Source organism: Pongo abelii, chromosome 3 (genome assembly GCF_028885655.2).
Source record: "Pongo abelii isolate AG06213 chromosome 3, NHGRI_mPonAbe1-v2.0_pri, whole genome shotgun sequence".
NCBI lineage: Eukaryota > Metazoa > Chordata > Mammalia > Primates > Hominidae > Pongo > Pongo abelii.
Window position 1 is genome coordinate 30646396 of NC_071988.2, and position 72089 is coordinate 30718484.

The window sequence follows — 72089 nt, forward strand, 5'->3', positions numbered from 1 at the left end:
ATATAAAGTCAGGTATATTTTACCGACTGATTCATTTAAATCCTACTTCTTTTACGGTCGGATTCCCTATATAAATTTCAACTCTCCAAGATATATTGTCTGTATAGATATAATCATAAAATTTTGTTTTGGTCTTAAATTTGCATTGTTTTAGCTCTTTTATTTAACTAATCTTTATATTCTCTTTATAACTGTATTTTTTTCTTTATTAGCTGTTTATTTTCACAAGTTATACAATATTTAAAGTACATAAGCCATTAGTAATCAACTTAACCCATAATGCATTCCATCTTTCTTTTCTCTCTAAGGTAATAACAGGTCTAAACTAAACTTTAATATCCTCATATGATACCAAGTTATAGTATTATATTACAAAAGATGTTTCAGGTTGTTGTAAGGGAATGTCTCCTTCAAAATTTTTAAATGGACTTATATAGGACAGACAGGACACAACTGCATTAACCAGTGAGTTGAGAAAAATATGTCACCCTGTATTCCACATAGTGTGCATTTTTCATTCACGTACTCATCTGCCAAAACTTATGACTGTGAATTATGTTAACAATTTTGGTTTAGGTCAGTGCACACAATTTAAACACCTACACAATAGCCTGTATTTTCATTCTCCTATTGAAAGTCTCTATTCAGCAGGGCAGATACATTTAAACAGCCAAAAAAGAGAAGTAAGTCTATGAGCAGTCTTCCTTAGTTATTTTCATTTGAGCTCACATACTGTCTGACCTATTTTACTGAGGTTGCAGAAACATTATGAGAAATCCTTTTAAATCTTGAAAGAGCAGTTGCAAAAAAATATGTAGTATGCACATACAGACACATAGAAATGGCTGAAGTGCCAAGTAGCATACATTTCTTTGCTAATTTCTAAAGTAGGGACATATACACATAAAAATTATTGGCAATCCTAAAAATATCAAGGACTCCTTAGCTATAAAAAGTAATATATGGTGTATGGAATGCACTGAGTCGATTCACTACTTTTCAGGGAAACATTCCCATTTTGACCCCTGAATAAATCAGCTAATGTCATAAAAGCTAAAATTGAATTCTCTTTCCTTAGCTTAAGTATAAATCTAATAATTAGCGTAGAAATTATCAGACTCAATATTCCCTAGGTTTGGGGAATTCTATAGGTTGATGTTAGGTGAACACATATATATTTACATGCTTTTGAAATAAATGTATCGATGATTTAAGAAAGTGTTCTGTTTTTTAAAGCAAGTACTAAAAATTTGATGCCTTTCACAGAAATACTTTAGATTCTGTATTAATATGAAGTTTTTAAAATTGAATTTATACTTTTATGTGTTATATTTTTACTTAGGAAGTATCGTAGTCTTGTATTTTTGCTTTCTCCAATAAATATGGAATGACCCACAATAAGCTTAGTAGGATTTTATATGCAAAGTATAATTGTTTTGCTATTTTCAGCTTCAACAGGTAAAAGAGATTGGGAGTCATTATTCTCATCTTTAAAACAAGCAATAAAAGTGTTAGATAAACAGATCATCAATGATTTTTCTTCTACCATTAGAGAACTGAGGTCACAAGGCAAACTGCCACCCTGAAATTTGGAGAGACAGACCTATCTGCTGAAAGAAAGCCTAATCTGCTAATCTGGTACAAAAGTCCCTGGAGAGCTAAAGTGATTGAAACACTTGAATTAGGTAAATTTTGCCTAATTGCTGTAAACTGAGTGTGGACTAGCCTGAAAGTGAGAGGATACTGGGATCTATAGTCCTATTTGTGTGGGTTTTATAATTCCAGGAATCATACCAGGTTCTCATGGTAAATACCCAAGAAAGATTCCCTCATGGCTCTAGCAGGGGAAAAGGGAAAATAAACCATTGTGAAATACACCCAAATGATTTACAGTAACACATTTATACTCCCCGAGGGAAAGGAATTTGCCTCAGTTTTATTTCAGCTAGGGGAAGAGAATTCCTACCACTCCAGTTGCCTCCAGCTTTCCTGTCTTACTTGAGTGGAAAATAACAATAATGACAACAACAAAATTAAGCATGGTCCACAGAGGTCATAGGTTAAAGGAAGTAGATTGGGAATACCTAAGCCAGGGAAGGGAATAGGGAACAGGAGGACAAAGCTAAAATACTGGAGAAACATTGAGGAGATAACAGCCCACGAACACTTCCCTTGTAAAGACCAAGATTTAATCAGATTGTAGAATGTCCCCAGTTTCCCATACTTTAGCACTACACCAACAGGGCTTCAGTATAGTTGATAGATGCAGGAGGCAGTTAAGGGAGTGTCCCTAGAGAATCTCTGACCTACCCCACAAGTGTTTACATCAGATGCTTTTGTGCAGATGAGGGAACTTCCCTAGGACCTTGTCTAGACATGCCTGCAATGGACTGGGGGCCTGCCTCTGCACTAGGAATTCATGCCTTACGCAGCGGGGAGAAGCCTGGCCATTTCAGCTCATGTGTGGTGGCCTGGTGTTCGTTCTGTGAAGTGGGAGCCTGTTGGCAGGACCTTCTCTTTTTTGATGAGAGCTTTGTTTTAATAAATTTTACTCTTCTTACCTTTCAACGTGTCCATGTGCTTAATTTTTTCTGGTCGAGAGACAAGAACCCAGATTTTAGCTAAGGTAAGGAGCAAAAAATCCTGCATCATACTAGTAGCTTACATCAAATATACCCCAACTCTGGGTTATATTTGAAAGTGCCACAACTTACATTGTGTCCCTATAACTTGTAACACTTTCAAGCTGTAAACTTGAGGAGAACTTAGGGAAACCGAAAGTCAACAGATTAGACACAAACAGGAAGAGTAAAGGAGTGTGCCTGTAATCCCAGAAGTTTGGGAGGCTGAGGTGGGCAGGTCACTTGAGGTCAGGAGTTTGGGACCAGCCTGGCCAACATGGTGAAACCCTGTCTCTACTAAAAATACAAATATTAGCTGGGCATGGTGATGCATGCCTGTAATTCCAGCCACTCAGGAGGCTGAGACAGGAGAATCGCTTGAACCTGGGAGGCAGAGGTTGCAGTGAGCTGAGATCGCACCACTGCCCTCCAGCCTGGGCAACAGAACAAGACTCCATCTCAACAAGAAAAGAAGAAAAAAGAAAAAGGAGTGTGATGCCTCTGTCACCTACAGCTACAGCAAACATTATACAAAGCTCAACTCCTAGCCACATTAACATAAAATTTCACAATGAAAACCTAAATACTTCACTCATATTAACTGACAGAACATGTCTGGCTTCCAATGAAATAATTACAAGGCATGTCAAAAGGCAAAAATGCAAATAAAATCTGAAAAGAAAAAGAAATCATCATAACCAAACCTAGATCTAACACAGATGTTGGAATTATCACACAAAGAATTTAAAATAATTATGATGATGATTAATATTTGAAGGGCTCTATTGTAAACAGTAGCTATCACACAAGAACAGATGGACAATTGAAGCAGGTGTAAGATAAGTCTAAGAAAGAATAAAAAGAAAATGCTAGAAATAAAAAAAACACTAACAAAATTGAGGAATATTTTTGATGGACTCATCAGTAGACATATCATAGATGAAGAAAAAAAATCAGTAAGCATAAAGATAAGTCAATTGAAATGGAATGAAAAAATAATTTAAAAAATCCTAGCAATATATAAAATAACTGTGAGACAATTAAAAATATGTAAAATATGCTTAATTTGGATACCAGGAGCAGAAGATAACACAGAATGAATACTTAAAATATTGAGAGCAGAGAATTTTCCAAAATTACCTACAGATTCCCCAAATCACACAGTCCAAAGGCTAAAAGAACACCAGCAGGATAAACGCAAAATACACAAACAACAACAACACATCTAGGAATATCATATTTAAAATGCAAACAAAGATAATCTTCAAAAAAGCCAGTGGAAAAATATACCTTCTCAATAGAGAAGCAAAGGCAAAAATTATAGCCAACTTCTTGTTAAACGCCTTCTTTTCCATGCAACCAGGAAAAGAATGGAGCAAAAAATTTAAAGTTTTGGAGAGAAACAGTAACACCAACCAAATGAAAAGAAAATCTGTGATTCAGAGAAAATATCTGCAAGGCATATATCTGTTAAGTGGTTAGTATCCAAAATATATAAGGAACTCAAACTACTCTATGCAAAGAAAATAGATAATCCTACTAGAAAATGGGCAAAGGACTTGAATAGATATTTCTCAAAACATAAGAATGGCCAACAGATATATCAGAAAGTGCTCAACATAACTAAACATTTGGGAAATGCAGATTAAAACTACAATGGTATATTACCTCACATCTGTCAGAATGGTTAACTAAAAGACAAAAGACAAGTGTTGGTGAGGATGGAGAGAAAAGAGAAACCTTGTACACTATGATGGAGAATGTAGATTAATACAATTATTATGAAAAACAGTATGGAAGTTTCTCAAAAAACTAAAAGTAGAAGTATCATATGACCCAGCCATCCCACCTCTGGATATTTACCCTAAAGACTTAAAATCAGTATATCAAAGAGATGTCTGTACTCCTACATTCATTGTATCCCTATTGACAGTAGCCAAGTTATGGATTTAACCTAAATGTCTATAAAGGGATAAATGGATAAAGAAAAGTGGTATATGTACACCATGGAATACTATTCAGCCATAAAGAAAAAATTCTCCCATTTTTGACATGAATAGAATTGGAGAATATTATGCGAATGAATTAAGCCAGGCACAAAAAGACAAATGCTGCATGTTCTCACTTACATGTGGACTCTAAAACAATCAAAAAACCAAGGGTAGAATGGTGATTACAGAGGCTGGGGAACTTGGGGAAAAGGTGAGATGATGCTCAAAAGGTCGAAAGCCTCAAATACACAGAAAGAATCAGTTTTTTAAAAAAATCTACTGCACAGCATGAGGAGTACAGCTAATTGTGTACTCCAGAATCACTAAGTAAATTTTAAATGTCCTCACCACAAAATTGATAAGTATTTGAGGAGATGGCTATGTTAATTAGTGTGATTTAATTATTATACATTGTATTCATAAATAATAACATCACTTCATAACCCATAAATACACACAACTATAATTTGTCAATGCACAATACAAAATAAATTTTAAAAAAGAAGGTCTTGAAGTGGAAAGAATCGTCAAAAAATGGCCAGAAACTTGGATTTACAGAAAGAATGAATATCAAAGAAGGAGAAAATGAAGGTAAAACAAAGTCTTTTGTTTTTCTCATTCTTAATTGACATGAAAGACAATACTTTAAAACAGTAATAGTAACAGTGTATTCAGTGATTAGAACACATCAATCACCAAAATGAATGACATTAGTGTCGTAAGGGATAGGAAGGAGGAATTGGGGAATCCTCTGTTATAAAGTGTGTGTTCTACAGGCACAGTAGTAAAGTGCTATATTAAGGTGGATTTGGTTCAGTTAAAAATATATATTGTAAACTCTAGGGCAATCACTAAAATATTTTAAAAGTGTAATTATGGCAAGAAAGGAGATACAATGGCATTATATAAAATTCTCAATCAAAACTGGAGAAGGCTGAAACCAAGTAGGAAATAAAGAAACAAACAACAAATGTAATGAATACAAAACAGTTACAAGCTGGTATATATTAATCCAATCATGTTAATAAGCATTTTATATGTGAAGGCCTAAATATACCAATTAAAAGACAGAGCTTGTCAGAATGGATTAAAAAAAAACAAAAACAAAAAAAAACCCAGCTGTCTGTTGTATACAAGATACACAGTTATACATAAAGACCCTCAATAAAAGTAAAGGGATAGTCCATAAGACTTAAGACAAAAGAAACCATACATGAGCTTTGCACTCTAGTTGCTAAGGTGTTTTTCCATGAGTATGTAGGTTTACAACTCTGTAACCAATACACACGTAAAAAGAATTAAACAGGCCGGGCGCGGTGGCTCACACCTGTCATCCCAGCACTTTGGGAGGCCGAGGTGGGCACATCACCTGAGGGCAGGAGTTCCAGACCAGCCTGGCCAACATGGCAAAACCCCATCTCTACTAAAAGTACCAAAAAATAAAAAAATTAGCCACTGTGGCTCCACGTAGGTCTGGGAAGAAGTAAGTAGACATTAATTTTAAGTCCTTCATGTCACTTCTATCTTATAGACAGGTAACTTGGCCAAAATTGGTAAAATTCAAGTAAAGCCTGTTGAAAAGTTTACTGATTTGAATTGATTAAAAATATATTTAAATAGATCATTTTGCCCTTCATATTAATTTCAGTATTTCTTGTGTGGAAACCAGGTGTGAAAAATGTCCACTTAATGGGCAAGATTAAGATTGATTTGAAGTTGATAAAAAAATTGGGAGTCAGTAGATTTCTAATGAATCTTTAAAATCCTAGTCTTGAAAATGCCTGATAGGTCATTTCAGATGCCTCTAGGTAAGAATGGGCAGCATGTACAATTTTAGAAAAATGTATTTATGACTAGACCACAAATAAAAAATTCTGCTTATGTTTGCTTTGTTTTACTCTGTTATTCTAGACAAAGGAGAGTATTGTTTAGCACATCATTGTATTTCTAACCCTTTACTTATGTTTGTTACTAATTTGTCTTTCATTCTTATTAACCGAAAAAATAAATAATTAAATAAGGTCTTGTGTTTAAGCGTAATAACCTGGCCATACGTGGAGTTCAAAATTATTTCCTCAGAAAAGCAGCAAACCCCTATACATATTTGGGGCCACAAACATGAAAAGAACAACTTATTTAGGTTTTAAAAATAATTATTTACTCTTGCAGTAATCTTAACATGTTTATGCAATTTCCTTTAGGAAGGTTGTAAGATTGTACCATCTTCTGCACACAAGGGATTTAAAGAGAGTCAGAAGCTGGTGGTGTTCATGTTCTATTAGGCTCATGGTTTTGTTTTTGTTTTTGTGGTTTTGTTCATACAGATGTGTCTTTGTTTTAGTTACCAACATTTAAAAATCATGATGCTTCATATAAAAATATGGATTTTCAGCTCCTTTGGAATAAAAAATACACTGGTCAGTGTAAGATTCTCCCCGGAGCCTGAAAGCTTAAGGAGATGAGTAACTCCTCCCTTCTCAGGCCCAGTCCCAAGGTGCAACTTGTGTCAGCAGAGTGCGCCAGCAAGATAGCAGGTTCTCACTCATAGGTGGGAATTGAACAATGAGAACACTTGGACACAGGAAGGGGAACATCACACCCCCGGGCCTGTTGTTGGGTGGGGGGAGGCGGGGAGGGATAGCATTAGGAGATACACCTAATGTAAATGACGAGTTAATGGGTGCAGCACACCAACATGGCACATGTATACATATGTAACAAACCTGCACGTTGTGCACATGTACCCTAAAACTTAAAGTATAATAATAATAATAAAAAAAGATAGCAGAAGCACGAAGAGAGCTGGCCGGAAGGCACCTACCGTGGCCGGAAGACACGTATCGCTGAAGATTGAGAAAGAGGCCATCCAGGTACAACGTAGAAGTTACGTCAGACTAGGACACTTCCTGTTTACAGGAGACTATAAAACCTTTGTCTTGTCCTTACTTGGGGCAGATGCCATTTTACGCTTTAGCCAGCCTGCACCCAGGCGCTCATTAAAACAGCATGTTGCTCCACACCACCTCCTGTTGTCTGTTGGCGCCCTCTCGGGGTTCAAACCGATACAAGAACCTTGCATTCAGCAGCACTGTTTCTGTGAAACAGGATGTTGAAGCTTCCTGATTCTAGTACTGTGTCCCGAATTGGTGGGTTCTTGTTCTCACTGACTTCAAGAACGAAGCCGCAGACCCTCGTGGTGAGTGTTACAGCTCTTAAGGTGGTGCGTCTGGAGTTTGTTCCTTCTGATGTTCGGATGTGTTTGGAGTTTCTTCCTTCTGGTGGGTTCGTGGTCTCACTGGCTCAGGAGTGAAGCTGCAGACCTTCGCGGTGAGTGTTACAGCTCTTAAGGCGGCACGTCTGGAGTTGTTTGTTCCTCCCGGGTGGGCTCGTGGTCTCGCTGGCTTCACTTAAGCCGCAGATCTTTGCTGCGAGTGTTACGGCTCATAAAAGCAGCGTGGACCCAAAAAGCGAAAGAACAAAGCTTCCACAGTGTGGAAAGGCACCCCAGCGGGTGCGATGCTGGCTGGGGAAGCCTGTTTTAATTCTCTTCTCTGGCCCCACCCACATCCTGCTGATTGGTAGAGCCAAGTGGCCTGTTTTGACAGGGCGCTGATTGGTGCATTTACAATCCCTGAGCTAGATTAGTTAGATACAGAGTTTTGACACACAGGTTCTCCAAGGCCCCACCAGAGCAGCTAGATACAGTGTGGATTGGTGCACTCACAAACCTTGAGCTAAACACAGGGTGCTGATTGGTATGTTTACAAACCTTGAGCTAGATACAGAGTGCCGATTGGTGTGTTTACAATCCCTGATCTAGACATAAAAGTTCTCCAAGGCCCCACCAGAGCAGCTAGATACAGAATGTCAACTGGTGTACTCAAAAACCCTGAGCTAGACACAGGGGGCTGACTGGTGTGTTTACAATCCCTGAGCTAGACATAAAGGTCCTCCAAGGCCCCACCAGAGCAGCTAGATACAGAGTATCGATTGGTCCACTCACAAACCTTGAGCTAAACACAAGGTGCTGATTGGTATGTTCACAAACCTTGAGCTAGATACAGAGTGCCGATTGGTGTGTTTACAATCCCTGAGCTAGACATAAAGGCTCTCCACGGCCCCACCAGACTCAGGAGCCCAGCTGGGTTCACCTAGTGGATCCCCCACCGGGGCTGCAGGTGGAGCTGCCTGCCAGTCCCGCGCTGTGCGCTCGCACTCCTCAGCCCTTGGGTGGTCGATGGGAATGGGCACCATGGAGCAGGGGGTGGCGCTCTTCGGGGAGGCTCGGGCGGCAAATGAGCCCACGGAGGCGGGGGAAGGCTCAGGGATGGCGGGCTGCAGTCCCGAGGCCTGCCCGGCGGGAAGGCAGCTAAGGCCCGGCGAGAAATCGAGCGCAGCACCGGTGGGCTGGCACTTCTGGGGGACCCAGTACACCCTCAACAGCCGCTGGCCCGGGCGCTAAGTTCCTCATTGCCCGGGGCCAGCAGGGCTGGCCGGCTGCTCCGAGTGCAGGGCCACCAAGCCCACGCCCACCCGGAACTCCAGCTGGCCCGCAAGCGCTGCACGCAACCCTGGTTCCCGCTCGGGTCTCTTCCTCCACACCTCCCTGCAAGCTGAGGGAGTGGGCTCCCGCCTTGGCCAGCCCAGAAAGGGGCTCCCACAGTGCAGCGGTGTGCTGAAGGGCGGCTCCCCAAGTGCCGCCAAAGTGGTAGCCCAGGCAGAGGAGGCGCCGAGAGCGAGCGAGGGCTGTGAGGACTGCCAGCACGCTGTCACCTCTCAGTACCATTTTGTAAGTCAATTTAGGCCATTAGGAAACCACCTCCAAAAAAGCATTCTTTGAAACTTATGAGCAATATTGATTTTCTGTACATGTTTAAGGAAAAAGAGTCCATAGTTTTCATGTTATGAATTAATGCTTTAGAGAGAAATCACACCACTCTAAATCTATTGTTCATGTTAAAAGTCAAGTTTATTGACGTAGACAGATTCATTTTATCTTTTCCTTACAATCTCTCATCCCCATAGCTCCTGATTCTAAAATCCAAAAATGTTTTTACAGCAAATCAATAAGTATTTAAAAGTCTCAACTCATAGGTTGTTAAACTGACCTTAATTTTTCTCCTGCCACACGGAAAAATTAATTTAACCTAATATTTAAAGAGTTTTCTTATATTAACTTTGTCTCTCTTCTGTTTGAACTATAGCTATATCATTACATCAATTTGTACCATAAACATCGCATGGTTTTAAGATTCTGTTGTAGAATTGCCATTTTCCTATTCTTTGTCAGGTGTGACATTTTTTAAAAGTTACTAACAGAAATTAGTGAAGTATCAAAAACAGACACAGATATGAGTGATTCTTTAGTTCAAAGGCCTAAAATATATAGTTTTTAAAATTTAGTTGTAAAAAAATAAAGCTATTAGACAAGATCACATAGATTAATTCATATTTAATTTTTCTTCCTTCTCTTTATTGCCTAACATTTCCCTGCAGTTCATTTACACAGTTTGAACTTTGAGTGTCAGTTCTTTAGTCTTTCTGTTTCCCACATAAAAAGACAGAAGTGTTTCCTTATGTCAGTAGGCTTGTCCTAATTTAACAAATTGTCAGTGAGAAGTTGTGAAAAAATAAAGTTTTATTGTTCACTAAAATTTTGGATTCGTATTGAATAATCCCATTTATTCATGTTTCAGTTGGCATTAAAATAGTTATTTCTAATTTGATTATAAATTCAGTATAGACACTTCTATAGTAGATAAACCGAAACTTAATGTAAAATCATTTGAAATCAACTCAAAATATGCTATTAAGTTATAGTAATTTAACATGTAAAAAATAATAAAATGATATTATTACTGATGTGTGTGTTCCAATTATCTCAAACTTTTTAAACTTTAACTTGGCTGTGGAAAAGAGTATTTGAAGGACATCACATATAAATGCCTATTTTAAAAATTAGACAAAACTGGAGCTGCTCAGACTCAAAGGCTCTTAAGATGATATCACCAAATGATCATCACCGATTTGCTTCCTTCTCCATCACAGTGAACCCTCCTTCAATGACCCAAAGTGGGCTATGTAACCAGTAGAACTTGAGGAATTCAATTTCAAAAGAAATTGAGCTAAATAAGAGTGTTTCTTTGGCCAAAAATAAATAAATAAATAAAATAAAAAGAATTATTATTTTATTAAGACATGTTTAATAAATGTTATTAATTTCAATGTTGATTATTGAATTAATTTTATGAATACCTTTTGAGGATTTTATACTCTGAGGACATTACTAGAACTTGAGGAAATGCTTCAATGAAAATAACAATAGCTCATGACCTTTTTTCATTATTTACGAATTTTTCATTTCTCATTATTTACAAATAATTTTCCTAACTATTATTTTGTTTAATTCCTACAATAACTGGGTTACAGAGGTATATCGCTGCCTATTGTAGAATGGGAAACATATTCAGAGTGGTTATGCCATGTGCCTGATTTCTCATTAAGAAAGAGTTAGAATAACAGTTTAGTTTTAATACTTATATTTATTTTTTATTTAAAAAGTTGTTCATTGATCACCTGTCATTTATCAAACAGTTTTTCTAAGTTCTGGGAGGTAGAAAAGTGAGTAAAGATAGTGACTCTGACCTCAATGAGCTCACAACTTTATAGGAGAGACTGATATTTTAACTGTAACATAAATGGGAATAGGATATGTGCTATACTAACATCATCTGCAAAACAATGAGGAGCTGGAAAACTGGCTCTCTGGCAGGGTGAGGGAAAGAGCTCAGATTTGTCCATTTCTATGTTGTAAATATTTCCACCATGGCTGATTTCCAGCTCCTACCAGTTTAAGAATTGGCTTGAAATTCCTGGATATTTAACAATCAGCTCTCACAAGTGGGTTTAAGCTGACCTCCAACTCACCTATGATAGTGTAACGGAAGCATAAAAGAGGCAGCAGTGAATTCTGCCTGGAGAGGGATTGGGAAAAGATTCAGAGCAGAGAGAATTTGAGCTAAGCCTTAATGATGAAAAAAGTTGGAGGACAGAGAACAGGGTAGAAGAATGAGTCACGCAGTGGGAACATTATGTGCAAATTTAAGAAGGCTGAGAATTCATGGTCTTCTGGGGCATGTGTGAGCAGATAGCTGAGGTGGGGCCTCTAGAAGCTGTGTAATTGGGACCAGACTGTTAAAAACTTTGAAGGCATTAAGAGTTTTGATTTGTTTGTATAGGATACAGGCATCTCTGGAGGGACCCCCCTCCAGAGATGCCTGTATCCTATACAAAGAAATCATTTGAAGAACAAAACAGCCCAGGCAAGGATAGATTCTACCAAATGCCCAGACCTTTGCAAAGATTGAGGCAAGATTACAAGGAGGGAAGAGAAATATTCATATTTGGAGTCAAAGTGAATTTTTAGTTGGTTTTATGATTATACCTATACTAAAAGTTTCAGATGTGATGATTTTATATATACTTTTCCATCTGGAAAAAGTACAACTCCATAACCCGTTATAACAAAACCAACTGCATTTTAGTAACAATTTAATTGATCTTTTTTTTCTCTTTGTTAATATGGTGAGAAAAATTAAAACAGATTGTCCCAAAGACTTAACAAATAAAATTTCAATATGGGAAAAATTTTTTTACTTGGCAAAGTCTAAATTTATATTAAAGAATTTATAATACAGGGTCAGGCTCTCAGAATTTTTACCCCTGGGCAAAACATTTCGTTTGCGGTGAAATGTCCTACTGAATATCACTAAAAATATTTCACCCGATATCATTTAAGTAAGATTTTATGAGGTTGATTTTTTTTAAGTGGAATTAAATTAGCTCCATAAGAAAAGGTATACTCAGGATTAAGTAAAGACCATTAGACCATCAAGGATTATCTTCCTTTCAATACTATGGTCCCTCCAGACAACGTCTGTTTTCCCAGTGGCTCAATATTCCCCTCCTCATCTTACTGGTTGGCTGGCCTAAGGATATGTAGTCTACTTCCAAAGGCTACTTCTTATATGTTTCGTGAATTTTCATTTTCTATCTTTTTATTTATGCTTTTATCTTGTACATTTGGCATTACTTTGGAGTTTAATTGCAATAATTGCAAAGATAACAGTGTCGAACATGTTTTAAGGTAAATGTAATTACAAAGCTACATATATATATTTCCTATGGAAGCAATTGTAACATCTCATTTATTAAGTCATGTTTTAGCTCATTTTTATTTCAATAAACACAAATGCATCAAAGCTTATTTAAATTCACAGAATGAAACATGAATGATTAGAAAGTTCTACAAATAAACCAGTTAGCTTCTCCAAAAAATGGTTCTTGGGCAGAGCTCATAGTCATTTTCCCTTAGTAAATTATTGATCAGATGGTCTTAATGTTTGCCAAAATGTGAAACAAATATTAAGACTTAATGATGGGATGATATATGCAACTATCTTCAACTAAGGGATTCAGTTCAAGATCTTCACATTATTGCATTTGGAAGTTAAACAAGGAGCATATTTACTTTTATTTTACCTGTTGTGGAATGTTACACTGAGAGATGTCTTCTGAATGGCTTACTTTTTTTTCTCCCTAAGCATTCAAATCTTCTAATTTTATCTGTTTATTATTGAAATGCCGAAATATTTGTTTCTAGATACCCTGTGTGAATATTCATCTACTAAGGGTCTCCTAGTAAGTGAGAAGTCAATGGTTTGGGATATACAGATCTTTTTGATCAGAGAACTAAGTATTTGCATGGGCTATTTTCTGAAAATGGAGTTAGGTTCAGTCTTTTATTCTCATCTTAATTCAAAATTAGGCAGTTATTTGACAAATTTTCTATTAAGCCAAACACTTTTTATTAAAGAAGTGTACTAAAGATCATCTTGGCAAAAAAGTTTTTATATCTGTTCAGATTAGAGTTCTAATCTTATAGCTAAATGTTTCTTAAGGTTTTTTTTTTTCCAAAAAGAGACCACTTTTTTATGAATGAGTGTAACTTTTTATTAAGATAGAATTATTTTCTTTAAAGAAGTATATGAAAATGGTTAAATCAAATCAAATCAAATGGCTCCAGAAGTCTTACAGTGAAAACAACAGTCCTGCCAGTTGTTCTTTCCAGAGGCAAGCACTTTTCATTCTCTTAGTTCCTTCTGGTAGTTACCTTCAAGGGTTTTTCCAAATTATTGTTACTTTTTTTATTTTTCAAGTGAATGCATACGTTAATACATGTAATTTTTAAAAGCCTCTTCGGCTTATAATGCATCATAATAGTCCCCTGCCCCATCCCTCCTAATTCTCCAGAGCAATGACTTTTAACTCTTTTAGCAATGTCTTCTATTTTTTTCCTTATATTACTACTTAGTCATTTCTTGATTGTTTTATATGTTGTATAGTGATTTCTTGATATGACAGTTGAGGATTTAGCTCTTATACCATCACTATCTTCACTTTTCCTCCCATATTGTCCCAAAGTAGTTACCAGATTTAGGAGCTAAGCAGTCACCACATCATTAGGACAATTTACATATTGCTCATTGTTCAGGAAAACAGCATATTATGCTTTCACTTCCTATCCTGTACTTCTTTCTGCCCTAAAATTAATGATTGCCTAATCAACCTTTCCCCCTTGTTTTTTTTTATTTCTGCTTTATCTTCAATGAACTTCTTTCCAATGTCCCAAATCTGGCAATAACCCATTATTATTTTTAAGAGAAGGATCTCACTATGGTGGCCAGGCTGATCTGGAACTCTTGGACTCAAGTCATCCTCTTGCTTAGCCTCCTGAGAAGCTGGGAACTACAGGCATGGGCCATTCCACCCAGCTAACCTATTAATATTTTTAGTGTTTCTTTTTAAAGCCAGCTCCATAGCTGGAATATTGCCTGTGTTGGATCCTATTTGCTGGATCCATGTCATTCTCTGGTTTGTGTACTCCTTTATTTTGCTGGAGTATTTTCTCCAGTAGCTTCCCAAGAAAGGGTACATGGAGGTAACCCCTGAGTCTTTGCTTGTCTAAACATGTATTATTTTACCTTCACCCTTGATTATTTGGCTGAATACAGATTTATATGAAAATAATCAATACATAAACTTCTGACTTTTTTCATTCCTTTATTTTCTGCATTCCCAGTAAACAGCTATGCAAGTTATTTTTTCACTTAAAAATTTGACAAGTCATCAAATCCAAAATGTTAAGCATACATTTACATAATTTTTATAACTTTTCCCAATAATTAAAATAAATATCAAAATTATGAAGCTGTTTTCAACTGTCCTTGTATATGAATGCATGTATAAGAGAGGAAATGAGAGAAAAATGATAGAGAGACACTGAGGTGACAAACAAATAAATTATCCTTTAAAATATGACCCATATTTAAAATATTTAATAAAGATGCACATCAAATCAGGCAATATAATATATTTGTTTCAAAAGGATTTATCTATATTTTGCCACTCTACACTAGATGTACCTAAGACACTTCATGAGAAACCTTAGCTATTGAATCAGGACATTAGAGTAGCATTTGTAATCTATTGCTATAGTATAATTGCCTGGTATGGAAAAAGATGAGAGATTTTTTTCTAGTTTTGAGTTTCTTCTTTTTTTAGTGTTTCTCTTTTTATTTCCCATTACTAATACCATTATTTGGAAAATTCTCATGTGTCAAGTACTAATAGCTGTTGAGGAACTAGGATGCATATGCACAAATTCTGTGAATATTTTTATGTGATTAAATTTTTGGTGCTGACAAATTGTCAGGGAGTTTTGTATTTTTTTTTTGTAAGCCCAAGAATGTGATTTGGTGCCGTGGATCTTGAAGAGTTTAGAATCAATAGGCTTGCATTCAGATTTAAGCTCAGCTATTTTCTAGTAATGAAAGCTTTATCAATTAAAAAATGTTTTATTCAGATATAATACATATATGTAACAATAATGCAGGTATATTACCTGTAATACATGAAATAAATAATACATTTATCCACACATCGTTCACATGCCATAAAAATCAACCTTTTGAAGAATGCAGCTTAGTGCAACCACTCCTATTATTTACTGTTAGAACATTTTCATCATCCATAAAGGAAAACTCAAACCCATTTGCAGTTAATCCCTATTTTTCATCGCAATTCCTAACCCTTGGAAATCACTAATCTACTTTCTGTCTCTATGGTTTTGCTTATTCTGAACACTGCCTGTAAATAAAATCATATAACGTGTGGTCCTTTGTGAATGGCTTCATTCACTTAACAAGATGTTTTCAGGGTTCATTCATGTTCTAGCATGTACTTATTTTCTTTTATGGAAGGATAATATTCCATTGTATGGACAGGGTACTTTTGTTCATTAATTCAGCAACTGATGAACATTGGTTGTTTTCCTCCACTTTTTGGCTACTATAAATAATGTTACTTCTACAAATATTTATGTACAAGGTTTGTGATGATAAATGTTTTTATTTTTCCTGAGTATACACTTAGTAGTGGGATTGTTGGATCATATAGTAACTGCCTATGTGTTTGAGAAAATGATAGTTTTCCAATATGTCTACATCATTTTACATTCCCACAGTTGTTTATGAACATTAAAAGTATTCTGTATTTGCCAGTACATGTTATTATCTGTCTTTTTTATTATATCCATTCTGGTAGGTGTGAAGTAGGATATCATTGTAGTTTTAATTTGCATTTCCCTAATGATGAATGATGTTAAACATCATTTATATTGGCCACTGTACAAAACAGCATATTGGCCTTTTCGGTATTTATTTGGAGAAATATTTATTCAAACCTTTTGAAAAATTTTATTTGGATTGTCTTTTTATTATGAAGATTTAAGTTTTTTATGTATTTTGGATACCAGTTTGGATACCTTTATCAAATACATGATTTTAAATATTTATATTATTTTGTTGTTTTTCATTTTCTAGATGCTGTCCTTTGAAGCAAAATTTTGTAATATATAAAATCCAAGTTTTATTTGTTTTCTTTTATGACTTGTGCTTTTAGTGTCATATCTAAGAAACCATTGGCTAATCCATGCTAAGAATAATGTACTACTATGTACTTTTTAAAGAGTTTTGTACTTTTAATTTTTACATTTAGGTCTTTAGTATTTTGAGTTAATTCTCATATATGGTGTGAGAGAACTGTCCACTTTTATTCTTTTGCATGTGGATATTCAGTTGTCTTAGCACCTTTTGTTGAAAAGACTATCTAGTTAATTGTCTAGATATTCCCATTGAAAATTAATTGACCATAAGATTTAAGGTTGTATTTTTCTGGGTTTTCAATTTTATTTCTTCAATTTATATGCCTGTTGTTTTGCAGATTTCACAATATGTTGATTGTCCTGGCTTTGCAGTAAATTTTTAAATAGGAAAGTCTGTCTTCCAAATTTGACTTCTTGTTCTAGATTATTTTGGCTATTCTGGGTTTCTTGAAATTCCATATGAATTTTAGAGTAATCTTGTCAATATCTGGGAAAAAAGGCAGTTGGAATTTTCATAGGGATTGTGTTGAATTTGTAGATAAGATTGCAGAGTATTACTGCCATGGTTTGAATGTTTGTCTCGCTCCAAATTTTATTTGTTGAAACCTAATCCCCAGTGCAACATTATTAGGACATGGGGCCTTATGGTAGGTGATTAGGTCATGAGGCTCAACCTTGACAAATGGAACTCGTGCCCTTATAGAAGGAGCCTGAAGGACCTTGTTCATCCCCTTTATCTTGTGAGAACACATAGCATTTGGAAGTTAAAAAGAGAAGTTGCCATCTGTGAATCAGGAAACAGGCCCTCACCAGACACAAAATCTGACATCTTGGAATTGGACTTCACAGCCTCCAAAACTGTAAGAAATAAATTTCTGTTGTTTACAAGCTATTCAGTTATGGTATTTTGTTATAACAGCCAAAACAAATTAAGACAACTGTTATTTAAACAATAGTATGTGTTCCAATTCCTAAGTATAAGATTTTTGAATATATTTAGATCTTCTTTAGTTTCTATCAATAATGTTTTATCATTTTCAATATACAAGTCTTGCACCTCTTTTGTTAAATTTCTTCCTAACTTTTTTCGTTTTTTTGGTACTATTGCAAAAGACATTGTTTTCTCAATTTAGTTTTCAGAATTTTTACTGTGACTATAGAGAAATAAAGTTAATTTTTGTATAGTGATCTTGTATCCTGTCACCTTGCTGAACTTATTTCCTAGTCCTAATAGTAATATTTGTGAGTCTAATAGTAGTTTTTTGTAGGTTATAATTTTTATATATAATAACTTGTCATCTGTGACCTGAGATAGTTATACTTCTTCCTTTCCAATCTCAAAACCTTTTACAGTTTGAGCATCCATAATCTGTGATGCTACTGTGCTGCTTAGTTATCTTGAACACTCTATTGTGTCACTATTTTAATGGTATGCCACTTTTTTTACTGTTAAGTACTTAAATGTGAATAGGTATAAGAAAATAATTGCTTATGGTAGCATATGAACTCAAAGTCAGGAATGATAGTGACACGAAACAACCACAGACTGTCTGTGTGAGTGGCAGAGACAGTGACACCACTGTTTTCTGTTGGTTCAATGTATGTGAACTTTGTTTTGTGCACAAAATTATTTAAAATATTTTATAAAATTACCTCCAGCCTCTGTGTATAAAGTATATATAAAACACAAATGAAGTTCATGTTTAGACTTGGGTTCCATCCCCAAGAGATCTCATTACATATATGCACATATTCCAAAACTCAAAAAATCCCAAATCCAAAGAATTTCTGGTACCATACATTTTGGATAAGGGATACTCAATCTTTATTTTAAATTTTGTTTTCCAAATTTCCCTGCCTGGAAACTTTATGACATTCATATAGAATTTGCAAGAGCAGACATTTTTGCCTTGTTCCTGATCGTAGAAAGTATTCAGTCTTTAACCGTTAACCATGATATTGGCTGTGGATTTGTTTTTAAGTGCTGTATAAAGTCGAAAAAGTTCCTATTTTGTCTTAATTTATTGGGAGATTTTGTGATGAAAGTGTATTGGATTTTGCAAAATACTTTTCCTACGCCTATGGATGAAAGTGTATTGGATTTTGCAAAATACTTTTCCTATGCCTATGGATATAATCTAATGGTTTTTTGCCCTTTATAATATAATATGGTATATTACACTGATTGTGTGTGTGTGTGTGTTAAACCTACCTTGCATTCCCAGAAAATGTCCCATATGGTTGAGGTGTATAATCCTTTTAATATGTTGCTAGCTTCAGTTTGTAGGTATTTTGTTGGTGATTTTGGTAATTTTATTCAAAGAGATATTGGTCTGAAGATATCTTACAATATCTTTGTCTGGTTTTGGTGTCAGGGTATATAGGCCTCTTAGAATGAGGTTGGAAGTTTGTAGAACTTGCCAGGGAAAGCATCTGCACCAGGGCTTTTCTTCGTGAAAGGTTTTATATTAACAATTCAGTCTCTTAACTTGTAAAGGCCTATTCAGATTTTCTATACTTTTTCTTGGTGTTTTAATAATTTGTGTCTTTATAAAAATTGGTCCATTCCATTTACATTATCTAATTTGTTGACATATAATTGTTTATATTATTCTCTGATATGGTTTGGATCTGTGTCCCCCCCAACTCTCATGTTGAATTGTAATCCCCAATGTTGGAGGTGGGGCCTGGTAGGAGGTGGCTGGATTATGGAGGCAGATTTCTCATGAATGGTTTAGCACCATCTCCTCTTGATAGTGTCCTAGCAATAGTAAGTTTTCCTGAGTTTTCATGAGTGCTGGTCATCTGAAAGTTTGTGGCACTTCCCCTACCACCTCTGCTCCTGCTCCTGCCATGTGAGATGCCTTGCTTCCCTTTTGCCTTCCACCATGGAAGCTTCCTGAGGCCTTCCTAGAAACAAAAGCTGCTATGGTTCCTATACAGCCTGCAGAACTGTGAGCCAATAGAACCTCTTTTGTATATAAATTACTCAGTCTCAGGTATTTCTTTATAGCAGTGAGATAACAAATGAATACATCCCCTATAGTCCTTTTTTTTTTTTTTTTTTTTTTTTTTTTTTGCAGTGGCAAAATTTTAGCTCACTGAAACCTCTGCCTCCAAGATTTAAGTGATTCTTGTGCCTCAGCCTCCTGAGTAGCTGGGACTAGAGGCATGGGCCAGCACACCTGTCCATTTTTATATTTTTATTATAATAGAGACAGGATTTCACCATGTTGGCCAGGCTGGTCTCAAACTCCTGACCTCAAGTTATCCATCCACCTTAGCCTACCAAAGTGCTGGGATTATAGGCGTGAGCCACCGCACCTGGCCCCCTGTAGTCCTTTATATTTTGTGAAATTGATAGTGAGACATCTCGTTTAGTTGTGGTTTTTGTACTTCGATTCAGCTCTCTTTTTTTCTTGGTAAGTCTAGGTAAAAGACTTAATACGCCTTTTTGTCAATTTTGCTGAGGTTTTTAAAAACAACTTTTGTAATTTTATCAAATTTTCTTTGATTGTATCCTCAATTTCATTTATTTCCTTTCTAGTCTTTTTATTTCCTTTTTTTTTTTTTGCTTGATTTGAGTATAGATTGCTCTTTTTTCCTTTTTTCTTAAGGTGAAATTTAGGTCACTAATCTTACATATTTATTATTTTGTAATATGCAGTAGTTCCCCCTTATCTGTAGTTTTACTTTCTGTGGGTTTAGTTACTGTTGGTCAACTATGGTTCAAAATAGGTTGATATATAGTACCACAAAATATTGAGGGAGAGAAAGAGAAGGAGAGAGACCATTTTCACATAATTTTTATTAAAGTATATTGTTATAATTATTCTATTTTTATTAGTAGTTATTTTCATTAATCTCTCACTGTGATGAATTTATAAATTCAACTTTGTCATAGGTACATATTTGTAGAAAAAAATAGTATAGAGAGAGTTTGGTTCTATCCCTGGCTTCAGGCATCAATTGGGGGTCTTGGAATATATCCCCTGTGGATAAGAGGGAGCTACTTTAATGTTATTATTCCTGTTTCACAAATGTAGAAGTAGAAGCACACCAAGATCAAGTAATTTGCCTAAGGTCACACAGCAAACTCTAGAGTTGGTGCTTGCTCCCACTGCAAAAGTATGTAAATGATAACAATGGAAGAAATTGGGCAAGGCCACCAAAACAGAGGCCATCATTTTTGCCTGGCTGTGCTGCTGCATTTCCTTCTTGCTGTGCTGGGTTGTCAGGGAAATTAATTTTCTATCCTACGTTAATGTATAAGATCAGGCCAAACTCCATGCTTTAACTGCAACTACAGGCTCTTGTCTCTTTTCCTTGTGTCTTAGGTGAGGTTTTAAATCAAATATATGAAGTGTAGGAACTGGTTGACTGTACATTCTGATCAATTTTAAAGCATTTCTGTTTGTTAATGTTATCTTCATTTGGGAACCATTTAAGGCACATGTAACCTTACAGTATTAGAATGTATTCATGGGTTTTAATACCACTAAGAGTTAATTTGAAAAATAAAAACAGAAAGTTCTTCTTCCCTATTTTTCTTATTCTAGTTCTATACAATGCTCCACTTATTTCTCTAGATGTACTACTTACTGCCTATTTTAGGCAAACATCTACATATGCCTTCTATTGGCTGAGAAAAGGAAAAGTGTGAAAATGCCTCAGGCACATACTAGAATTAATTTGATAAGACAGGGGTGGCCAATTATCATAGCATAATGGCATTTTTTGTTGTTGTTGTTGTTTGTCCAGTGGGGAAAATCAAGGTAACAAGTTGCAAGATGACTGATCCTCAGGAAGTCATTGCCTTTCAAAGTAAATGATGGAAATCAGAACCATTTGATGTCTTTGTTGTTTAGTTATTGAATAGAACTAAATCTGTAAACTGCTTTGTTAACACTTTGTTAGTTTACATATGTACCCTTTAAAATAGGATATTTTCTTAGCTACATTTAAAGAGGATAAATGAGACACAATTAAGCCACAACACCCCTTTTTCTTAGAGGACTAGAACACGTTTCAGTATATTCATACATACCCACATCCACTTATATAACCTTTTATTCTTTCTGAGCCTGCATCCCAATTTGAGCCAAGAGATGAAAGTTTGATTGGTATTTTGTAAATATTATAATTTTACAATATAATTTAGACTTAGTAGCCATTAATAAATTTTTAAAAAACATGTCGAGTCAGGTATGTACTGCGGTGCTATGAGAAAAAAATCTGTTAAGGTCAGATTCTTACAGACTTTTACAAGAGAAAAATAAAGCAAATTTTAATCGGATAAAATTCCAAATTAATGAAAATTTCCACAGTGACTAATGTGCTAAGAAAGACACAAATGTGGTGATATTAGAATTTACAATATATAAAACTTACAAAATTACAGCTAGATAGGAGGAATAAGTTCTGGTGTTTGATACCATTATAGAATGATGATACTTGACTGTAATATATTATACAGTTTCAAATAGCTAAAAGGAGTATGAACAATCCCAACACAAAGAAATGATAAATGTTTGAGATGATGGATAAGCTAATTAATCTGATCTGATTACTATACATTATATGTATCAAAGCATCACTATGTACCCCACAAATATGTACAATTATGATTTGTCAATCCAAAATAAAATAAAATATTTATTCTAGTCATAAGATACTCGTGCTATCTGGAGAAGAGAGGGTGAGAGAGTAAGGGAGAAGAGTATGAATAGATCTCATTTGTGAAAAGAAACTAGCCTGCTTCGAATATGGGTTAAGGTAGGGGTGGGGTGTTAAAAGTTCACCATAAAAGTAAAAATATAAGCAAAGGTATGATCCTGTCATAGTGAAGCCACCTACTTGAGAAGTTTAAAAATAAGCAGAGGCTTTAATGAGAGTGAAGAAAAGCTGCATAGTTATCTGTGAGTAGAGAAATCTAGGTGGAAGAAAGAACAAGTGCCCTCATGAAAGCACCCTGGGCAAAGATGTGTGCTTGGCATATTCCAGGGACAGCAGGATGCCAGTGTGGGTGAAAGAGCATAGTAATAAGAGCAGCGACAAAGATCCTGTCCTTCACCAAACTCTAGCCAGCCTCCTCTGACCCCTCTTCTCAACAAAGCCTAGTAAAGATCTACTAAAGACCTTTACTTGGCTTGTAAAGACCTGAACAAACATTAACATTTATAATAGCTCAAGGCTATTATAATAGCTCAGGTTTATAATAGTTCAAGGCTGTGTCCCTAGGATCACTCCTGTTCACCAGCCCCACATCACCCCCATTAAAATGCCTGCCTGAGAAAAGTCAGGGCTACCTAAAGAATTTACTATTTGTTCGAGCTAACATCTGAAGTGAGAGCTCCTGTCTCCTGCCTCTGTGAGATGGGAGGATACAATCTTAACTTCAATGCATACCAGTTAGCAAATCCAGATGGATTTCACTCAACCAACCCCTCGTCCCTGCTTTTTGTAACTGTTCACTTCCCTGACTCAGTTCTTGTCCCTGCATACATCTTGATTAACCCTTTAAATGCTCAGTCACCTCTGCACAAATTGGAATGGAGCTCAGCTCTTCCCTCTACTGTCAGTAGCTAATGAATAAAGTCGATTTTCACTGCTTGCTTTAATTAATGTCCAGCCATGTTATACTTGACAGGAGTAGGACACAAAGTCAGAGGTATTAGACAGGAGTCTGGCCACATTAAAGCTCGTAATCTATGATACTCTGGATTTAACTTAGAGTGAATTGAGAATCCAGAATCCATTAGAGGCTTTGGGGCGAGAAGAGGAATACAACATATTTTCAAAGAAACTATCTAACCTCTGTGTGGAAGAACACCTGCAGATGGGCACGGGGAGAAGCAGAGACACCAATTAGGAGGCTTTTTCAGTAGTCTCAGCAAGAAATGATGATGTGTTGGTCTCAGTTAGTAGTGGGGTATATGTGAAATGATAAATTTTGGATATATTTGAAGTTAGCATTACCCGGATTTGCCAATTCATGGTAGAAGCTGAATTTTAATATATATGGATTATTTACATACATAAATTAAAATGATTTTACACTTTGCTCAAATATCTGTGTCAAATTTATAAATAATGATTTTTTTTTTCCAGAACAATTATGTCATGGAAGAAAAGACATCATTACCTAATTAGCAAATTCAGATATATGGTATACATTTCCCACTTGATTTTCTCCAGATAATTCAAAAGTGATAACTCTAATGAAGATAGACAAATTCAGTGTATTAATTAGTGGATGGTAATGAAAGGACATTATTGTTGAGGATGCTATCCATAGAAGATTTCCTATTATGTTCCCCCAGAAATACTTGCTTTTTCTCTCAGACTTTAAGAAAAATAAGAAGATTATTTTAAGATAAAGTTTTGTGTTTCCAGAAAATATCTTTATATGAAAAACAAGTTCAGTAAGTCAGTTCTATCAATTGGAAATAAAATTTCTCATTTGGTAGCCACAGCTGTTAAAAGTAGAACAAATAACCAGAGTCTGAGACCTCTTAAAGAGACAATTGTTTTCTTTATTTGTAGTAAGTGTGATAAACTTCATCCTAAATTTTATTAAGGAGAACACATTTATGACCCTTTTCCAGGCACTACAAACAATTATGCATTTTCTTCCATCCATCCATCCATCCATCCATCCATTTAGCTTTCACCCAACATTGCCCAAGAATCATGGAAGTTTGCTTAAAGCGTTTCTCATCTCTGCAGTGGTAGCGACATATATCTGAAACCTAAGTTAGGAATAGTTTGGAATAGCACATTCTATTTATATGTGAATAATTTTTTAAACCCGGATTATTTTTGTAATGCCAAATACAGAAATGAAATGTCAAAAAAAATGTGTTTCGAATGTTTAATTGAAAGTCTGTGAATTTACACTAACCAAGAAGTTTCTTTGGGAAAGCTAAAGTGTGGGAGTGTGTGATTTTCATGCTTATCCAAAAAACGGGACTTTTAAGGATTTCTTATGCTTGACAACAGATGGACCTGCGTTAGAATCGTGTTTCTATCATTTATAAGTTCTGTCACATTAAACATGATATGTAACTTCTCTGAGCCTTAGTATTATCAACTGTGAAATGGAGTAAATGATATTAATTGCACGAGATTCCTGTAAGAATTTAATAGAATAATGTAATAGAGTGCTTTCTAAATTTCATTGAAAAGTTGCATGCAACTCAGTAATGTAAATATATAAATATTCTTTTTTTGGTCTTAGAATAGTTCACTATCTATTAGTAATAGTCTATTAATAGTACTTTTCACAAGAACATAAATAATAAATACAGGTTTCTAATAGCTGCATTATTGCAGCTATACACACTTCTTTACTGGTTCACTTTGAATGGCCCAATTTTTGCTATCTTAAAATTAGCACTGTTTACATTTAATAATGCTACAACACAGTGAAATTATCTTATGCAAAAGATTTAAAATAAAAATTAACCTATTCATTTACTGAAAATGTATCCTTCTATTGAACTTCAGGTACTGTGTTTATTACTAGAAATACAGTGATGTACAGACATAAAACACAGTTTCTCCATCAACGTCAAGAACAGTTTTGGAGGGAAATTTTTGGCAGCACACTGTTATTTCTCTTTATGATTTGTGATCTTTTCTATGTTTCTTCAAAGTGTTATGCAGAAAAAAAAAATAAACCAGCATTTTGAATGGCTTACTAGTGTTCCTAGGCCACATTTACAGGCCTTCATAAGATGGATTTTTCTCCCTCTAAACCTACTTGTGGCTTAATTGGATTATAGGTGCGTAGATAAATTTTGCTTCCCTAAAATGTCTGGACAGGCATTATGGCATGGCTGGCTCTAAATCCAGCCATGGAAATGAGGCATCGTATTTGTCTAAGCAATATCAACTGGGTGAAGTGTACAGAACTCAGAGTTTATTCTTCCCCACTACTTTCTGATGTTCTAAGTCTCCATTCTGTTTTTTACCTTTTTTAAAAAATTATTAAACATTCATGCAGTTAAAATGTCCATATTGTGTCTGGTTTAATTTTCTTTTCCTCCATCAGGCTTGAGGCTCAGCAACTGAAGATTTCCTCATCCCTCACTTTGAAGCTGGTCTGCCCCCTTTGATTTTCTCACTGGGGCCTTGGCTTCATAACAGTGGTGGGACAGGGAATTGGTTGTATGAACATGACAAGGCTCTCTAGGCTAATAAGTTACCGTTGAAATCCTTTCTGTTGGTTGTTTCTGCTTCTCTTGGCTAACGCTGAATTGTTTTCTTTGCTTTTTGTACAATGGCTAGTCATGCTGTAATTCTCCCACTGGGCACATGTGAGAATTCCTGAGAGGGTTCTAAGGAGTTTCCCCACTGGCAAATTTCCTAGATTTTTTTTTTTTTGATTCACTGCTTAACAACCACCTCCAGCAGTATACTCCCAATTTCTTGCTGCTGGAGCAGACTTGCCAGCCTTTTAGGGTAGAGTAAAAGCATACTGGATATGTGATGCTCCATCCAGATCCACTAACTAGCTGGTTTATGTGCTTACCCTCATGCCCTGGGAGAATTAGCAGTTAACAGGATACAGCCACACCCTTTTGGTGAATTGTCCTTGGCCAAAGTGGCGCTCCCTCATCCTGGAGGCTATGAACCATTTCTTCCCCGTGTCCCCTTCTGCCCAGAAGGGCACTGACTTCAGCCGTAACTAACCGATAATGCGGTATAAAAGTTAACCCTTTGTCTAAAGGTGAGCCCAATCCTGGACTCACCTGAATCAGTCACATGTGCAAAGTCCCTTTGCCTGTATCAGAATGAAGTGAGTTTTCAACTGAGACCAAGTTCTTGCTTACTCTAGATCTAGTACACTATCTTGTTTCTTTCACTTATATTTTCTTGAGCACACACCCCTAATGTATCCATTCAACAAGAATCCTTGTCTCAGGCTCTGCTCTGGGGAGCTCAACCTAAAACAATAAGTAATGTGGTTGTAGCCTGACTGGTTTTGTGATGCCTGCTTGAGCTGTGGGAAGCTCATGCATCTGAGCGTAGTTGCTTATGGTTTGCCAGAGTCCTTCTCTGTGCCACCTTAAAACCAGTTTGGGTTTTATATGTAAATACACTTGACTGGCTCCTGTAAACATTTAAATCCTTAACCCACAGCCTACCAATTTATTCCATTCTGGTATGGCTTTTTACTTAGCTACATTAGAAATATATGACTGATGAATGTTAAGACTGGGGGATAAGAAAGAGCTAATGTTATCGTATACTAAGCAATTTACATAGAATACTATTACTTTTCATAATTGTCCTATGACACTAGTATTGTTAAGGGCCATCTAAAAACTGAAGGAACAAAACTGAAAATGTAGGACTCAGGATTCAAAAACAAAGCTGAAGAAAGATTAGTTGAGAATCTAATAAAATAACTTTGAATTCCATAGTAAACAGGAAGCTCAATATAAACTAATATAATGTTTTGGCTAGAAAAAAAAGACAATGCAAACTTGGGATACTTCTATAGAAAGAAAGCTCATACTTGGAAGATACTGTGTTCTGTGCTTCATACTTAAAAGAAATATCTATAAAAACTGATGCCAACTTTAAAACATTATTTTGGAGGTAAAGAAAGTAATTTCTCTGAAGGAGTTTATCCCAGTAAGTAGAAGACTGGAAGGAAATTGATCAGTCTTCAAATTTTAAGAACTATTAGATTTTATATGGACTTGAAGGAATTTGACCTGAAATAGTTTAGTGTGAAAAATTTTTACAAGCTGAGACCTGTACTATCATCACTCCAAATATTCAACTGTAAGATGATGTATAGACAGAATAACAGCCCTAAAATATGCCCACGTTCTAACCCGCAAACCTGTGAATATGTTACCTTACATGGCCAAAGGGACTTTGCACATGTGACAGAAAGGATCTTGAAATGGGAAGATTATCCTAGATTATACAAGTGGGTCAATATAACCACAAGCCTCCATATAAGAAATAGAGAAGAAGCTGTAACCAAGAATCGGAAGTCATAGGTTTGTAGGGCCCTAAGCCATAGAATTCAGGACCCGGCCAGGCGTGGTGGCTCACGCCTGTAATCCCAGCACTTTGGGAGGCCGAGGTGGGTGGATCACCTGAAGTTGGGAGCTCAAGACCAGCCTGACCAACATAGAGAAACCCTGTCTCTACTAAAAATACAAAATTAGCCTGGCATGGTGGTGCATGCCTGTAATCCCAGCTAGTTGGGAGGCTGAGGCAGGAGAATCACTTGACCCAGGTGGCAGAGGTTGCAGTGAGCCAAGATCGTGCCATTGCACTCCAGCCTGGGCAATAAGAGCAAAAATTCCCTTTCAAATAAATAAATAAATAAAAATGAATTCAGGACCCTTGAAAAGCTGAAAAAGGTGAGGAAGCAGATTATTTCCTAGATCTCCAGAAAGAACAGAGCCCAACCAACTTGATGTTAGGATTTCTAATCTCCAGAATTGGTGTTAAGTCACTGAATTGGTGGTAATTTGTTACACTAGCAATAGAAAACTGTTCTCGATGGCCTACTAAGTAAAGAGGGGATTCTAGTATCAGATGGGAGGATACATATGATGTTCTGTTTTTTTTTTTTTCTTTTTTTGCAGGAGACTGGAGTTTTATTACTCAAATCAGTCTCCCCGAGCATTCTGGGAACAGAAGTTTAAGGATAACTTGGTGGATAGGTGGGGAGCCAGTGACTAGGAGTGCTGATTGGTCAGGGATGAAATCCTAGGGAGTCGAAGCTGTCTTCTTGCACTGAGTCATTTCCTGGGTGAGGGCCACAAGATCAGATGAGCCAGTTTATATATCTGGGTGGGGCCAGCTGACTCATCAAGTGCAGCGTCTGCAAAATACATCAAGCACTGATCTTAGGAGCAGTTTAGGACAGGTCAGAAACTTGTAGCCTCCAGCTGCATGACTCCTAAGCCATAATTTCTAATCCTGTGGCTAATGTTAGTCCTACAAAGGAAATCTAGTCCCCAGGCAAGAAGGAGGTCTGCTCTTGGAAAGGGCTATTACTGCCTTTGTTTAAACTATATACTACAAATTAAGTTTTTCCCCAATGTTAGTTCAGCCTATGCCCAAGAATGAACTGAGACAGCTTCAAGGTTAGAAGCAAGATAGAGTCAGTTAAGTTAGATCTCTTTCACTGTCTCAGTCATAATTTTGCAAAGGCAATTTCAGTCCCTCCCTTTGGGTTTTATAACACCTTAATCTTAATGTGTAGGCTATAAAGATGGGAAAAGGCCATTGATCCCTCTGGCTTCTTCCTGCTGACAGGGGATGTAATGGGAATGGGAGTGAACCCCAAAGTGAGAAGAATGGAACTGCTTTTCAACTGTCTGAGTGTACTCATGCAGGCCTGGCTGGGGTTCCAAGACTTGCGTGGCAAAAACATTCATACTCTCATCTATAGTTTTAGTACAGTACGTGAGCAGCGTACTATAAGGTAAATAAGGAGTCCTAGGATGAGGAGCACAATTCCCAATTTTAAAAGCAAAGATTTGAAAGCAATAGTTTGGGGACGTTTAACCCAAAAGAATTTAGAATTTAGTGTAAACTGCAGAAAAAAACCTCAAGAACAGCTAACAGCAGCATACCATAGTTTTTCTTTGGAAGCATTATTTTTATCTCTCCAGTCCCCATTTTTATTAAAAACAAATAGTGATAGAACTGATTTACAGTTTACAAAATACATTTTAGTTTTACTGTGTGTGGCCTGATTATTTGCATAAAATACAGCAAGAAAAATTATTTTTCACTTAGGCTTTTTAAAATGGCTTTGATGAAACTCTGTTCCATGAAGAATCTCAGATAAGACTTTTTAAAAGCTGAGCCCAGCCATGGATTTGTGCCCTCGTGTTGGGAGCAGGCCCCCCAAAATCTGGCCATAAACTGGCCCCAAAACTGTCCATAAACAAAATATCTGCAGCACTGTAACATGTTCATAATGGCCCTACCGCCCATGCTGGAAGGTTGTGGGTTTACCAGAATGAGGTCAAGGAACATCTGGCCCGCCCAGGGTGGAAAACCACTTAAAGGCATTCTTAAGCCACAAACAATAGTATGAGCGATCTGTGCCTTAAGAACATGGCTTCTGCTGCAGTTAACTAGCCCAACCTATTCCTTTAATTCAGCCCATCCCTTCGTTTCCCATAAGGGATACTTTTAGTTAATTTAATATCTATAGAAACAATGCTAATGACTGGTTTGCTGTTAATAAATATGTGGGTAAATCTCTGTTCAGGGCTCTCAGCTCTGAAGGCTGTGAGACCCCTGATTTCTCACTTCACACCTCTATATTTCTGTGTGTGTGTGCTTTAACTCCTCTAGCGCCGCTGGGTTAGGGTCTCTCTCCCCGACTGAGGTGGTCTCGGCACCCTCAAATACCTATGAGTTGAGTAAAGTCCTCTCCTCTTGAGGTCCCAAGATAATTTGGGGTTCCTGGGCCTGTTAGAAAGTGACATTCTTTACTTACCGCAGTGCAGGAACCTAGTCCAGGGACTCTATGTGGACAAGGTATGAGGCCAGATTCCCCAACAGGCTTTAGTTGGCTCTATAAGTCAACTTTGATTCTTTAAAGGAAGCATGCCATTCCAATCAAAGCCTTGGTAAAATGACCAGTTTCTCCAATGGTGTCCTGTTACAAAAGAAAACAGATTCTTATTGCACTTATGCAATTAATTATACTGCCATAAATTGAGAATACTCACAAATGGTTCTCAAATTCTAGAGAAATCAGGTAGAGAGAAACAAATATGCTCCAAAATTTTTCACAGGAGTATATTTTACTCACTTGTTAAAAGTTGCAAATAGCACTAAAGAAATAAGTTATCTTGACTCTGAAGGCAAAAGGATTAGCAATGTTTAAAAGAAATAAGTTATCTTGACTCTGAAAACAAAAGGATTAGCAATGTTTAACACATCAGCTTTCCACGAGAGTCCTAGAAGTTTCCTTTTTTCCTCTGTTCCAATAGCACAATGTTTAAATTTGTCTGAGACCTGCACTCAGAGTCTTATATCTGATTATAAACTGCCTTTTGAAAAGGACCAAAGCAAGACAAAATGTCTGTGGATGACAAAAGTCAATAGCCACTGTTAATGCTACAATTGACTAGGAATTTTGGTTGCTTATGTGGCATATAACAATTTTACATAACTATTATAATTAATAATGTATACTAAATCATATCAGAATTATAGAAGTTTCCCACAAATTTTGGAACACATACTAATAACATAGTTATACAAATACAGACCAAAGAAAATCAAACATCATTCACTCTTCTATTTGAAAGTTTTCATTCTATTCTAATGTTACAATCTCCAGAGTTATTAATCAGAAACCTGCATTTAAGAGCACTTGTTAAATTTTATAGCAGATTATAAAACCATTTTTTAAGAGGATCAAAATGAGACAACAATTGTCTGTGGATGACAAAAACATTTTAGGGTAGCTACAGTTAAAGACACAATTTACCAGAAAATTTGTTAACTCTATGGCACACAGCCATTTAACATAATTATAATTATTACTGATAACATATACTAAGTCATATTAGCATGATAGGAGTTTTACATAATTTTGGAATATATGCCAATAATACACTGACCCAAATATGGCCCAAAGAAATACTATGGGAAAAGACAGTGCAGTGCTTCTACCCTGATTTTCATTCCAAGGCCACTCAAAGCCAATCAGCCCATTTTGTAATCAGCCCATCCCCCATAGGAGTCTCATCTCCCAGTGGAGAGTGGGAATGTTTCCTTATCTTCCAGGTGGCCAAGAGCATCGTTCTCTGATTCAAGTGTGCACAGTCAAGTATTCCTCTGTAACTACCATTTGCCATCCACTAAATTATATTTCCTACATAGTTATTACACACCTAAGCTCTCTCATAACGAGAAGTAATTTCTGATACCCCCAAAACTCAAAACTATCAGATAATCCAATGCAAAACAGAAAACAGCTTTTGATTTTGAGAGGGATCTATTCGCTTTTAATTCCTGGAGTTCCATGAGGAAAACAGAGCTTTTTTCCAAAATGGGGTCTGTGGTGCCTCCTGTTTTTTTCCAAGGAGTCCCAGGCTGCCAGAAGTTATCTCAGGGCCTTTCATGTTTGCATTAAGATTGGCAAGACAAAAAAAATGGAAAAAAATAATTCAGTCGACTGAGAAGAAAAAACCTCTTTCCAGAAAAAAAATAAAAATACAAAAAACACGCTCTAAGAAGAGAAAAATATAAAGGCCTTTTAAATATACTTAAAACTTGTTTATCCACTTTTAATTAAACTGACTTTTAACCATAGCACTCTTTAAAAAAAAAATCCTTTAAAATTTTTTATTACTCAACTTTAGCCATGCCAAGCAGCCAATATTTTTGGCTTTTGAATTCTACCGCAGGTAACTTCCCACATGAAATTTATAAGTTTTAACTAAGGTTATAACTTAACCATGGACACATAGGTGTCTCAAAGATATGGTTTCTTTTTTTACAGGATTGTTTTTGCAAGTTTTTTTTTTTTACAAGATTTAGAATCTCCTTCAGGGTATTTTACAGAAAGGAAAATTCAAGACAGGAAATCAGAAGCTATTCATGGGGAGTGGGGGAGCCCCAATAAATGGCAAATTTACATAAATAAAACCCAGAAAGGAATCAACCCAGGCCACCATTGTCAAAAGGCAAAGCCTCAGCTACTGAGTTACAGCATTGAGCAGTTTCTATTGCTCTCCCCAAAGGGAACCCAGAGAAGCCAATTTCAAGCTTGCACAGGCTTTTAACTGCTCAATAAAATTTTTAGGTCCAACTATGACATGAAGCCACAAATTTCTGTCTGTACATGGTGGAAACCAAGAGAAAGTATCCCCACATGGTCACAAGGTTAAGTTCTTAAGGGCACAAAACAAGACAGAGAAATGTCATCTGGTATTGGTTTCAGGGCCCCGCAGCAAAGTTTGTAACTGACCAGCCTGCCAGGCTGGCTTGAAAAGTGGGCTTATAGGGGTCTTAAACCCACTTTCTATCCTGTGATACTCCTTTCTCCACTACAGAACACAGGAAGACAAATTCTTAGCACAAAGTACACCAGATTTGCTACAGCTTAAGAGTAGTCTCACAAATCCTTTTTTCTATTCATCAAACCCTTGCAGAGGAGACCAATAATTTACTGTTTTACCCAGACAGAGAAAGAGACAGACAGAGAGAGAGAGAGAAAGAGAGCAGAAAGTTGGCTGGTAAGAATTTCTTACCCTTTTCTCTGGCGTACCAGATTTCTGGGTTCCCTTTCTCTGCAGCTTCCAGAAGAATGGAGCGGCTTCTGATGACCCTGCTCATTTGTGCTATTGCTGTTGGGTTCAAGCCACTTTACAAGAGAAAATCACCCTTTACTGTTTTATGAAACCATAGGCAAGATCATTACTTTGCAAGATGCTTCCCAATGGGCTGCATGGGGAACTGAATTAACATTTTCCATCCCAGCAAAATACACATAACAAAACAGACATTAGTCACCTTGTTCAGCACCCAATATCAGCCTGGCAAAGCTCAAACTTTTTCCTGTTGTTCCCTGTTCTGGATCCACTCCAGGTGGGGAGGGACGACCTCCAATATGGTCATTTATAATGGGGTCTCTGGGCAGGATGAAGAGAAGTTAGTTACCCTGAGAGTCAGGAGTGTTGAGCTTTCATTACGGTTCACCGAATGTAACCAGACAAATAAGGAGGGTTCTGAGTTAGGCCTGCTGGACTTCCATTACAACCCCTTCTGAGATCCCTTCCACATATACAAACACTCACAAAGATAAGACAGACAAAAGGCCTTCCAAATCACATCCCTAACCAAGAACTCCAAGAGTATCCCTTCCAAACTATCCTCCTATTCTCTCTGAGAAACCTCCTAGAAATCTTCCTGATTGAAGATAAGTCTCCCAAACCAAGACTCTTCCTACTAGTTAGAAAGAGCCAACCGAGATGCCCCAGGAGCCAAACAGACACCCCATAATGGCACTACAGACACAGACACCCCATGGTGGAGCTACAAACAGACACCCTGTAATGGGGCTGCAGACACCACACCATAGGGCTACAGAACCGGTTGAGACAAGGAAGGAGGCGTTGGCAATACCTGGGATACTCACCAGTCCAGACACCCCACAATGAGGCTACAGACACCCCACAAAGGTGCTACAGACAGACACCCTGTGATAAGGCTACAGTTAATGGATGTCACTTCATGACTATTTCTCCATTGCAATTAAATGCATGCACATAGGATTGGCAGTGCCCCTCCAGTAGAGAGAGTACCAGAGTTAGCCCCCAGTTCAAGAGAGCTAGGAGGCTGCTTGGGGTGGCTTCTGGATCCATTGCTGGAGGAGGTGGGGGAGCTGCTGAATCATGGGCAGGTAACCACAAGGGCAACCCTGGACAAGTCCCCAAATTTGTAACCACCCAAGGGGTTCACCTTGCCTGCTTCCTAGACAGAGCCAATTCATCAAGACAGGGGAACTGAAATAGAGAAAGAATAATTCACGCAGAGCCTGCTGTGTGGGAGACCAGAGTTTTATTATTACTCAAATCAATCTCATGTGATGTTCTTAAAAATTCCTCTTAGTCCTGAGATTTTATTGTTTAAAAATTAAAATACAAACAAATAACACTAAGACTTCGATCCCACCTCAAAGTCATAAGGCAGCATATTATGGTGCAGTATTTTCCTAGCTGTGGTATTCATATTTTTCCAATTCTAGATACCATTTGAAAAGTTTCTAATTTAATAGTTTTCTTCAAATCAAGTCATTTCTGCTTTTTACCTTATCAGAATTAAATTAAGACAAAACTTTATATAACTATTTTAAATGGAAACTCTAGAACTTTTTATCAGTTAAATACATTTGCAGAAGCCAAATAAATGTAATATAAACAATAGAACACAAGCGTTATTGAATTCTACCTACTTTTGTTGCCTACTGAAGGCTCTGAATCTGGAGTTTTCTCTCTCTTGATAAAAATGAGAGACTAGCACTACATCTGTTTCCTTGATTTGGGGTTGAAAGAAAATTGAAAAAACAATAGTTTTTTTATTTGAAATTCAACATGTTGGGTGACATCTGTGATCTTCATCTTGAGTATCCCCAGTGGTTCATGATTCATAATTTAGTAAATGCTGGCATAGTGTCAAAACACAAACTTTGCAGTGAATAGGCCTTGGCTCAAATGAAAGTTCTATTGCTAGTATTTCTGTGACCTTAGGCAAGTGACTTAGATTTTCTGTACCGTAATGTCTTTCCACAATGGTGGTAACATGCTCACTTCAGATGGGTATGGGCTATATTAGAAATGATATGTGTCCTAAGTAAACAATTGTTAATAAATACTTATTTAAATCCTAGGAGTCAGAGCCTTTCCTGAGTTGTGTGCTATGCTTTCTTTTATTTAGCCTCTACAAGAGGGTAGAGAGAAAGAGTTAAAACAACCAAATATCTAAATCTGCCAGCAGGCTAATACCTGATATTGAGTAGACTATAAGTAAGTTGAGGGCAAGGACTATATATAATTCATTTTTTGCTTATCTAGCACTTAGCACAGTCTCTGGATATGGTATGTGCTCAAAGGTGATGGTTTAATTGAGCAATAGTGAGGCTGCTTGGGTTTTATTACTTGGCCTGTCCTTGTCAGTTCAGGTTGCTTTAACAGATCTTAAACAACAGAAATTTGGGATCCTTAAAAAAACGGAAATTTATTTCTCACACTTCTAGAGGCTGGGATATCCAAGATCAAGTTGTAGGTGGAAATAATATCTGGTCAGTTCTCACTTTCTGATTCGTAGATAGCACTCTTATTTTTGAGTCTTCATAGTTATGAGAGCAGAGAGAGAAAGAGAACATGCTCTCCTGTCTCTTCTTATAAGGGCACTAATCCCATTCACAAAGGCTTTCTCATAATCTAAGTACCTCCCAAAGACCCTTTCTCCTAATACCATCACAGGAGTAATATGGATAGTAATCATTTGTGGGTTATAAATTCAATATATGGATTTTTGTGATGTACAAACATTCAGTGCATAGCACAGTCCAAATACCTGCTTCCAAACTTTTTCAAAATATGTGATTTTGAATCCTTAACTTTTTCATATTAAGGTGAAAATAAACCTGAAAAAAAGCATATCAGCCAGAGAGATCTTGAAAATATAAATCTAGTCAATCCTAATAGTAACTTTAAAATATTTAAATAGTATTATGCAACAGCATCTCATTTAACTTACAGAAAAAAATATTCCTAAGGGGGCTTGTAAAGTTCTAAATCAGGAATCAGCAAATATTTTCTGTGAAGGGTCATATGGTAAATATATTAGGCTTTGTGGGCCATACAGTCTTTGCTGTAACTACTCAAGTCTATTCATGTAGCATGAAAGTGGCCATAAACACTATGTGAATAAATGAGCATGACTGTGTCACAATAACATTTTATTTTTGAACACTGCAATATATATTTTGATACTTTCAATGTATCATGAAATATTAGTTTTCTTTTGATTTTTTTTAATTCTTCAGAAAAGACAAATGATTTTTTAATTTCATCAGTCATGTAAAAATCCTTTCCTTTGTCTACTTTTTAACGAGGTTATTGGTGTCTCTTTGTTGAGTTGATTGACTTATAAATTCTGCATATCAGTCTCCTGTTGGATTCATAGTTTTCTAATATGTTGTCCTATTCTTCAGTTTGTCTGTTCACTCTGTTGATTATTTCTTTTGCTGTACAGAAGCTTTTATTATTTAATTAAGTCTCAATTGGCTATTTTTGCTTTTGATGTTGGTGTTTTTGAGGTCTTAGTCATTAATTCTTTGCCTAGACAAATATCTAGAAGAGTTGTTCCTTGGTTTTCTTCTAGTATTTTTGTAGTTTCATGTATTACATGTAGGTATTTAATTCATACTGAGTTGATTTTTGTATGTCATGAGGGATAGGCATCCAGTTTCGTGCTTTTGCATATTGCAATACATTTTTTTTTCCAGTACCATTTGTTGAAGAAGGTATCATTTCCCTAGTGTATCTTGTCAACTTTGTCAAAGATCACTTGGGTATAGATATCTGACTTTATTTCTGGATTCTCATTCTATTCTATTTTTCAAAAGAAGGCATACTAATGATGAACAAGCACATAAAAAAAATGCTAACATCATTGGTCATCAGATAAATGCAAAATAAAACCATTATGAGATATCATCTTACACGAGTCAGAGTTATCATTATTAAAAGGTAAAAAAATAACAAATGTTGGTGAGGATGCAGAGAAAAGGAAATGCTCATACATTGTTGGTGGAAATATAAATTAATACAACCTCTATGGAAAACGTTATGGAAATTTCTCAAAGAATGAAAAATAGATCTACCATGCAATCCAGCAATCCTTCTACTGGGTATCTATCCAAAGGAAAACAAATCATCATATCAAAAAGACATCCACAATTGTATGTTTATCACAGCACTACTCACAATAGGATGTGAAATCAATGTAAGTGTCCATTGTTGGATGGCTGGATTACAAACAGAGAGATATATATTTTATATGATATATATATAACATATATATTATATGAGATATATAATATATATAATATGAGATATAATATATAATATGAGATCTATAATATATATATTATATGGGATCTATAATATATATATTATATGAGATCTATTATACATATTATATGAGATCTATAATATATATGAGATCTATAATATATATTATATGAGATCTATAATATATATTATATGAGATCTATAATATATATATTATATGAGATCTATAATATATATATTATATGAGATCTATAATATATATTATATGAGATCTATAATATATATATTATATGAGATATATAATATATAATATGAGATATATTATATATTTTATGAGACAATATATGAGATATATATCAAAGAGATATATATAATATGATATATATATCATTATATGTTATATAGATTATATGACATATATATCATATTATATGATACATATCATATTTAATATTATATATGAAATATATATATCCTATAATGTAGATCTTATATACTATGTTACATAATATATAATATGTAATATATATTACAATGAGAGAGATATATATATAGTGTGTGTATATATGTATATATGTGTATATATATACTATATATGTGTATGTAGACACATATACACACATGTGTATATATGTATATATGTATACACACACATATATGTATATGTCTATACACACACATATATATGTGTATATATATGTATATATACACACATATGTATGATGTATATGTGTATACACACACATATATGTGTATGTGTATACACACACATATATGTGTATATATATATACGTATATATATACACACACACACACACACACACATACCCACAATGGAATACTATTTAGCCATAAAAAGAGAAAATCATGTATTTTGCAGCAACATGAATGGAACTGGAGGCCATTATCTTAATTGAAACAACTCAGAAACAGCAAGTCAAATACTGCATGTTCTACCTTAGAAATGGGAGCTAAATAATGTGTACACATGGACATAGAGTGTGGAATTATAGACACTGAAGACTCAGAAGGGTGAGGGTAGAAGGACAGTGGGCGAGAAACTACTTAATGGGTACAATATACGTTATTCAGGTGATGGATACACTAAAGGCTAAGACTTTACCACAATACAATATATTCATGTAACAAAATTGCACTTGTACATTTTTAATTTAAGCAAATTAAAAAAGAAAAGCCTTTTGTAACCTCCTAATTTAAATTAAGTCTTCTTATTATATCTTTCCATGATACCCTGTATGTTTCTTCTCATAGCACTTATATCATTGGATAATTGCTTGGGTAATTATTTGAAAAATAATTCCCCCATTAGTCTGAAAGCTCCACAAGGACAGGATTTCTGGCTATTTCAATGCAACGCAGTGTACTCAGCCTCTTATCCAGTGTGCAAAGCACTTCACTCTGGACAGTGACTGCAAATTTGTTGGGGGATTTAATGGATCCTGTCTACAAAACTCTAATCAAAAGTGGTTTATTGATAGATGCCTTATCCAGAAACAAACAGGAAATGAAAGAATGCAGATATCTGGAAGAAAATGAGTTTAAAGTTGCTAAATATAGGATCATCTGATATATTCAAACTTAACTGCATTCACGTTACTGTCCCACAATGCTAAAAAATTCTCTTAAAAGTCCTCTTTCTTCATTTGACACTGTGTCATAGGTTACCATGCTGGTACTATGTTGGATCACCATGCCAAATTTATCCCCTAAAGCCTACAACAACTGCATAAAAACACAAGAATTACAACCATTATAATATCAATTTTACCTATGAAATCCTTAAGGATTAGAGCTGTTTAGTGACTTGTCAACACTGAACAGCTTGTTAGTGGTAGAGGTGAGGTTTAGCTCAACTTGGGCAGGATATGACTCTTAAGTTGGGGCATACAATCACCCAATGTACTACCTTCTTTGTCTTTCTTCATAGTTCATGTTCTTCCTTTGGGAAAGGTAACTCCAGCCCCTCCAAGTAGTCCCAGTGATAAATCATGGAAATAACTCATGGATTCTTGGATCACAGAAATTTCCTATCAATTCCAGCTTCCTGCTAAAGTATATATACATTTGTATTACATAAAACTTTTTTCGAAGTGTAGAATACCAAATCATCATTGATAGGCAAAGGCAGTAGTTACTGTTTCAAACAAGAGGTTTCGATTTACTTGTCTGTGGAATTTTTAGATGCATCCCATTTGTAATCTGCAGTCCGATAAAGAAATGTTCCAAGATAAGAAGCCATTTAGGACAAAAAATAATTTAGGGATTTTAAGAGTGTTAATTTAATTGTTAAGATATTATAACGGGATATTGAGTGGAATGCTATCAGCACTTATGAAATTACTTAATTGTATTTCCTGATCCTGACAGATCTTTCCCAAATGTGAGATGATGAGATACTGCCTTTCTTTGTCATAGAGAATATTTTTGTTTGTTTGTGATAGGAGATGAGGCCATTCAAGATTTTAGCACATAATTTGTATGCATGTGTGCTTATATGTATGTGTCCCAGCTTGAACTAAAATGATGCTTTCATATAGATTCAGATGTCTTAGGGGAACATCTGGTAAATGGTTGTTTGATTGGGATAGAGATGTCAGATGTGTGTGTGTGAAGGGGAATGTGGGTCTGATAGTGGTTGTGGTGATAATGAGTGTTTTATAAGGTGAAACAGTATCCACGAGGCTTTTTACCAGAAGGACAAAGAATGCAATCCCCTAACGGGAGAGACACATAGTCAAAATATAATGGCTCATAATATGAGTGCAAAATCAGTTCTTAATAAAAAAAACATGGTGTCTGTCACTCACTCAACAGTGTTCTACATCCATGGATACCTGCTTCAATAAACATATAAGTGTATAAGCAAATGAAGGCATGTTAAAATGGACAAATAGTTTCACAAACTAGTAACTGTGAAATTGTAGAAAATATAATATACTATTCTCACTTGTGTTTGGAACACAGTATGGCTTAGTCCACTGTATGCTACATTACATTGCATGCTCTAATGTCATCAACAGCTCAATAGAAACACATTATTAAAGTCTTTAATTTAAATATGAAATACCTATGGAACACACAGGGTATATGACTTGCTCAAAGTCAAGCAGCTAGAGAGAGCTGAGTTTCAACCTCACATTGAGTGAGACTTCAAATTTGGGAAATATAACCACTCAATATACTGGGTGCAACTTCATCATGTATAAGATCTACATGTCCAGTTACAATCAGATGTGGCAGGAATACAGATTAGGTAACAACTGTTTTAAGATTAGAGGGAGGCACTTGTAATAGCATCAACATGTTTTGAGAGGATACATTTCTTGTCTCAAACATCAGCAATATGTTTCTTAATATCTGGTTTTAATGACAGTGTTGAGACATCTTTGTGTCTTTATGGGCAGTGAAAGGATTTGCAGTTGGTGTAGACTAAGCCTATGTATTCAAGATCACATGTGAGCTAGCTCTAAGGAAGCCTAGAAAAAATAAAATTTGAAGAATCCCAGAATTAGTGTTATTCCACAACAGTTTTGATTCTGCAGAAGAGGAAAGCCTTTATTTCCAAATCATGTATTATTTGGCCCAAATATTATTTGTCTTGCAAATATTATATTCTATAATGTTGTCAACAGCTTAATAGAAATACATTATTAGAGTCTTCACTTTAAATGTGAAGCATGTTTGGAACATATAGTGTGTATGACCAGATTGCATTACTATAGTTCCTGGTTATATAATGTTTTGGATCCCAGAAGTAATGTCTATTGATTTTAGAGTACTGACTGATGTCCTTCTTAGCTTATATGTAGCCACCAGGCAGAAATGCACTTCCTTATATCCTAATCTTCCCATTATATTAATTATGACTTGAATTTCTTTTTCATTGCCCATTTTCTCTCATTCATTCTCTCAGATTAAAGACAGGCAAGTTCATGTAGAGACATGAGATGAGAACTACTAAAGATGTTCATAAGTAACGGTAATGACACAAGGATAATTTTAAGTATTTCTATAACTATTGTTTTGTTTTAACATAGTAAGAAGCCTCTTCTTTTGTCTCACACTTTGTTGCCCTGATTTCCCTATGGAAAGATATATTAAGGAGATAATTTTAGTTCTTTAATTTATGAGTTAGGAAAAAAAAAATCAGTTAAGACAAAAAAATTGCAAACCCATAGTTGTATGTACTCTTTACCCATAAATAACTCATCTATGAGCTGAGAAAATTTGGGTTGAACTTTACAAAAGTTCAAAGGGAAACAACCCGAGGAAAAAGGAACTTGAGCTTTATGTGAATGAAACTAGGGCACCTCTGGAAACGCAAGGAAGAGTTTTACAAACTTCTAGAAGTCAGGGATGGAGCATAGAATGCAAATCTTTCCCTGTTTCTTATTTTTATTCTCTGTGGAGGTTGGTTTATGCTTTTTCACGTGTCATAAAATGTAGTTGCTAACAGTTGCAGAATATTACATCTTACAATTTAAATGTTAATAAAGATAAGGTTGTGGCTCTTTTTGTAGTCTAAAAATCTGTAGAAAAATTTTTCATTGTCTAAGTTGACCCAGGTATTTATACCAGAATAAATCAACTGTAGGCACTGGGTGAGATAATGTTGTGCTAAATGAAAGCTCCCATGTTAATCTTGTACATTTAGTAGGGGAGTGGCTATTAACATAGAAAAGATCAGCCCATTAGCAACACAAGTCATGTGTTCTAGCCAGTACATATTTCATGCTAGTGCTGAACTCTAGGGTATATTATTTGGCATAATTGATCTGAACAAATATGTGAGGCATTAGTTCCATTACTTAAGAGTGTCCTAAAATCAGAAAATTTGAAGGAGGTAACTATCAAATTGCCAAGCCAACATGCAAAACTATACTTTTTCTTTTTAATTAGATTTCTTTGGCTTTACTTTCTCCTAGCTTATGGCTAAGTTCTTAACATTTATTGACCACGTGGTAGCCATCTTTAAAACCAACATCTTCTTTGTTCACTCTTTTTCTTCTTTAAACTTTTATTTTAGATAGGGGGTATTTGTACAGGTTTGCTATATGGGTATATTGCACTCAGGTAGTGAGCATAGTACCCAACAGGTAGTTTTTTGACCCATTCCCGTTTCCTAGTTCCCTCTTTTGGAGTCCTCAGTGTCTATTGTTCCCATGTTTATGTCTGTGCATGCTCAATGTTGAGCTCTCACTTACAAATGAGAATATGTGATATTTATTTTTCTGTTCCTGCATTAATTCACTCAGGGTTATGACCTGCAGTTCCATCCATGTTGCTGCAAAGGACATGACTTCATTTTTTTTTTAAGGCTGTATAGTGTTCCAAGGTCTCTGATATGCCCTGGAGACATTTTCCCCATTGTCTTGGGGATTAGCATTTGGCTGCTTGTTACTTATGCAAATTTATTCAGCTGGCTTGAATTTCTCCTGAGAAAATGGAATTTTATTTTCTATTGCATTATCAGGCTGCAAATGTTTCAAACTTTTATGCTCTGTCTCCCTTTTGAAACTGAATGTGTTAGCAGCACCCAAGTCACCTCTTGAATGCTTTGCTGCTTTTAAATTTCTTTACTAGTTACCCTAAATCATCTCTATCAAGTTCAAACTTCCATAAATCTCTAAGGTAGGGGCAAAATGCCTTGTTAAAACATAACAAGAATCACCTTTGTTCCAGTTTCCAGCAAGTTTCTCATCTCCATCTGAGACTACTTCAACCTGGGGCTTATTATTCATATCACTATCAGCATTTTTGTCAAAGCCATTCAACAAGTCTCTAAGGAAGTTCCAAACTTTCCCATATTTTCCTGTCTTCTTCTGAGTCCTCCAAACTGTTACAACCTCTGTCTGTTACCAAGTTTCAAAGTCACTTCCACATTTTCAAGTATCTTTTCAGCAGCACCCCACTCTGCTGGTACCAATTTACTGTATTAGTTCATTTTCACACTGCTGATAAAGACATACCTGAGACTGGGCAATTTACACAGGAAAAAGGGATTTATTGGATTTCCAGTTCCACATGGCTGGGGAGGCCTCAAAATCATGGCAGAAGACATGGAGGAGCAAGTCACATCTTACAGGGATGGCAGCAGGCAGAAGGGAGAGCTTGTGCAGGGGAAACTCCCATTTTTAACATCATCAGATCTTGTGAGACTTATTCACTATCATGAGAACAGCACAGGAAAGACCTGCCTCTGTGATTCATTCATCTCCCACGGGGTCTGTCCTACAACATGTGGGAATTATAGGAGCTACGAGATGAGATTTGGGTGGAGACACACAGCCAAACCATATCAGGACATAAACAGATACTTCTCAAGATAAGACATTCAAGTGGACAACAAATGTATTAAAAACTACTCAGCATCACTAATCATCAAAGAAATGCAAATCAAAACCATAATGAAATACTAGTTAGAATGACTATCATTAAAAAGTTATGGTTGGAGTGGCTGGGACATAGGGCGCCAAGTCTCTTGGCTGCACACAGCATGGGGATCCTGGGCCTGGCCCATGAAACCACTTTTCCCTCCTAGACCTACAGGCCTGTTATGGGAGGAGATGCTGCAAAGGTCTCTGATATGCCCTGGAGACATTTCCCCCATTGTCTTGGGGATTAGCATTTGGCTCCTTGTTACTTATGTGAGTTTCTTCAGCTGGCTTGAATTTCTCCTCAGAAAATGGAATTTTATTTTCTATTGCATTGTCAGGCTGCAAATGTTTCAAACTTTTATGCTCTGTCTCCCAGCCACTCCAACCATGGCTGATAGGTGCCAACATAGAGCTCAGGCTATGGCTTCAGAGGGTGCAAGCCACAAGCCTTGGCAGCATCCATGTAGTGTTGAGCCTATGAGTGCACAGAAGTCAAGAACTGGGGTAACCTCTGCCTAGATTTCAGATGTACGGAAAATACATGTATGGAAATGCCTGGATGCCTACACAGAAGTTTGCTGTAGGGGTAAGGTCCTCATGCAGAACCTCTGCTAGAGCAGTGAAGAAGGGAAATGTGGGGTTGGAGCCCCCGACTTCGTCATTGCCTAGTGGATCTGTGAGAAGAGGGCCACCGTTCTTCAGACCCCAGAATGGTAGATCCACTGATAGCTTGCATCGTGCATGTGGAAAGGCTGCAGACACTCAATGCCAGCCTGTGAAGGCAGCCAGGAGGGAGGCTGTACCCTGCAAACCCACAGGGGCAGAGCTGCCCAAGACCATGGGAACCCACCTCTTGTATCAGCATGACCTGCATGTGGGACATGGAGTCAAAGGAAATCATTTTGGAGCTCTAAGATTGGACTTCTTCTCTAGATTTAGAACTTACATGGGGCCACTAGCCCCTTTGTTTTGCCCAATTTCTCCCATTTTGAATGGCTGTATTTACCCAATGCCTGTACCCCCATTTTATCTAGGAAGTAACTAACTTGCTTTTGATGTTGCAGGCTTATAGGTGGAAGGAACTTGCCTTGTCTTGCATGAGACTTTGACCTGTGGACATTTGAGTTAATGCTGATGAATTTAGACTTTGGGGGACTGTTGGGAAGGCATGATTGGTTTTGAAATGTGAAGATATGAGATTTAGGAGGGGCCAGGAGAGGAATGATAAATGATATGGTTTGGCTCTGTGTCCCCACACAAATCTCATCTTGTAGCTCCCATACATCTCACATGTTGTGGGAGGTAACTGGTCTTTCCTGCGCTGTTCTTGTGATAGTGAATAAGTCTCACAAGATCTGATGGTTTTAAAAATGGGAGTTTCTCTGCACAAGCTCTCTGTTTGCCTGCCAACATCTGAGTAAGATTTGACTTGCTCCTCCTTGCCTTCTGCCATGATTGTGAGGCCTCCCAGGCATATGGAGTTGTAAGTACATTAAACCTCTTTCTTTTGTAAATTTCTCAGTCTTGGGTATATCTTTATCAGCAGTGTGAAGATGGACTAATACATGTCCATCTTATTTTAAATGGAATTATTTAAATGGCTTATTTTAAATGGAATTATTTGTTTTTTGCTTATTAAGTTTCTTATAGATTCTGGATATTAGACCTTTGTCAGATGCATAGTTTGTGAATATTTTTTTTTTCCATTCTGTAGATTGTTTACTCTATTGACAGTTTCTTTTGTTATACAGAGCTCTTTTGTTTAATTATGTGCCACTTGTCAATTTTTTTGTTTTTATTGCAATTGTTTTTGGGGGTGTAGTCAAAAATTATATGCCATGGCTGATGTCAAGCGGGGTATTTCCTAGGTTTTCTTTTGTGATTTTTATAGTTTGAGGTTTAATCTTTATTTCTATCTATAAATCTATCTGGAATTAGTTTTTGCATATGGTGAAAGGTAAGAGTCTAGTTTCATTCTTCTACATTTGGCAAGCAGTTTTCTCAGCACCATGTGCTAAATAGGGAATCATTTCCCCATTGCTTTTTTTGCCAGCCTTATCAAATATTAGACAGTTTTAAATGTGAGGCTTTATTTCTGAGTTTTCTATTTTGTTTTTTTATTTTTTTTAAGCATATAAGATACCTTTTATTGAGCAATTCTTTTTTCCTTTATTTATTTATTTATTTATTTATTTATTATTATTATTATTATTATTATACTTTACGTTTTATGGTACATGTGCGCAATGTGCAGGTAAGTTACACATGTATACATGTGCCATGCTGGTGCGCTGCACCCACTAACTCGTCATCTAGCATTAGGTATATCTCCCAATGCTATCCCTCCCCCCTCCCCCCACCCCACAACAGTCCCCGAAGTGTGATGTTCCCCTTCCTGTGTCCATGTGTTCTCATTGTTCAATTCCCACCTATGAGTGAGAATATGCGGTGTTTGGTTTTTTGTTCTTGCGATAGTTTACTGAGAATGATGATTTCCAATTTCATCCATGTCCCTACAAAGGACGTGAACTCATCATTTTTGATGGCTGCATAGTATTCCATGGTGTATATGTGCCACATTTTCTTAATCCAGTCTATCATTGTTGGACATTTGGGTTGGTTCCAAGTCTTTGCTATTGTGAATAATGCTGCAATAAACATACATGTGCATGTGTCTTTATAGCAGCATGATTTATATTCCTTTGGGTATATACCCAGTAATGGGATGGCTGGATCGAATGGAATTTCTAGTTCTAGATCCCTGAGGAATCGCCACACTGACTTCCACAAGGGTTGAACTAGTTTACAGTCCCACCAACAGTGTAAAAGTGTTCCTATTTCTCCACATCCTCTCCAGCACCTGTTGTTTCCTGACTTTTTAATGATTGCCATTCTAACTGGTGTGAGATGGTATCTCATTGTGGTTTTGATTTGCATTTCTCTGATGGCCAGCGATGGTGAGCATTTTTTCATGTGTTTTTTGGCTGCATAAATGTCTTCTTTTGAGAAGTGTCTGTTCATGTCCTTCACCCACTTTTTGATGGGGTTGTTTGTTTTTTTCTTGTAAATTTGTTGGAGTTCATTGTAGATTCTGGATATTAGCCCTTTGTCAGATGAGTAGGTTGCGAAAATTTTCTCCCATTTTGTAGGTTGCCTGTTCACTCTGATGGTAGTTTCCTTTGCTGTGAAGAAGCTCTTTAGTTTGATTAGATCCCATTTGTCAATTTTGGCTTTTGTTGCCATTGCTTTTGGTGTTTTAGACATGAAGTCCTTGCCCATGCCTATGTCCTGAATGGTAATGCCTAGGTTTTCTTCTAGGGTTTTTATGGTTTTAGGTCTAATATTTAAGTCTTTAATCCATCTTGAATTGATTTTTGTATAAGGTGTAAAGAAGGGATCCAGTTTCAGCTTTCTACATATGGCTAGCCAGTTTTCCCAGTGCCATTTATTAAATAGGGAATCCTTTCCCCATTTCTAGTTTTTCTCAGGTTTGTCAAAGATCAGATAGTTGTAGATATGTGGCATTATTTCTGATGGCTCTGTTCGGTTCCCTTGATCTATATCTCTGTTTTGGTACCAGTACCATGCTGTTTTGGTTACTGTAGCCTTGTAGTATAGTTTGAAGTCAGGTAGTGTGATGCCTCCAGCTTTGTTCTTTTGGCTTAGGATTGACTTGGCGATGCAGGCTCTTTTTTGGTTCCATATGAACTTTAAAGTAGTTTTTTCCAATTCTGTGAAGAAAGTCATTGGTAGCTTGATGGGGATGGCATTGAATCTGTAAATTACCTTGGGCAGTATGGCCATTTTCATGATATTGATTCTTCCTACCCATGAGCATGGAATGTTCTTCCATTTGTTTGTATCCTCTTTTATTTCCTTGAGCAGTGGTTTGTATTTCTCCTTGAAGAGGTCCTTCACATCCCTTGTAAGTTGGATTCCTATGTATTTTATTCTCTTTGAAGCAATTGTGAATGGGAGTTCACTCATGATTTGGCTCTCTGTTTGTCTGTTATTGATGTATAAGAATGCTTGTGATTTTTGTACATTGATTTTGTATCCTGAGACTTTGCTGAAGTTGCTTATCAGCTTGAGGAGATTTTGGGCTGAGATGATGGGGTTTTCTAGATATACAATCATCTTGTCTGCAAACAGGGACAATTTCACTTCCTCTTTTCCTAATTGAATACCCTTTATTTCCTTCTCCTGCCTAATTGCCCTGGCCAGAACTTCCAACACTATGTTGAATAGAAGTGGTGAGAGAGGGCATCCCTGTCTTGTGCCAGTTTTCAAAGGGAATGCTTCCAGTTTTTGCCCATTCAGTATGATATTGGCTGTGGGTTTGTCATAGATAGCTCTTATTATTTTGAGATACATCCCATCAATACCTAATTTATTGAGAGTTTTTAGCATGAAGGGTTGTTGAATTTTGTCAAAGGCCTTTTCTGCATCTATGGAGATAATCATGTGGTTTTTGTCTTTGGTTCTGTTTATATGCCGGATTACGTTATTGATTTGCGTATATTGAACCAGCCTTGCATCCCAGGGATGAAGCCCACTTGATCATGGTGGATAAGCTTTTTGATGTGCTGCTGGATTCTGTTTGCCAGTATTTTATTGAGGATTTTTGCATCAATGTTCATCAAGGATATTGGTCTAAAATTCTCTTTTTTTGTTGTGTCTCTGCCAGGCTTTGGTATCAGGATGATGCTGGCCTCATAAAATGAGTTAGGGAGGATTCCCTCTTTTTCTATTGATTGGAATAGTTTCAGAAGGAATGGTACCAGCTCCTCCTTGTACCTCTGGTAGAATTCGGCTGTGAACCCATCTGGTCCTGGACTTTTTTTGGTTGGTAAGCTATTGATTATTGCCACAATTTCAGCTCCTGTTATTGGTCTATTCAGAGATTCAACTTCTTCCTGGTTTAGTCTTGGGATGGTGTATGTGTTGAGGAATTTATCCATTTCTTCTAGATTTTCTAGTTTATTTGCGTAGAGGTGTTTGTAATATTCTCTGATGGTAGTTTGTATTTCTGTGGGATTGGTGGTGATATCCCCTTTATCATTTTTTATTGCATCTATTTGATTCTTCTCTCCTTTTTTCTTATTAATCTTGCTAGCGGTCTATCAATTTTGTTGATCCTTTCAAAAAACCAGCTCCTGGATTCATTGATTTTTTGAAGGGTTTTTTGTGTCTCTATTTCCTTCAGTTCTGCTCTGATTTTAGTTATTTCTTGCCTTCTGCTAGCTTTTGAATGTGTTTGCTCTTGCTTTTCTAGTTCTTTTAATTGTGATGGTAGGGTGTCAATTTTGGATCTTTCCTGCTTTCTCTTGTGGGCATTTAGTGCTATAAATTTCCCTCTACACACTGCTTTGAATGCATCCCAGAGATTCTGGTATGTTGTGTCTTGGTTCTTGTTGGTTTCAAAGAACATCTTTATTTCTGCCTTCATTTTGTTATGTACCCAGTAGTCATTCAGGAGCAGGTTGTTCAGTTTCCATGTAGTTGAGCGGTTTTGAGTGAGATTCTTAATCCTGAGTTCTAGCTTGATTGCACTGTGATCTGAGAGATAGTTTGTTATAATTTCTGTTCTTTGACATTTATTGAGGAGAGCTTTACTTCCAAGTATTTGGTCAATTTTGGAATAGGTGTGGTGTGGTGCTGAAAAAAATGTATATTCTGTTGATTTGGGGTGGAGAGTTCTGTGGATGTCTATTAGGTCCGCTTGGTGCAGAGCTGAGTTCAATTCCTGGGTATCCTTGTTGACTTTCTGTCTCGTTGATCTGTCTAATGTTGACAGTGGGGTGTTAAAGTCTCCCATTACTATTGTGTGGGAGTCTAAGTCTCTTTGTAGGTCACTCAGGACTTGCTTTATGAATCTGGGCGCTCCTGTATTGGGTGCATATATTTAGGATAGTTAGCTCTTCTTGCTGAATTAATCCCTTTACCATTATGTAATGGCCTTCTTTGTCTCTTTTGATCTTTGTTGGTTTAAAGTCTGTTTTATCAGAGACTAGGATTGCAACCCCTGCCTTTTTTTGTTTTCCATTTGCTTGGTAGATCTTCCTCCATCCTTTTATTTTGAGCCTATGTGTGTCTCTGCATGTGAGATGGGTTTCCTGAATACAGCACACTGATGGGTCTTGAGTCTTTATCCAATTTGCCAGTCTGTGTCTTTTAATTGGAGCATTTAGTCCATTTACATTTAAAGTTAATATTGTTATGTGTGAATTTGATCCTGTCATTATGATGTTAGCTGGTTATTTTGCTCATTAGTTGATGCAGTTTCTTCCTAGTCTCGATGGTCTTTACATTTTGGCATGATTTTGCAGTGGCTGGTACCGGTTGTGCCTTTCCATGTTTAGCGCTTCCTTCAGGAGCTCTTTTAGGGCAGGCCTGGTGGTGACAAAATCTCTCAGCATTTGCTTGTCTGTAAAGTATTTTATTTCTCCTTCATTTATGAAGCTTAGTTTGGCTGGATATGAAATTCTGGGTTGAAAATTCTTTTCTTTAAGAATGTTGAATATTGGCCCCCACTCTCTTCTGGCTTGTAGGGTTTCTGCCGAGAGATCCGCTGTTATTCTGATGGGCTTCCCTTTGATGGTAACCCGACCTTTCTCTCTGGCTGCCCTTAACATTTTTTCCTTCATGTCAACTTTGGTGAATCTGACAGTTATGTGTCTTGGAGTTGCTCTTCTCTAGGAGTATCTTTGTGGCGTTCTCTGTATTTCCTGAATCTGAATGTTGGCCTGCCTTGCTAGATTGGGGAAGTTCTCCTGGATAATATCCTGCAGAGTGTTTTCCAACTTGTTTCCATTCTCCCCATCACTTTCAGGTACACCAATCGGACGTAGATTTGGTCTTTTCACATAGTCCCACATTTCTTGGAGGCTTTGCTCGTTTCTTTTTATTCTTTTTTCTCTAAACTTCCCTTCTCGCTTCATTTCATTCATTTCATCTTCCAGGGCTGACACCCTTTCTTCCATTTGATCGCATCGGCTCCTGAGGCTTCTGCATTCTTCATGTAGTTCTCGAGCCTTGGTTTTCAGCTCCTTTAAGCACTTCTCTGTATTGGTTATTCTAGTTATACATTCTTCTAAATTTTTTTCAAAGTTTTCACCTTCTTTGCCTTTGGTTTGAATATCCTCCCGTAGCTCGGAGTAATTTGATCGTCTGAAGCCTTCTCTCAGCTCGTCAAAGTCATTCTCCGTCCAGCTTTGTTCCGTTGCTGGTGAGGAACTGCATTCCTTTGGAGGAGGAGAGGTACTCTGCTTTTTAGAGTTTCCAGTTTTTCTGCTCTGTTTTTTCCCCATCTTTGTGGTTTTATCTACTTTTGGTCTTTGATGATGGTGATGTACAGATGGGTTTTTGGGGTGGATGTCCTTTCTGTTTGTTAGTTTTCCTTCTAACAGACAGGACCTTCAACTGCAGGTCTGTTGGAGTGCCTGGCCGGCCATGTGAGGTGTCAGTCTTCCCCTGCTGGGGGGTGCCTCCCAGTTAGGCTGCTCGGGGGTCAGGGGTCAGGGACCCACTTGAGGAGGCAGTCTGCGGGTTCTCAGATCTCCAGCTGCATGCTGGGAGAACCACTGCTCTCCTCAAAGCTGTCAGACAGGGACATTTAAGTCTGCAGAGGTTACTGCTGTCTTTTTGTTTGTCTGTGCCCTGCCCCCAGAGGTGGAGCCTACAGAGGCAGGCAGGCCTCCTTGAGCTGTGGTGGGCTCCACCCAGTTCAAGCTTCCGGGCTGCTTTGTTTACCTAAGCGCACCTGGGCAATGGCGGGTGCCCCTCCCCCAGCCGCACTGCCGACTTGCTGTTTGATCTCAGACTGCTGTGCCAGCAAACAGGGAGACTCCATGGGCGTAGGACCCTCTGAGCCAGGTGCGGGCTATAATCTCCTGGGGCACCGTTTCCTAAGCCCGTCGGAAAAGCACAGTATTTGGGTGGGAGTGGCCCGATTTTCCAGGTGCCGTCTGTCACCCCTGGAAAGGGAACTCCCTGACCCCTTGCACTTCCCCAGTGAGGCAATGCCTCGCCCCTGCTTCGGCTGGCGCACGGTGCAGTCACCCACTGACCTGCGCCCACTGTCTGGCACTCCCTAGTGAGATGAACACGGTACCTCAGATGGAAATGCAGAAATCACCTGTCTTCTGCGTCGCTCACGCTGGGAACTGTAGACCGGAGCTGTTCCTATTTGGCCATCTTGGGTCCTCCCCCTTCGAGTTTTCTATTTTGTACCATGATCAATGTATCTGTTTTTGTACCATTACTGTGCTGTTTTGGTTACAATAGCCTTACAGCATAGTTTGAAGTTGGGTAGCGTGATGCCTCAGGCTTTGTTCTTTTTTCTTGGGATTGTTTTGTTTATTCCAGATATTTTCATTCAATATGAATATTAGAATAGTTTTTTTTTCTAATTCTGTGAAGAATGACATTGGTGATTTAACAGGAATATCACTGAGTCTGTAAATCACTTTGGGCATTATGGCCATTTAAATCACATTGATTCTTTCAATCCATGAGTGTGGGATGTCTTTTCATTTAGTTGTGTCGTTTCTGATATCTTTCAGTGTGTGTTCTAGTTCTCCTTAGAGAGATATTTCACCTCCTTAATTATCTGTATTTCAAGATATTTTATTTTCTTTGTGGCTATTGTACATGGAATTCTGTTCTTACTTTGACTCTCAGCCTGGACATTGTTGGTGTATAGACATCCCACTGATGTTCACACATTGATTTTGTATCCTTAACCCTTGATAAAATTTTGTATTAGTTCTAGTTATCTTTTGGCAGAGTATTTAGGATTTTCTAAGTATAGAATCATATCATCAGCAAAAAGAGATAGTCTGATTTCTCTTTTGTCTATTTGGACAAACCGAAATTCACTTTCTGCACTCTTGATCCTACTTTGTCTTGGAGAAGCCCCCTACATACCACAGGTCCAGAAGTTTTATCACATTTTCTACTTTCACAAAATTCATAAACCATGGCAGGAAAATAATTAGAAAAGTGTGGTTTTAAAAGCTTTCACCTTCTGATAGCCATTATTTATAGTAAATATTTGTAATATCATAAGCCTTCTATAGAAAATATTTTAAAATACAGTTTCACACGTAATTATGGCTTCTTTATAGGTATAATTCTGAATTGGATAGAACAGTTGGGCTTTATGGAGAGATTGTAGATCATTGAAATATTAGAGTAAATTGTGTATGTAGGAATTAAATCTGGAAAATACTACCAAAAAGGTGAGCTTTTATTTTTGATGTAGGTATCCTTCATAATTATTCGGTCCACTTATCATTTTACAGAAGTAGACTACATTATCAAAACTACATACACTTTTTTCCCTCACTTTATTTTTCTCTTCAGACTAATATAATCTTAACATTCAGCCAGATTTTTCATCTGCCAAATATCCAATATTAATGTTTTCACTTAGGATAAAGCACATGGTTATACTTAAGATTTCAATTACACATTGCCTTAAAACCTTGAATACTAGTTAGAACGTTTTTATTCAAAACACAAGGTTATGCCAAAATGTCCTTCATACTTTATATTCTACCAATATAATTTGTTCATAGACCTATGAATTTAAGAGGTACTCGAGTATAAAATATCTGTGACATTACTTATGAGTGATAGATTTTTTATGAGTACAAGAAGCAAATGCATATGCATTCAATTCTATCATGTTATTGATATGTGAAAAAATTCTGCCAAGTAACTCTTTGGCCTGAAAAGGGAGTTTGGCCATTTAAAAAAATATCTTTTTTTCTTGAATTAAATCCTTATCACAATATATATGTGCAAACTGCTTTTGATTAAGACTTAACAAAATGAAAAATATAAACTACACAAGTGTCAGATTGCAAAGAAACTGTGCCATTTGGTATGTAGAAGTGACCTTATATGAAAATCTCTTTGAATGCTGTTGGAAAACAAAAAAGTGGATGTTAAGGACAGAGCTAGAGTAAGGTCTAGACAACCAATCTGGGTCAAAACCTGGTTGGGAACTTGATTTTTAATATGAGACTAAATGAGAATAAGAACAGTGGTTTAAGATTATTTCTTGTTTTGGAATTTATGATATTAAACACCTTGGAAAAAATTTGAGTAATACACCTGCTATGTTGGGGAAAATAATGAAGACACCAATTTTTAACCCTGTAGTAAAATAAAATGAAAGACTCCTATGAAATATTATCCAGTGAATTTAGCACCAAAAGCTTTTGGGTTACCCTAAACTCTTATGAAAAAAATACTATTATTCACTCTTGGTATGGGCTTGGAAAATAAAGCCACAGAGCAAAGCAAAATTCATGCATGTTTAAAATAATTTATAAATAACAACAGTTGCACACCTTAAATCAACAAATAGAATGTCAGTAAATTCTCAATGCTAGTATCTTAGTTCATTTAGGCTGCTATAGCAAAATACCATAAACTGAGTAGCTTACAAACAACATAAACTTACTTCTTACATTTCTGGAAGCTGGAAAGTCCAAGATCAAGATGGCGGTAGATTCAGTGTCTGGTGAGGGCCATCTTCCTCGTAGACAGTGTTTTCTTACTGCGTCTTCACATGGTGGAAGATGCCAGGGGCCTTCTGCAAGGCCTTTTGTTATAAGGGCAGTAATGTACTTCATCAGGACTATATCCTCATGTTCTCATCACCTCCCCAAAACTCTGTCTCCTAATGCCATCACCTTGGGGTTAGAATATCAACATATACATTTGGAGGGAATAGTTAGATCAAAGCAGCAGGAAAAGAAAATATAAATTCCTTCATTGATTGCAAATGTATATAGAAAGATACAGTCACCTGCTGCTGCATAATGACATTTCAGTCAACAATGAACCACATTTATGATGGTGGTTTCCTGAGATTATACTACCATATTTTTACTGTAGCTTTCCTATGTTTACATATGTTTAAATACACGAAACTTACCATTGTGTTATAGTTTCTTACAGTATTCAGTACAGTCACATGCTGTACAAGTTTGTAGCCTAGGAACAATAGGCTGTACCATATAGCCTAGCTGTGTACTAGGTTGTACCATCTAGGTTCATGTAGGTACGCTATGATGTTTGTACAATGATAAAATCACCTAATGATGCATTTCCACAGCATAACCCTATTATGCAATGCATAAATGTATGTATTTACATAAGTTATATACTTTTTGTACATTTTCAGAGCCCTTAAATTGTTGTTGATAATTGTGCCATTTTATAGTTGTGCTATAGGAAGAGGATTTGCCAAACTTTTTACTTCATACTGAAAGTGCCCAATTTTTGATACTTTATATTTGAATCTCACTTGAAGGCAGGTAAGTAGGAGAAAACTGAGCATAATTTTGAAGTCTATACCTACAAAAACAAACGTCTCCTTACTAATTAAATGGTATTTTTGGAAGAGGTAGCATTTTGTAGCGGAAAAGCACAAATCAGTGGGACTAGGTTTTAACATGTTGACTTAGTAGTAGTGTAACTTACAAAACTTTACTTAAATTTTCTGATCTAAGCTTCCTCAATCACAACACTAAACGAGAGCAAATATATTTATACATGTTTAAGTACAAAATTAAATGACATAAAAATGCACAGTCGCAATCAAAACACATACACATATGTAATCATTTCTTCATTGTATATAAACTACAACATTGTATATACATTATATTTCCTTTTTTGCCAAAGAAAGATAAACATATTGGTACCTTAACATTTTGATTTTATATTATTGTTGTTCTGTTCCTTTAAAGGAAGCTTCATTAATGTGAATGTAGTAGTCATTTTGGCTAATTACAAATACTCCCTTTTTCCTTTCTGGCACATAATATAACTCTACTTCCTCAACCATGTTGCAATTATTTGCTGTGACATGACTTGCTTTGCCAGAGGAGAGGAGAAGGGAGTAAAATATGATACTTAAAGACCAAAGTTCAAAAAACTAGGCAGGATTTGCCGCATTCTATTTCTTTTGCCTTGGTAATCTGGATGTGCAATTCTATCTAAAACAGACTCTTCTGGCAACCTATAATGGAGATGAGTATTGAGTGAGAAATAAGCTTATATTTTTCCAAACCAATGTGATTTTGTTCTTGCTAGTTAGTGCAGCATATTTAGCCTTGTCTGACTACTACAGTTCTTCAAAAGATAAGATTTATTGTTTTGCATCCTTTGATATTATAAATGCCCAGTAATATGTTTTAAGTATTCGTGTACCTCAAATGGGATTTTAACTAAAATTGAAAAGTATGCAAAAGTTTAATAAAAAATTTTTGAAAGTCCAGTTAAAGAGCTTACATTACATTGCAGATGAATTTTAGTTAGAAAATAATGGTAAACATAAACTAGTAGCTTAAAAATATCCAAGCTAAAAGTCATTAAACTAGAATAAGCACTTGAAAATGAATATAGACTCAGATAAATGCATATATTTAGTCTAACTTTTCTGAAGGTACTTTCTCTAACTGGGAAATTCAGAAGCACAGAAATAAATGCAAGTAATTTGAGTACTCTGCACTGGCATTTAAATACAAGAGGAAAAAAAATGCTAATAGGATAAGTACCAGAAAGGATTAAGTGAAGCTAAACACCAAAGAGGATTAGTTATTATCCTGCCTTTACAGGCATCCAAGTTTCATGTGGCCAAGTTGATAGGAAATAGAAAGCCAATGCTGCAAAATGGGATATTTTTCTCTTTGCAATAAGATTGTATTAAAATCAGTTTTATTATGGTACATAACTAAACAAGTCACAATACCTGAGCTTTCCTCTGGATAATCTAAAATGCAACATGCTTTTAAATATATTTTAGGAGTATTTTAAGGGCGCTTTTCCCCTCTAAGTATTGCTTTTTAGATAAGCACATGAATTTGAAATTAATCAATAGATATCCTACTTTTGAAACCAATCATTCATACCTATACAGTGAATTAGAGCTTTTCTGGTATTGAAGACCAACATGATTGCAGAGATTTATAGTGTTTTACTTCATTTACTGTATATATCATTGCATTAAAGGAAAATACAAAAAGCATGCATGTGTATATGTATATATACATATATAACTCATATATTAATGTATGTAGACACATTCACCAACATAAACATTTAATATTTAAGTATCTCTGAAATTGAGACATGTTTTAAAATAGATGAAAAATCACTGCTGTAGTTGTCTTGGAATTTTTTTTGCCATTTCCTACATGTGTAATAACTTGGTTGTTGTACTTGGTGACATAATTGGAAAATTGGAGCCTCATTATGTCAGTCAACAAACTAAGTCTATTTGAGAAAGGAATGAGAACCCTGGTATGAGAAGCTTCAATTGTTATCTTCAATAGATCATAAATATATCAGCATTAAAAATGTACAGAAGGCGGGGCGTGGTGGTTCACACCTATAATCCCAGCACTTCGGGAGGCTGAGGCGGGTGAATCACAAGATCAGGAGTTCAACACCAGCCTGGCCAACATGGTGAAACCCTGTCTCTACTAAAAAATACAAAAATTAACCGGGCGTGGTGACTCATGCCTGTAGTCCCAGCTACTCAGGAGGCTGAGGCAGGAGAATCGCTGGAATGTGGGAGGCAGAGGTTGCAGTGAGTCGAGCTCTCGCGCCACTCCAGCCTGGACGACAGAGCAAGACTCCATCTCAAAAAAAAAAAAAAAAGAAGAAAAAAAAAAAAGTACAGAATAGCTATTGGTGGCTTGCAGGAAAATATTGGAGACAAGAGAAGAGCACTTTTAAGAACTACTGTATCACTAACGCTCTTGATGGCACAGTAACCAATGTTATGTGTTGTAATTTAGTGATAATTTTCCATCAAAAATAGATGCAGAGGCCATGCGTGGTGGTTCATGCCTATAATTCCAGCACTTTGGGAGGCCAAGGCAGGCAGGTCACAAGGTCAGGGGTTCGAGACCAGCCTGACCAACATGGTGAAACCCCATCTGTACTAAAAATACAAAAATTAGCTAGGCGTGGTGGCACACACCTGTAATCCCAGCACTCAGGAGGCCGAGGCAGGAAAATAAAAAGGAAAAAGCAAAAAAAAAACAATAGATTCAGAAAAATTACTGTTGGATACAAAGACAACCTAGGAATAAGTTAACCAATTTATTTTGCTCTTATTTTCTTCTTTGTGCATACATAAAAATGATACACAATCTTAGAAACTATCACAGTAATTTTAACAACTAAAAACTCTTTCGATAAAATAAAATGTAAAAATCATATAAAAACATTATTGTATACTAGTCAGTACTTTCGTATTGTATACTAGTCAGTACTTTCCTACTCTTGCATAAAGTAGGTTGAAACTTACAGTTGATGACACTTGTATTCCATGCAATATGCTAGCTTGTTGACTATGGTTTATCAAAATTTTAATGTGAAAGGCAAGTGATATTGACATCTCTGCTGAGAGTGTTATTCTAATTGTTAACTATTCAGACCATTTTCCACGTAATTTCCTACTTTACGTCATTTTTTCTCCACATTAGCTTGTTTACTAAGGATAAAAAAGAATTTAAGAAATAAATGATGTGAAACTCAGCCTGATTCCTTAGTGAGGTGGTTAAAATTATTTACCTAGCTGAAATATTTAGAGTAGCAATACATTTTATTTATTAATATCTAATCCTTATTCACAAATAACACCTTTTTAACTGATTTTTTTTTTGGGGGGGACAGAATCTCACTCTGGAACCCAAACTGGACTGCAGTGGTATGATCCCAGCTCACTGTCACCTCCGCCTCCCAGGCTCAAGTGATTCTTGTGCCTCAGCCTCCCAAGTAGCTGGGACTACAGGCATGCACCACCATACCCAGCTAATTTTTTGTATTTTAGTAGAGACGGGGTTTCACCAAGTTGTCCAGGACGGTCTTGAACTCCTGAGCTCAGGTGATCCACCTGCTTTGGCCTCCCAAAGTGCTGGGATTACAGGAGTAATTATTCTCTATTTATTTATTGAATAAGCATTTACTCAGTTTTTAATGTGTATCAAAAACTGTTTAAATGAGAATATATCTCCTATTGGTGATATTTCTCTCATTATCCTAATACAACAACCAATTATAGATTAAGAAAGGAAATATAGTGTTTACTGTATGTAGGATGACAAAACAACCCCATTTACTAGGATATTCTCTGGTTATGCCTGTTGTATCAGAATAATTATTAAAAGACGAACCTTTTCACCATCCAGAATGTCCCAGTTTGTCCAAATATTAGATGATTATCTGAACTCTGTCTCTCTCTCTACATATATGATAATATTAAATTATTTTCAGAATAATTTTTCTATTAAGCATTACTCATAATATCCCCTTGATGGTAATTAATTATTTCACTCTACTGTCAACCACTAGAGGTATATTTGTTTAGAAGAATTTGGTGACATAGATATATTCTCTCTAATGTTAAATTTTATAAATCCTCTCTTTATATTTTTACTAGTCTAGACATACAGAAGTTACTCAATAAATACTGAGTAAATAAACACATAAACTTTTTATTTTTCAGGCACAATTCAGTTATAAAATTTCTTAGAGATTGGGAAAAATGTAATTTTATAGTGCCACTTCAGTATTGTCTTTTTGTGAAGACTTAAAAGCTATGAGCACAAACACTAATCATTTTTTTATATCAACATATGTAAACAACATTGTGGATAAGGAGTGTACAAGCACTGTTGGTATAATTCCATGGGCAGATATATGCTATGTTCAGCAAACAATCCATTATAAAATTTCATTATGAAAAACTGCATATAATTAAGTGCTACATGGAAAGCAGACCAGAATGGCTATGAAGACACTTTCCATGGAGCTTTCACCAAACTAGTTTTATACCATCATTTTTAAAACTCAGGCCATATTAAATAATTTTTTCTGAGAATATATTATTATTAGAATCTTATAGTCCAAAATATTTCACCGCAGTTCTTAATTTGTCCACACCTTATAGCAGAAAAGATTTATTTTAATGTTTTCAATTTTAAATACAAATCTATAAAATTTATTTCCAATTTCAGCTCCAACATGTGGAGGCTTAGAAACCATCAATCCTATCCTTGTGAAAATAATAGTATAAATGAAATGAAAATTAACAACTTTTCTTGCATCCATTAAATACATGACTTTGTAGTAGGGAGAGCTAGCACCTTCCATCTGGAATGATAGATGAATCCAAAGAGTCAGGGCTGAGATCTTCTATAATTGGTAAGCTGGATTATATTAAAATTAAAATTTTCTACTCTGTGAAAAACTTGGATCAGAAATTATTTGGAAAACACAAATATGTAAAACGATGTATCCAAAAGATGCAAATAACCTTTAAAAATTAACAATACAAAATCAGAAGAGCCTATTAAGAAATGAGCTAAAAATCTGATCAGACATCTCACCAAAAAAGATATACAGGTGTCATATAAGCATACAAAAAATACACAATGTCATTTGTCATTAGGAAATTGTAAATTAAAATGACAATGAGATATTACTATATACCTATAAAATGGCAAAAATCTTAAAACTGACAATATCTACTACTGGTGAGTATGGGAAATAACAGCAACTCTTATTTATTGCTGGTAAAAACACAAAATGGTACGGGCACTTTGTAAGACATTTAACAATTGCATAATGCATTTATGCATATGATTTGAAAACTTATTTCCATTCAAAAATCTACACATGCATTTTATAACAGTGTTATTTACAATCTTCTGAAGCTGAAGCAACCAAGATGTCCTTCAATAGGTGAGTGGATAAGCAAACTGTGGTACATCCATACAATGCTATAGTAATCAGGATATATTTAATGGCATATAAACAGTGTACGTGCTGAATCCAGACGCAAAAAGATATAAATGAATCTCAAATGTATATATCTAAGTGAAAGAAGCCAGTCTGAAAAAGCTATACTTTATAACTCCAAATACCTGACCTTCTGAAAAGGGCAAACTATACAGATGGTACACAGGAGGTACCTCCAGTCGGAGGTGACAGGCATTTAAGGCAGAAGGCAGAGTAGATTGAATATAGGGAGCACAGGATTGTTATTATGATGTTGAAACTGTTATGCCTGATACCATAACGGTGTATATACAATAGTAATTTTTTTCACAACCCATAGATCATTACAGCACTAAAGTAAACCTTAGTGTATGTAAATTTAAAAGTATATTTAGGAATTCAGAGATCCCAGTTGGGAATGAAGGATTTGACATAAGAATCTCACTGTATTAAATGCATGAAACAGCTCACTGAAGGGTTGGGGGAAAAGGTGCTAATCTAAGTAACTTTGGAAACAAATGGAGTGTTACAAAATCAGCATAGTTTAGTTGAAAAATTTGTTCTCCATGTGGATTCAGGTTGACATTTCTGTTACCAATGTATATGCATATTGCAATTAAACAATTAAGTAAATGAACAGTGGCTAGTCGGAGCCAGGTTTTTCACTGGTTTAATGGGAGGTTACGGATAAGCAGGAGGAAGAGGCTAGAATTATACCTGTAGTAATAGATTAGAGTTGTCATCAGTATGAACTCATGTTTAGCTTAATCTAGATATAATTTTCATATGGAATTATTTATGGATATGTGTATGTCAGTTGCAAGCACCTAGAGACAATGAGACTTCACTAGCAATTGGCATACATCGTCCCCAGGATCTTGGGTTCTAATACCATTTTCCAACAAAATTACCAGAGGCCTAGACATCTTCTAGTGACAGAAAATGAAGATGTCCACACACAAGTGCTCTACTTCCACAATCATCCAGCATGTCAAAGAGATCCAGGAGTCAAATGAAAGTGTTCCCAATGGTTAAGTTGGAATAATTTGTGAAAGAAAATAAATAAAGTAGTATTGGATTATAATCCAACTTAATAAAAACAATTATCTATACTAACACAAATAAATTAATAAATAAATAATATGTGAGAATAGACAAATCTCTGGAGCAGAAAAATTCCAAATAATTTATGTAGATTCCTCACACTTAAGGAGAAATTGTGAAGCAAACACGGCAAAAATGTTCCAATTTCATAGAGTTATTCTTGCAAAAACCAAATATTAATTTGTCTTCAGGATAAGAAATAGTGTTGAGTTATTTCTGCAACATACCATGTTTTTCTTCCTCCCACTGCCACCCCCACCACCCTACTAACAACTGCTGATTTTCATGAACAAGTATTTTTTGGTATTCTCCTGGGAGGTTTGTCCTTGGTCTGAAATGTCCTTATAATTGGATAGAGAATGTATAGAGTTTAATGTCCTTTCTGAAATGAATTGAGATGCCACCTATTTATGGATAGACCAAAATTAGAATTTGTTCATTTTCTCTTCCTTCCCTGGCTCTCGAGTTAATTAGAGTATTTGGCTGTCTTTCTCTTTTTTTCCCCCATCTTTTCTTTCCCAGTTTTACTCTTTGTAAAACAAGATCTCAGAATAATTACAAGCCTGTTGTTTTATTTCCATTTTGCCAATTGAGGCATTTGGCTGCAAGAGCGGTAGAGCTGGCCTCAGAAAGATCTTCTGTTTCTGATTTTAAGACTGTGCATGACTCCACAGTGTCCTTTGGGAAATGTTTATTCTATCTTTTCATCTTTGACTTTCTCAAGGGATTCCATGATCATCAACCTATTAACCAACCAAAGTTGAATTAAATAACAAGAATATAAGCTCCACAGTAAAAAACTTCAAATATGTGAATCTGTAAATCATTTCTCTCAAACAGTTCAAACAAAAATAGTTTTTATCACTGCAAGAGTCGCATTTTGCAACAAGCCAATTCTGAAGAAAAGAAAGTATGCTGAGTACACATATCTTGTGGTTTGGTTCACTTAAGCTAAGTCTCATTTCTGTGTCTGTTGCTCAACTGTCACAAATTGCTACCTGTTCTCTGTGGATCTGTGTTCTTTCTTTGTATATTCAGCTAGTTCTCTGTCTCCACACATATTTCAGTATTATTCCTAACAACTTGGGCAATTTATATTACTCTAGTTCTGTGTTTTCAAAACCTGCAAGGCTACTCATTTGGTAGAAGGATAAAGAGCACCATGTCTTTCCTTGTCAATAAAAAACAAAACAAACAAACAACAAAAAACAGTATTTTCTGAAGTCTTTACTAAGTTTTTCTTGTGTTCCTAGTTTTAAAGTCACTAAGACTTCTGGGATCTCAATTTATTCATCTATAAAATATTCATTTATTCATCTATAAAATAAAAAAATAGATTTAGTGATAATTAAAATTAAAATTATTTCCTGCTCCTCATTTCTATAACTCCATTTAAAATATTACTTCAAGATAAATTTTATAAATTATAATTATTGCCTTTGATTGCTTGCTTCTTTCAAATCAAATTCCTAATAAAAATTTATGAAAGTCTTGTCCATTCTAAAGCAAACTTACTTTGAATTTCTTAGATTTATTTCTTGAGGGGGGAAAGCATAGAATTTACTAAAATTTATCTTAAAATTATAATCTCCCTCAGGACTACTTCTTCCCCTTTCATCATTTTTTCACCAGAAAAATGGATTTTTTCATTTACCTGCCTGATTCAAACTCTATTTTTTGCATATTTTGGAGTCTGAAAATTATGTCTGTTCTCATATCAGGTTAGAAGTTTATACATTTGTGCACAAATTTTAATTGTCATTTTACTTCTTGCTATAGACAATGCAGGAAATTCTACATTGTTCTAAGAAATAAGCTGATTTGACAAGACTCAAATGCTTTGGTAAATAAAGATATTAACTAACTACTAATATATATCTGCAAATTGCAGAATTCTAAATCGTTTGCTTTCAAACATGTTTTACAAGAAAAGATTGAGGAACTGTCATAGAACACAGGAGATTTTGAAGGCATAATGAATATTCAATGTGGTACCTTAAATTAAATCCTGGAATTGAAAAAACATATCAGTTGGAGAACCAGTGAAATCTGAATGAATTCTGGAATGCAGGTGATGGTAATATACCAATATTAGTTGCTTAGTTATGACAATTTTACTATGTTTATATAAGGTAACAACCTTTGAGAAAATTGGGCATGCAGGGATGTGGGAACTATGTGTATTATCTGCAACATTTTTGTAAATTTAAAAATAATCTAAAATGAAAGTCTACTTAGTAAATATTGTCATGATTAGAATTGATTTTTTGTGGTGTATTGAATATTTTACCACAGTTTAAAGACTTTGTAGTGACTGGATTCAGCTGGGTTTAAATATTCAATCAAATCTAATATTATAAAATATTGTACAATATTGTAGTTAAAAAATAGATGTTTCAATAGATTAGGTTCATCCTACATAAATCGCTTTTTCTTAATCTGAATCAGAAAAAAAGTTTTAAAAAACCAACCACTTTCTATTTTAAAGATATTCAACAATTGCTATAGACCAAAATAGTACTTATAATTCTTAGAAAACAAACGTATATTCTAATAGAATAGCTTTGTATTTACTTAAAAAATTTACATTGATTAATATTTAAATAAATTTGTGAAAAACATTGTCACAGTTTTTCATTAGATTTTGCAAATTTGTGATGGACAAACTTGTCAAAATTTAATCAAGGAAGTGGACAAAACTGTCAAAATTAAGCTAACTGAATTGTACTTTTAAAAAATAATCCATATAAGTTGACAAATCTATCAAATTGAATTAATGGTATTAACATTTTAATAATATAGAATGCTATAATTATCAGTTTATTTTAAAAGGATGTTTTAATTATAATTACCAAAAATTTGGTGGTAATTAAACTTATTGATAGTGTTTTATTCTGGTAGAAAAGCACTAACCAGTGTGGTGACTGAACTATTTCAGTTGTTAGATAATCTGTCAAATAATAGTTTCAATTTCTTACTTAATGGTATAAGAAACATAATCCAAATATCATTGAGAAATCAATTTCTTTTTTGTGATGGCAAATATATACAACTGGATGGAAGTACAAGTGTTTATTATGTCTCACCATACAGTATTTGCTAGATTCTACTTTTGTAAGGAAATACAAAAAGGTCACTTTTTTTTTTTAAATATCAAAGAAACTATGTACCATAAATTATACTCTCTTTTTTTCTTTAATAAAAGCCATATTAGTTTAACCATTTTAGTCATTGATGAGGTATTGTATTTGGGAACTAAAGAAGAAAAACAGTGTGTATATTAGTCCGTTTTCACACTGCTGATAAAGACACACCTGAGACTGGGCAATTTACAAAGGAAAGAGAGGTTTAATGCACTTACAGTTCCACATGGCTGGAGAGGCCTCGCAATCATGGTGGAAGGTAAGGAGGAGCAAGTCAAGTCTTACATGGATAGCAGCAGGCAAAGAGAGAGCTCGTGCAGGGAAACTCCCATTTTTAAAACCATCAGCTCTCGTAAGACTCATTCACTATCATGAGAACAGGGCAAGAAAGACCCGCTCTCATAATTCAGTCACCTCCCACTGGGTTCCCACTACAACACGTGGAATTTTCTTCCAGAAATGCTGTCACTTGTAAAGTTCTTTGTCCACATACAACACTTAAAAGGAGATTTTCAACCTGTTTAAAAATCTTTCAAAATAAGAGTGTCATTAGATTTTGAATGCATTTGATAAAAATATTAAAATGCAACAAAATTCAATTAGTGAGAAGAAATAATGGATGGATATCAGGGAATTGAAAAAGTAAGGCTGAATTTGGAATAAAATCTTTAAATAATTGAAGCATAATTTTAAAAATCAAAAGAATGAAAAGATAATCTTTGGAATAAGAGATAATATTTGTAAATGACATATCTGATAAGAGCATAATATCTAGAATATATAAAGAACTCATACAGTTCAAAAACCACAAAACAAACAACCTGATTGAAAAATGGGTGTATGGCCAGGCATGATGGCTCACACCTGTAATCCCAAAACTTTGGGAGGCCAAGGTGGGTGGATCACTCGAGGCCAGGAGTTTGAGACCAACCTGGGCGGCATAAGGAGATCTACAAAAAATTTCTGTAAATAGTCAAATGTGGTGACACATGCCTGCAGTCTTAGCTACTTCGGAGGCTGAGACAGGAGGGTCACTTGAACCCAGAGGTTCAAGGTTGCAGTGAGGTGTAATCATGCCACTGCACTCCAGACTGGGTGATAGAATGAGACCCCATCTCTTAAAAAAATAAAAATATTTTGTTAAGTGAGTGAAAGAGTTGAACAGACATTTCTTCAAAGAAGATATACAAAATGACCAATTAGCACATGAGAAAATGCTCAACATCACCACATACGAGGGAGATACAAAACAAAACTGTAATGAGATTGCAATTCACACCATTAGTATGGCTACTATCAAAAATAATAAATAAAAATAACAAGTGTTGGTGAGGATGTGGAAAAATTGGAGCCCTTGTGTGCTGTTGGTAGGAATGTAAAATGCTACAGCTTCAGTGTAAAACAATATGGTAGTTCCTCAAAAATTAAAAATAGAATAAAATAAAATTCAAAATAGAATTTACAGTTTTTAATTCTGGGTATATACTCCCCAAATTGAAAGCAGGTTCTTGAGAAGATATTTGTATACCCATGTTTACAGTAGTATAATTCATAATAGCAAAAAGGTAGACACAACCCAAATGTCCATTCATGTGTGAGTGGACACAGTGTGGTCTATGTATACAAAGGAATATTATTCAGCCTTTAAACAGAAAGGCAATGATGACAAAAGCAATGAAAAGAATGGTGCCTTAGAATATTACCTTAAATCAAATTAGCCAGTCACAAAAAGACAAATTTTGAATAATTCTATTTATGTGAGGTACGTAAAATAGTCAAATTTCTAAGTACAGAGTAGAATGATAATTGCCAGGGGCTGGGTAGGAAAAAAAAAAGGAGTTGTTTAATAAGTACAGACTTTCAGTTTTTGCAGGATGAAAAAACTTCAGGAGATTGGTTGCACAATAATGTGAATGTACTCAATGCTACTGAAATGTACACTCAAAAATAATGAAGATGGTAAATTTTGTTATGTCTATTTTACCATAATTTAAAAGGAATTAGTTTATAATTCTTTCATGAAAACTATAATTTTCTGAAGTGGTTTTCTTTTCAGCTCTGAGAGTCAGTATAATCAAATATGGAAAGAGACAATTTAGAATTAGGCTTCTAAATTGCTTTATGATTGCATGTTTATTGAAATTTTTTTTTAAATGAAACACACACACAATTTCCTCTTTAATATGTGATTAATGCTATATTTTAGTGAAAAAGTTATATATAAAATGTAGAATACTTAAAATAACTATTTCTATTTTTGTTTTGCTATATACTGTATATATAGGTACATACATATATGATACAATATACCATATATTTTATATATTTATTTTATTTTTGTTTTATATATTGTATATAATCACATAATTGTCTTAATACATGTATAAAAATGTATATAACATATAGATCACACATGATAATATACATCTATTAAAGCTCTACTCAATATTACAGAGTCATGGTATTAAAAATGTTTGGATCACATTATCTAGAACACAGAAAGTAATTTCAAACTGGAGTTTGTTACATAAGCACTCATATCTTACTTGTAAAAATCCAAAATCATGATTGTCTTGAGATCTCTACGGTCAGTGTGAAACTTGGCTTTGAGAACTTTCTGGTGAGTCTGCTATTTTTGGCTGACACCTAACTGTTTTAATACCAGGCCATGATTCTTTTCTGTTCAAATTATTTATTTTGACTTTCAGAAATAAAGGTTGAATATCCCTCACTTAAAATGTTTAGGACAATAATTGTTTCAGATTTAAATATTTTTCAAAATTTTGAGCATTTGCATGTATGTAATGAGATATCTTAGATATGAGACCCAAGTTCAAATATTCAGTTAATTTATGTTTCATATACACCTTATACACATAGCCTTAAGATAATTTTATATAATATTTTTAATAATTCTGTGCATGTGACACAGTTATGACTGATCTATTACATTGGTAAGGTGTGGCATTTTCCACTGTGGCATCATGTTGATATTCATAAAGTTTCAGATTTTGGAGCATTTCAGATTTTGAATTTTTGGATTAGGAGTGCACTACCTGTATGTGAAAATTACACAGGTCAGGTTAATTTCAAACTAAAATCATAGCCAATAATTTCAGTTGGCTGACAGTCCTACTTAGTATTTTAGTAGTATTTTAGTCCTACTAAATTTCCTTAACCATTCTTCTACTCTCTTTGATGACTTTATTAATTAATTAATACCTTCTTCTCTCCCTTAAAACCACTGACACTTCTCATTTTCAAGCTCAAATAATGTTTCACTGAGAAAATATAACCAACCAAAAGAGAATTTACATAAGCTCCCATCAAAACATGTACCAGTGTAGCTACACTTGGACTTAAGTAGTCTACCTTTCCTCCTATTATTATGAATAAAGAAATCTGTACTGCTGTTAAAAGCCAACTCCTCTCCTGTGCTAGATCCGTAATAGTGAGCCAAGAATACTATTCTAGCAATTTTCCTTTCTCTTTGATGCCATAATTTGTTTTTCTTGTCTGTTGGATCAATCCCATCGACATAAGAATATACCATCATAAAAGTAAATAAATAGCCTGTAATACCAGCACTTTGGGAGGCTGAGGCAGGCAGATCATGAGGTCAGGAGATTGAGATCATCCTGGCTAACAGTGAAACCCGGTCTCTACTAAAAATACAAAAAATTAGCCAGGTGTGGTGGCACGTGCCTGTAACCCCAGCTACTCTGGAGGCTGAGGCAGGAGAATCGCTTGAACCTGGGAGGCGGAGGTCACAGTGAGCCGAGGTCATTCCACTGCACTCCAGCCTGGGAGACAGAAAGAGACTCCATCTAAAAGAAAAAGAAAAAAAAAAAAAGCAAATAAACAAACAAAAAATCCTCTTTATATTTACTTTCCTCCAATATCCTATTCCTCTGCTCTTGCATAAGAAAATGCCCCAACATGAATGTTTATGCACACTATCTCTAATCCTTCCTTATTTCTTTATCGAATCTGTGGCAATCAAATTTTCACCCATGAAACTCTAGTAAAAAAGCTCTGGTCAAAATCATCAACAACCTCCTAATTCCTAAATCTAAGGACCAGCTCTCAGTCCTCACCTTAACTCAACCATTAGCAGTGGATCACTCCCTCTTCCTTGAAACATTTTCTTCATTTGGCTTCAAGGAAAATATATTCTCCTAAATTTACCTTCTTACTCTTTGTTAACTCTTCTGTTTTTACCCCCTGCGTGATTAATGTTGGGGTATCCCAGATCATGTTTCTTGATCTTCTTGCCTATTTCCACCCAGTTCCTTTATTATTTCGCCCAGTTTTATTACATGAAATTCAATTTATACAATGGCAACTTCCAAATTTACATCTTCAGCCCAGAACATGTCCCTGAACTCCAGCTTCATGTATCCAACTACTTACTCAATATTTCCAGTTACATATATGACAGGCAGTTTAAATTTAACGTGTTTCCAGAATCAAATCCTAATAACCTCTGCAATGTTACTCTTCTTTACAAATATCTTCCGCATCCAGTTGCTCGAATTTGGGAAGGAATTCTTGGATTTTCTTGTTATCTCCCTCACCACATCTAATCTGCTAGAAAAGCTTATTGGTGCTACCAAAGAAATAGATCCAGTGTGGGCCGGGTGCGGTGGCTCACGCCTGTAATCCCAGCACCTTGGGAGGCCGAGGTGGGCGGATCATGAGGTCAAGATATCGACACCATCCTAGACAACATGGTGACACCCCGTCTCTACTAAAAATACAAAAAAATTAGCTGAGTTTGGTGGTGTGAGCCTGTAGTCCCAGCTACTAGGAAGGCTGAGGCAGGAGAATCGCTTGAACCCGGGAGGCGGAGGCTGTGGTAAGCTGAGATCGCATCACTGAACTCTAGCCTAGGTGACAGAGCGAGACTTCGTCTCAAAACAAAACAAAACAGATTCAGCGTGTCTACTTGTCATTTTCAGTTGTAAAGATGAACACCTATCAAGTCACGTTCCAGTGCGGCTTTAATCATTTTGCCTGGTATTTTCCACTTGGCTCAGAAATAATCTACTACCCCTTATCTGCCCTCTACGGTCAATTCACAATTTTAGAGCAGTTTGCTCTAAAATTTGCTATAGTACAGTACTTACCTATTTGGAATCCTCTGATATGTCCCTGTATCATACAGCTTAAAAAGGAAAGTCCCTAGAACATTCTATTAGTCCTTACCTGATTGCTCTTCTCCATATGTCTGATGTTATCTCCCGCAAATCCTTTACTTACTCTCTCCTTGTCAGCCACCCCTGTAACTTGGCTTTTATTGTCTGAAATCTTTCCCCAGAGAGCTCCTTGTCTTGTTCTCTCCCTTCTTCAGGTATGTGCTCAAATGTCACTTTATAAATAGTGTCTTCCCTGACCACTATATTTAACTAGCCACACAATATGCATCTCTCTCTCTGTCTTTCTTTCATTCTTTATTTTTCTTCATAATGCTTATTTTTACTTGATTTTCCCATATATTTGACTTTTTTCCCTTGTATCTATTTCAGAAACGTAAGCTTTATCAGAGTAGATTTTTCTGTGTTGCTTGTTGTATCCCTAGTGCATTGTATTCAATAAAAGTTATTCAATAAAATATTTGTTAAATAATGAGTTAAAATACTGAAATAAATGATTAAAATGTTCTATTTTTTAATGCACTAAAATACATTCTTTTTTTCTCTAGTAGTTTCTGGTCAAATAAGAAGTTATTTATTATTGACTGTCTTGCTAACTGTAAAGAAATTTGATTAATAGGGAGTGGTTAGGACTATTTTAATTTGTAAAATTTTCTATTACTAAAAAGTTTTAATTGCCAGCAAGGCTGATCATTAGAGAAGAAAATAACTAGAGAACTAGGTGTTGTTTTTTAAATGTTATTAGGCACCATTCTCAAATGAAAAGATTAGTCACTTTTATAGTTGTGGCAATTTAACATTCAAACTTGAAATGCAAAATTTAAAATTACAATGTTCATAATGTGTGTTTTAATTTCAAACTTGTGTCTTCATTTCATATTGAACATACTATGCAGATTTATTTTCAGTCACTTGACATCAGGCGGCTATATATGTTGAATAAGGAACAGAAAACACATATACTTTTTCCAGTATTCCCTTTGCAAACCCTTTTGATAATAGCTGAAGGTATTAGATATTTACAGTTATAGCTGTGAATAAATAATGTGTATGGTGTGTTTAAAAAGAAAAACCACAAAATTTCCTGGTCCTGTGTTACCATAGTAGTAACTGAATTTTCCCAAACAAAGATATCTGACTTTTTTGGAACAGCAAGTATGAATAGCTGATAGTTTTAAAGGAGAAAATTTTTGATAATTAGTAACAGGGAAATTTACATGACTTTCTAATTAAGGTTTTTATATGGATTATATTGCAAAGTAATACTCTGGTTTTACATAACTTGCTTCATTAGAATATAAACAAATGACATTTACAAAGATTATATAGTGATAGTAAAAAGTACTTCTAAGGAACATTTAGAACTGAGTTATAATACTTTTTAACTATGAAGTCATTGAAGTACAAATTTCCTCAATGTAAGAGTCTTTATGCTAAAAGTTACTAAAATAAATGAAAATCATTTGTACTTTGAATATTATTATTATTTTTCCCATAGCTTTTTCTTTCCTGGTTCCAACTCTTGCCCAGAAACTCACCCACCCTTCCACCCTTTCCAATTCCAGTTTACCCAGATCCTAGATGTGTTGCAAGACAGAGGTCGAGTCTCTCTCTTTTTAAAAAAATTTTTTTTATTATACTTTAAGTTCTGGGGTAGATGTGGAGAACGTGCTGTTTTGTTACATAGGTATACGCCTGCCATGATGGTTTGCTGTACCCATCAACCCGTCATCTACATTAGGTATTTCTCCTAATGCTATCCTTCCCCTATCCTCCCATCCACTGACAGGCCATGGAGTGTGATGCTCCCCTCCCTGTGTCCATGTGTTCTCACTGTTCAACTCCCACTTATGAGTGAGAACATGTGGTGTTTGCTTTTCTGTTCTTGTGTTAATTTGCTGAGAATGATAGTTTCCAGCTTCATCCATGTCCCTACAAAGGACAATAACTCATCCTTTTTTATGGCTGCCCAGTATCCCATGGTGTATATATGCCACATTTTCTTTATCCAGTCTACCATTGATGGGCATTTGGGTTGATTCCAAGTCTTTGCTATTGTTAACAGTGCCACAATAAACATACGTGTGCATGCATGTCTATAGTAGAATGATTTATAATCCTTTGGGTATATATACCCAGAAATGGGATCGCTGGGTTAAATGGTATTTCTAGTTCTATATCCTTGAGGAATTGCCACACTGACTTCCACAATGGTTGAACTAATTTACACTCCCACCAACAGTGTAAAAGCGTTTCTATTTCTCCACAT